A 72,089-nucleotide genomic window follows, 5' to 3' on the forward strand; every position below is an offset into this window, starting at 1 on the left:
GTGTTGAATTCTTTTAGCTTTTGCTTGTCTATAAAGCTTTTGATTTCTCCTCAAATCTCAATTGAGAGCCTTTCTGGGTAGAGTATTCTTGGTTGTAGGTTTTTCCTTTTCATCACTTTATTTTTTTTAACTTTTTATTTTATATTGGACTATAGTTGATTAATAATGGCATGTTAATTTCAGGTGCACAGCAAAGTGATTCAGTTATACATATACATGTACCCATTCTTTTTCAAATTCTTACTCAGCCATTAAAAAGAATGAAATAATGCCATTTGCAGCAACATGGATGGACCTAGAGATTGTCATACTGAGTGAAGTAAGTCAGACAGAGAAAGAGAAATATTGTATGATATCGCTTATATGTGGAATCTAAAAAAAAAAGATACAAATGAACTTTTTTACAAAACAGAAACAGACTCACAGGCTTAGATAACGAACTTAAGGTTACCAGGAGGGAAGGGTGGTGGGAGGAATAGATAGGGAGTTTGGGATTGACATGTACACACTGCTGTATTTAAAATGGATAACCAACAAGGACCTACTGTATAGAATAGGGAACTCTGCTCAATATTATGTAACAACCTAGATAGGAAAAGAATTTGAAATATATTGTGATACTCCCTTCTGGCTTGCTGAGTTTCTGCTGAACAAGTTCCCTTGTATGTTACTTGTTTTTTTTTTTTTTTACCTTGCTGCTTTTAGTATTCTCTCTTTATCTTTACTTTTTGTCCTTTTGATGATGATATCTTGGTGTGTTCCTCTTTGGGTTAATCCTGTGTGGGACTCTTTGTGCTTCCTGGACTTGGGTGACTATTTCCTTTCCCAGGTTAGGGAAGTTTTCAGCTATTATCTCTTCAAATATTTTCTCAGGTTCTTTCTCTCTCTCTTCTCCTTCTGGGACCCCCATAATGCAAATATTAGCACACCTGATGTTGTCCCAGAGGTCTCTTATGTGTCTTCTTTTCATTCTTTTTTTTCCTTTTTTTTGTTCAATGGCAATGATTTCCACTAGTCTTACAGGTTACTGATTTGTTCTTCTGAATCATTTAGTCTACTATTGATTCCTTCCAGTGTATTTTAAATTTCAGTTATTGTATTCTTCATCTCTGTTTGGTCATTCTTTATATTTTTTAACTCTTTGTTAAAAACTTCTAACTTCTTGTTCTGTGCATCCATTCTCCTCCAAGTCTTTGATCATCTTTATCATCACTACTCTGAACTCTTGCTCAGGTAGATTTCCTATCTCCACTTCACTTAGTTCTTCTTCTGGGGTTTTATCTTGTTCCTTTGTCTGGAACATATTCCTCTGCTGCCTAATTTTGTCTAAGTTGCTATTTATATTTTTATGTTCTAATTTTGTCTAAGTTGCTATTTATATTTTTATGTAAGTGGTAAGTTAGTTACGTTTCTTCACCTTGGAGAAGTGGCCCTCTGTGGTAGGTGTCCTATGTGTCCCAGCAGTGCACTCCCCTCTCGTCACCCAAGCTATATGCTTTAGAGGTATACCCTAAGAGGGCTACATGGGTCCTTCTGTTGTGGTGGACTAACTATGTGGGTGGTCTGGTAGGCCCCAGGTCTAGTTAGTTGCCAGGCTGCCTTGTGCAGATGCTGCTGGCTTCTGTTTAGTGGGGTCTGGTCATGACGTGGCTGGCTGTGGAATCTTAGGGGGTCCTTGAGGCTAGTGCTGGCTCAGTGGTGGGTGGAATCAGGGTCCTGAAGGCTCTGGGGCTGTTGCCTACACACTGGCAGATGAAGCCAGATTCTGGGGTTAGTGCTGGTCCACTGGCAGGCAGAGCTGGTTTCCTGGAGTCTGGCTGCAGGCCCCAGGGAAATCAGAGCTTATTTGATGGGTGTCCATTTGATGGGTGTCCATCAAATAACTGGGAGGGGTGTCAGTTCCTGACACACTTGGGTATGGGGTCTGGGTGTCCCTGCTAGTGGGCCAGGCCAGGGCCCAGCTGGTACTAGGTACGGTGTATGGCCTGAGCTGTGGGATCATAGTGTTCATTGTTCTGGTGTCTGCCCTTTGGTGGATGAGGCTGGTCTAGTAGCTTGGTCTGGCTTCCTGGTAGGAGGGGCTGGTGCCTGTCCACTAGTGAGTGGATCTGGGTATTGGCCCTCTGGTGGGCTGGGCCATGTCTAGGGACAAACCCAGAGGTGGCTGTGAGCTCTTTAGTCTTTAGTTAGCCTGTCTACTGATGAATGGGGCTGTGTCCCATTTTGTTGTTTGTCTGAGGTGTCTCAGCAGTGTCGCCTGCAGGCTGTTTGGTTGGTCCACGTCTTGGAACTAATGAGCCAAGATGTCAGCCATCAGCAATGTTCCCTAATATATCTGCCACCAGTGTCTATGTCCCCAGGGTGAGGCGCAGCTCCCCCCACCCCCCAAACAGGAGACTCTCCCAGACTAGCAGGTAGGTCTGGCCCAAGCTCCTATCAAATTAATTCTTTTGTCCTGAGTCCCAGTGTACGTGTGATTTTTATGCGCCCTTGAAGAGTGAGGTCTCTATTTTTCCCAGTCCTGTGGAGCTCCTGCAATTACGCCCTGCTGGACTTCAAAGCCAAATGCTCTGGGAGTTCATCTTCCCAGTACCAGACCCCCTGGCTGGGGAGCCTAACGTGGGGCTCAGAACTCTCGCTCCTGTGGGAGAATCTCTGCAATATAATTATTATCTAGTTTGTGGGTCACCCACCCAGGGAGGGGTATGGGATTTGATTATATCAAGAGTCCACCCCTCCTACTGGTCTCGCTGTGGTTCCTTCTTTATGTCTCTAGCTGTAGAAGATCTTTTCTGGTAGGCTCCAATCTTTTTTTATCTATGGTTATTCTGCAGATAGTTATGATTTTGGTGTGCTTGTGAGAGGAGGTGAGCTCAGGGTCTTTTTACTCTGCCATCTTGGCTGCTCTCCCACAAAATTTTGTGGGCTCACCTTTATGATCAGAAAGGGACTAGGTTGATTTCCCCCCATGATAACATGAAGTGGGAATATCATTCTCAAATATCAGATGAATTGGATGGAAAAGTATGGTTGACAGAGAAACACTAGCATTCTCATTGTCTGCTACACTCCCAAAATAGACTGTAAACTCATGGTCAGGAGTATTTTTAAAAATTATTTTTACTTATGTAAGTAATGCATTATTAAATTATCTGAGTTAAAAAATTAAAACAGTCTCCATAAGTCTAAAGACTCCCACTGATCAGCCTTTCCGAGGAGGTAAACACTCAATTACTATTATCAGTTTGATATGCTATGCATTGACCTAGAATATGTATAGTTATAAAAACGTATCATATTGTATATGTTGCTCTACAGCATGGTTCTTTTATTCACCATGTGTCTTGTCAGTTTACCTGTAAAGCTTATATAGATCTACCTCACTCCTTTTAACTGCTGCATAATAGTTCTTTAAATGGGTAATCATCTTTTTTTGGATTGCTGCACATTTGTTTCCTATTTTTCATTATTATAAACAGTGCTGCCATGAACCACTTTCTATTTGCCTCACTGTGCATATTTGCAAGTGCTTCTCTAGAGTGTATACCTAGAAATGGAATTTCTGGGTCAGGCTGTTAATTTTTTTTTTTTTTTTTTTTTTTTTTGTGGTACGCGGGCCTTTCACTGTTGTGGCCTCTCCCGTTGCAGAGCACAGGCTCCGGACACGCAGGCTCAGCAGCCATGGCTCATGGGCCTAGCCGCTCCGCAGCATGTGGGATCTTCCTGGACCGGGGCACGAACCCGTGTCCCCTGCATCGGCAGGTGGACTCTCAACCACTGCGCCACCAGGGAAGCCCTGTTTGTATTTTTAAAAACATGTATGTATTTATTTAAAACATTTAGTGAATAAACTTTTTGAATAGGAAGTAAATGCACATGGTGAAAAATCATTGAAAAGTTGTGATATGAGAAATAATCTCTTTTATTCTGGAACAGTTCTTTATTGATGCTTGACTTTTATAAATGTTAAATACTACAAGCCAGTTATTTTGTAGTATGTCTTCAATTTGGGTTTGTCTGATGTTTCCTCATGTTAGTTTTAGGTTATATGTCTTTGGTAGGAATAGCACACAAGCGAGGCTGGTTTCTTATTTTATCCTATCAGGTGATGCATGATTTTCATTAATCCTGTTACTGATGATGTTCAATTTAATCATTTGGTTAAGGTGTTGTCTGTCTGCTAGACTTTTATACTATAAAGCTTTCCTTTTTTTTTTTGAGTAGAGGTATTTTGAGACTCTGTATATATCTTTCTATTCATCACACTTTTCATTCATTCATTCATTCATTTATATTCACATGGACTCATGGTTTTCTATTTTATTTGGTTAATTATAGTCTGTAATCAATATTTATTTATTTATTTTTCTTTTTTCTTTGGCTGTGCTGAGTGACTTGTGGGATTTTAGCTCCCCAAGCAGGGATCAAACCTGGGCTCCCTGCAGTGGAAGCACAGAGTCCTAACCACTGGACCACCAGGGAATTCCCATGTAATCAATATTTATTTTGATGTTTATGTTGTCTCAGGTTTGGACAGTGGGAGCCCCTTCAAACTGGCTTCTGGATCCTTTTGACATATCTCTATCATTCTTTGAACATTTTCTTACTTTATCATACAACATGTGTCAGGAGCATCTTATGTTTTCTGGCAACCAGTCCTAGAATCAGCCATTTCTCCAAAATGCCCTGGTTTAATTTGCTGGAGTATGGTATTTAGAAGCCATTATGTAGGTTCTAACTGTGGTAAGTATGTTCATTGCTATTGGGGTGTTACTGCTCCATGTCTTTTCAGTGGACACACATATATATATGTGTGTGTGTGTGTATATGTGTGTATATATATATATATATATATACACATATACACATATATATGTGTGTGTTTATATAATGTGTAATACATATAATGTACATATAATATGCATCTATATATTTTTTATGTCTGTATATATTGAAAGCTGTGAGTTCACACTAATACCTCCAATTCCAGTTAAATATCCAACACTGCAGGATTCATTGTAGTTTTCTTCCTCTCCATATCTGTAACTTCCTTCTCCAGTAGTGAGAAATCTGTCTCCCACTCTTCTTAAAAGAGGAAACACTTGTGATGTTTGGTAGACCAATATTAATTCTTCCTCTCTCAACTTGGGATCTACATGGGACAGTAATTATGCAACGTGAAAACATGGATAATAGAGTTTTGTTTGATAGTTTAATCTGCATTTGATAATTTAATCTTTGAAAATATTAAATAGAGTAGAATCTCTAATTTTACATTTGTAGGTATTTATACTATGTTATCACTGCCAAGAGAAGCAAAATCTTAGTTTGATATCTCAGGAGATGATCATACTGTCATACTGCAAATGAGGGAAATGAATTATATGATATGTAATTGTCTTTATAAAAAACTTCCTGACTTTATGTCTTTAGTGGAAATAAAAACAACTGATTCCAAGTTGCAGCTATGAGGAAATCTCTGAGTTTATTTAAAGCATTTATTTAAAAATGTTTCTGGGCTTCCCTGGTGGCGCAGTGGTTGAGAGTCCGCCTGCCGATGCAGGGGATGTGGGTTCGTGCCCCGGTCCGGGAAGATCCCACATGCCGCGGAGTGGCTGGGCCCGTGAGCCATGGCTGCTGAGCCTGCGCGTCCAGAGCCTGTGCTCTGCAACGGGAGAGGCCACACAGTGAGAGGCCCGCGTACTGCAAAAAAAAAAAAAAAAGTTTCTTTTTAGTTGGAAAACATTTTGATAATTTTCTAACCTGCCAGCTACCATTTTATTTTCTAAAATTTATGGTTATCATTAGAGTCAGGTATAAAATGTTATACTTTTTCACATTTGCATGTTTTAAAATTAAGGAATCTTTAATTAAGGGTGATATTTGATTCATTAATGGTAATGTATTTCTTTTAATAATTATAAGTATCTTAAATGTGGTATCAGCTATTCTTTTTCAGATCTTTGGCCTGGGATCACTTTACCACCCACACAGTTCCCTTTTCATGTCTTTAAGTACTGCTGACTAGGCTGGGCTTCTCTAATCTCCAGTTTTGGAGATTGATTTTAGCTGTTAAATAGGAAGCTTAAACTCAACATGAACAAAACAAAACCCGTTTTTGTTTTTATTTTCCTTTCAGTTTTATTGAGATATAAATGACATACAGCGCTAAGTTTAAGGTGCACAGCACAATGATTTGACTTACATACATCATGAAATCATTACCACAATAAATTTAGTGAACATCCATCATCACATATAGATTCAAAATAAAAAGAAAAAGTATTTTTTCCTTGCGATGAGAACTCTTAGGATTTACTTTCCTAACAGTTTTCATACATACAGCAGTCTTAATTATATTAATCATGTTGTATATTACATCCCTAGTGCTTACTTATTTTATAACTGGAAGTTTGTATCTTTTGACCACTTTTATTCAGTTCTGCCTCCTTCCACCTCCACCTTGGGTAACCACAAAATCTGATCTCCTTTTCTGAGTTTGTTTGTTTTTGAAGTATAATTGACCTACAACACTATGTTAGTTTCACATAGTGAAACATAGTGTTTCAGTATTTCTGTGTGTTACAAAATGATCACCACTATACTAGTTACTGTCACCAAACAAAGATATTACATTATTATTGACTATATTCTCTACACTGTACACTTCATCCCCATGACTCATTTATTTTTGTAATTGGAATTTTGTACCTCTTAATCTCCCTCACCTATTTTGCTCATCCCCCACCCTCCTTCCCTCTGACAAGCTATTCTCTATATCTATGACTCTGTTTCTGTTTTGTTATGTCTGTTCATTTGTTGTTTTTTTAGAATCCACACATAATAGAAATCATACATTATGTCTTTTTGTCTTTCTCTGTGACTTATTTCACTTTGCACAATACAGTCTGGGTCCATCCATGTTGTTGCAAATGGCAGAATTTCATTCTTTTTTTATGTCTGAGTAATATTCCATTGTATATATATATATATGTACACCACATCTTTAGTCATTCATCTGTTGATGGGCACTTGGGTTGCTTCCATATCTTGGCTATTATAAATAGAGCTGCTGTGAACATTGGCGTGCATGTATCTTTTCAAATTAGTGCTTTCATTTTTTTCCAGATATATACCCAGGAGTGAGATTTCTGGATCATGTGGTAGTTCTGTTTCTAGTTTTTTGAGGAACTGTTTTCTATAGTGGCCTCACCAATTTACATTCCCATCAACAGTGCATGAGGGTTCCTTTTTCTTTCTTTTTTTCACATCCTTGCAAACACTTGTCATTTGTTGTCTTTTTTTCCAAAAATTTCAATGTTTATTTACACATTGCATATCAAAAAGTTTGAAAAAAAAAGTTTCAACAGGAAGTTAGCAAATTCTCATAGATCTGCCTGTTTCTAGCACTTGGGGGAGATGGGAGTCTTGTAGTTCTTAGAGACTGGAATCCTGATGGCAGAACTTCACGTGTTCTCATCACTTGCCAAGGAAGTGCCATACTTGATCTTCTTCATTACTTCCTTTATTCAGTGAAAATGACACTGATTCAACTAATGATCTAGCTTCCTCTTGAGAGCAATGGAAAGAGCTATCACATACCTGCACATTTGTCCAATTTATAACTCCTCCATCACACTTCTCCATAAGCAATGCTTTGCAACATTCATGAGTAGATTTAATAACTTTAAGAGCAAAAGCCTTGTTCTTGAATTCTCCATTAAAAGCAAACTGGTTTTCCAGTTTTCCCTCTGGTATCTTATAAAATCTAAACCAATTAAATTAAGCGTAGCTTCTAAGTAACCAGGTTTGTACTTCTTAACATCTTCAATATCATGAAACTTGGAGGCTTCAGGATCATTCACATTGATAGCAATTAATTTCCAATCTGTTTCACCCTGATCAATAAGAGCCAGAATTCCAGGGATCTTCACATGAGCAACATCTCCACAAGAAAGAACCTTTGAGCGTATCTCACAAACATCAATAGGATTATTATCTCCACAACAGTCTGTGCTCTTATCTTTTTGATGGGGATCTTCCCAAGTCTGAGGGAGGGCACCATAATTCCATATATAACCCTTGTGAGGAAAGATAATTGCCACATAGGGAAGCTTGCCATCCTTTACATCTTGTTTAATGGGATTCAATGACTCCTCTGTGGCAATCTCCATTTTAGCATTTGTCCACGGAGGTACTTCTACAACCATATTAAACAAATTCTCATATTCATCATTTCGTGCTCTCTTTGTAGGAATGCCATTTTCCTCTTCAGAGGGATATCATGAAAGGGGAAATGTAGTGACCAGCTACATTCTTGAAAAAGAGGTGGTAACCAGGAGTGGGGCTGGCTGTGCTCCTCTGTGTGGTACAGGGCCACGGTGCAACACGGCCGGGACCCTGAGCTCGCTCCCTGTGGCAGGTGGGCGGCAGTGGTGGCAGTGGTGGTGGCAGGGGGGGCGCCAACGTGCCAGGCCCAGCTGGTCTGTTGTCTGTTTGATAATAACTATTCTTACATGTGTGCGGTGAGATCTCATTGTGGTTTTGATTTGTATTTCCCTGATGATTAGTGATGTTAAGCATCTTTTCATGTGCCTGCTGGCCATTTTCTTTGGAAAAATATCAGTTCAGTTCCTCTGCCCATTTTTTAATTGGATTGTTTGTTTTTTTGACATTAAGTTATATGAGTTCTTTGTATACTTTGATGTTAACTCCTTATTGGATACATTGTTTGCAGATTTCTTCTCCCATTCAACTGGTGGCCTTTTCGTTTTGTTGGTAGTTTTCTTTGCTGTATTTTTTAGTTTGATGTAGTCCCATTTGTTTATTTGCTTTTGTTTCCTTTGCTTGTTTGTTTTTTAAGTCAAACCTTACCTTCTCACATATTCCCCTATCTCTATAAGTAGCAACATCCTTCTTTGAGTTTCTGAGGTCAGAAATTTTGCAGTGGGCTTCCCTGGTGGCGCAGTTGTTGGGAGTCCGCCTGCCGATGCAGGGGATGCGGGTTCGTGCCCCGGTCCAGGAGGATCCCACATGCCGTGGAGTGGCTGGGCCCGTGAGCCATGGCCGCTGAGCCTGCGCATCCGGAGCCTGTGCTCCGCAACGGGAGAGGCCACAACAGTGAGAGGCCCGCGTGCCGCAAAAAAAAAAAAATTTTTTTTTTGCAGTTAGCTTTGACTTTTTTCTCACTCTCATACACATAATTGGTCCATCATTAAACCTTTTATAGTATATTCAGATCTGTCTAATGCTCTCTACCTGCTTCCTACTCAGTCATAGTGATTCAAGCTACCGTCATCTCTTGTCTAAATTCTCCTGGTAGCCTCCGAATTGCCTTCCTGCTTCCACGTTTGCCTTACCAGCTGTTCTCCACCTTGAAGCCAGACTGATATTTTAAAAACATACATTATATCATTTTACTTCTCTGCTCAAAACTTCCAGGAGCTTCTCTCTTTAACTCAGAAAAAAGCCCAATGGCCTCTGCATACCTTACATTCGATCTAAGTTTTTTCTACTTCTTTGGCCTCATCTCCAACATTCTTTCCTTTTCTTGTTCTACTCTAGCCGTACTACTGGCCTTCTTGCTGTTCTTTGAACATACTAAACATTTGCCTACCTCAGGGCCTTTGCAGTTATTATTCTCTCAGGCCAGAATGCTCTTTAATCTGATATTTTCTTGGCTTAAATCCTTCAGTTTTTTTCAGGTCTCTTGCTCAGATATCGCCTTATCAGAAAAAGCTTTCCTGACTGCCCTAAGTAAAATTAACCTACCTCTCATGCTCCTTATCCCCCTTTCCTGTTTAATATTTTTCCATAGCACTTGTCACCATCTAACATATTTTTAATGTAATTAACATTGTATTTTACATACAATCTATCTGAATAAATTATATATATTTAGTATAATGTATGTCGACTTATAGCCCCCACTAGACTATAAAGTCCATGGAATCAGGGACTTTGATTTTTTTTATTATGTGTCCTCAGTGTTTGTAACAGTTTTTAAAATATAATTGGTGTTCCATTAATATTCGTGGGGTAAGTAAATAAATAAATTCACCTTATTAGAGAAAGAATTTACTTTGTTCAGATTCTAATAGTACCAGTCAAGTTAAGACATTTCCTGATGCTTTCTTCTCTCTTTGCCTAGTTCCATCCCTGATGGAAACAGAAGCAATTTTGTGTGTGGAGATGGGAGTTGGATGGGTTAAAGAAGGCAAGGGAGGAAATAGAGAAAAAGAAGACCATACCCTTCTCCTCCACTTAAAGTGTCCCAGGTTGAAACTACTACCAGTTGGCAGAGGGAAGAAGTTTTAACTTTAAATCAAGTTGGTGTTTTAGTTAATAAACTGGACTAGACATTATTATTACTGAGCTAGATTATTCTTGGCACTAAAAGTAACTTAAAAGAAGAGTGTCTAAGAAAATTATGGGACCTTTCCTTACCCAACATTTTCTTCAAAGGACAAGAGAAAAAAATGAATCTGCAGATTGGTTATAAAGGACCTACTATAAAGGGAATGAATGAAGTTGTTGTTTGGGTTTTTTTTCGTTTGTTTGCATTCTGTGGAGTTCTGCTTAATCAACATAATGGTTACCCTTCTATTGTGCTCTTTATCACAATGGTTAGTAATCTGTTGTTTACGTGTCTGTCTCCCTTACTAGACTATGAGTATAAGAAGACAGGGCCAGTGTTTTATTAAGCCTGTTTATGCAAGACCCACCATGGTGCCTGAAACATAGCAACCATTTAGTGTTTGTTGAATAGCACCCTCCTCCCCCAGCCTCTCTTCTCACCTCAATTCAAGAGTTACCTGCATACCAAACTACGTTGAGTATCAAAAATGCAATATTTGGTGATATAAAAGAGGCTGATTGCTTAGATATTTAGAGATTATACTGTATTCTAAGGTTTAGATCTGCTTACCACAATGAAAATTTAATATCACTCCATTCTATACTCTTAAGGGAAAACACTTTACTTCTGATGTATCACAGGGTTGCCTTTATTCTTCCTTTCTTGCTCAAGCTCTCAGCCACTTAATCTGTCTCCCCCGGCAGGGTATGAATGTGGCTTTTATGGAATCCAGTGTTTAGAATAAAAGCTGAAAATAATCCTCTTCTCTCCACATCTGGTATTGCTGTGATGCCTTTTAAAGGCAGAGCTTGAACCCTTATTATTTAAAAGTTTGAAAGTCAACATCTCTGTATGCTTGTGGCAAATGCAAAAAAAATTGACGACTTTTTGAAAGACTGTGGAGAGAGCCTGTGTTTTCGTATAAAAACTACAGCATCATTGTCACTATGATCCAGAGGCGAAAAGTTATAAAACATTTTGGCTCAAAGAGATGCGACATGAATTTAATAATTTTCATGTGGATAATCATTTTCCAAACAAACTGTAGCCATGACTTAATCCCTCCTAGAAAGACAGGAGTGTATCTTCAAACAAACTGCCTAAGCTGTTTGTTCACAGTTTGCTTTTTGATTCAGCAAGATGGATTATGAGGGGTAACAACCAGAGCTGTGACAGCTTTGGCTAAATCCCACCTGGCGTTCAGTTCGTTCTTTTCTCCTTTAAAAAGCTCTCCAAGTTCATAATTCTACAAAAGGCTCAATCAAAGTCATTGGAGGAGTGCCTTGGCTTAAGGGTGGTGGTAGTGGCGGGGTTGAGGGGTGGTGTTGGAGGAGGGGTTTAATATGCCAAGTAAAAGATCCATTGTTATTGAAAAATTCTTCATTTGTTTTATTTACATAGTGAAAGCAACCCAAGTATGAATCCAATTTGAAAAATGCAGTACTTTGGCTGACTGTGAAGTGAAGTAAAAACATTTAAGTCCTATCCCACTGCTTTTAGTGAGTCTTTCCTGGTCAGTGACAGCCCAGTGACCCTTCTTGGGGCACAGTGCGGCTGCCTTTTTCCTGACCTCTAGATGTTGTTTCTTCCATGGCACTCATCCACAATCATATTATATATATAATACACATGTGAAACCTCCTCCATCATATTTATTAGCCTATCTCCTTTCTACTATGGTTACTATCACCTTTATTCCCCTCACCCTGGCTAAAAGTGTCAGTAGGGAAGGAAAGAAAAATTTGGTAGTCTTTCATTGCATATGAGAGTTCCTGACAGAGGAGTTGCAAAATACAGGACTAAATGGCTACTAAGTATTTCATTTTTCAGTTGTAGGATGCTGTGTTAGGTATCTCACAGTTCTTTAGTTCCTTGGTTAGAATAGGCAAGTTAGTGTTAATTGTTTATGGTCAGCAGCTGTCCACTTTGGGATATCAACATATTGGTCAGTCTTCATTACTCATGAAGTGGGTAGCAGATCATTGGCCATTAATAATTCAAATGCTGACATTTAAGAATAAATTACTTTGGGTTTCCCTGGTGGCGCAGTGGTTGAGAGTCTGCCTGCTGATGCGGGGGACGTGGGTTCGTGCCCTGGTCCAGGAGGATCCCACATGCCGCAGAGCGGCTGGGCCCATGGGCCACGGCCACTGAGCCTGTGCGTCCGGAGCCTGTGCTCTGCAACCAGAGAGACCATGACAGTGAGAGGCCTGCGTTTCGCAGGGACAAAAAAATAAATAAATAAATAAATAAATAAATAAATAAATGACTTTAAAAATGGGAGCTAGGGGCTTCCCTGGTGGCACAGTGGTTGGGAGTCTGCCTGCTAATTCAGGGGACACGGGTTCGAGCCCTGGTCTGGAAGGATCCCACATGCCGCGGAGCAACTAGGCCCGTGAGCCACAACTACTGAGCCTGCGCGTTTGGAGCCTGTGCTCCGCAACAAGAGAGGCCGCGACAGTGAGAGGCCCGTGCACTGCGATGAAGAGTTGCCCCTGCTTGCCACAACTAGAGAAAGCCCTCGCACAGAAACGAAGACCCAACACAGCAAAAATAAATAAATTAATAAACTCCTACCCCCAACATCATCTTTAAAGAAAAAAAGGGGGAGCTAAATCAAAACCATCCGTATTTACAGTAAAATCAGTTTATCTTTACTTGTATTGAAGCAGCGAAAGAAAGTGTAGAGTTAGCATGAAGAATTGTGACAGTGTCTATGGGAGTACTACATTCCTGGGAGGACAAAAGGTTAGGAAACACAAATCTTTGCTTCAAAGCCCTAGAAAGTAGAAGCAAGAGATGGCAAAATTAGATTGCCTTATACTCTTTGATTCCTTGTCATCATTCCCTGTATGGACAGTAATTTTGTACCTGATGCTACCTTCCTAAAGTCATTTTTGAGACTTGGTTTCTAACGTATAACTACTTAGCATGCATTTGATCCCATGTGCTAACAAGAAAGGAAAACTATAAATCCAGTCTTGCTTTGAGATTGAACTATGGATTTCAATTACTATATCAAACCTTATACCTGAATTGTTGTTAAGTGCCAACATTATTTGCATCTAACTTCCTCTTCCTTTATCTGCATACCTATCATGGAAGTGCTAAGCAGGAATACAGGGGCACAAGGGTTGTCAACCTATGGGAAAAGGAAATAAATTTTAGAAATTTGGTGTTTGGTCCCTGGATCATTCAAGAGTGGCAGTCTGTTAAAATATTGATGTGTGCATATGGTGTCATCTCTTCAGATATCCTAGTAACAACCTATCTTTGAGACTCAGAGCTTGAAGTTTAAGAAAAGCATGAATTGAGAATATGGCATTATATTAGTCTTTTTCTCTCTTTCAGTCTTTGATAGGGGTTGAGGACAATAAACTTGAAGGTTTTTTTGTACTTTGATTAAACAGTTTAATTATTGTATTGTTTTAATATTTTCTGTGGTTTCTGTGTTTTTCACGTTTTGCACCATTATTTCAGGTCTTCTGGACCTGAGATTCAAGTACAAGTTGTTGAAATTATTACATTTTTAACAATATATTGGAATCTGCCATAATCTTATTTATTATTTTATGTTCAGGTATTTGTTGATGTCAGTTAAAAATTATGGCCTTTATATACATTAATTTATTTGCAACATATTTAAATATACATATTGAAAGCATATTTATTTCTAGTATATATAAACACATATTTTTTAGTTTATACATATGTAACACTTATTTTCAGTGTATGTGTAATAGTCACAAATATTTTCCAGTGGCATTTGAAATGAAATTTTAATTTTTCATTGTTTTTCTTTTAAATTGATCGGTATAACTGATGAAGTAATCAGCTTTCATCTTTTTGTGTATGAAATGAATGTTTTCTGCTTTTACCTGGTAATATACTTTTAGGGTAGCTAAGGTTTGGGGATGCAGCAGGGAGTTCCCAGAATGAAAGTGTTAACTCCCTGAAGAAACAGAACTCTGAAGAAATGTAGTGACAATTGTTTGGCACTAATGTAGCACAGGCAGGTTTTAACATGCAAATCCTGTTTTGTTGCTCTTGTTTTCCTGGTACCCAGAGAAAACCCAGATAATCATTGTCACTCTAACCACAACTGCTCAAAATGGGCTCTTATTCAATAAAGAAGATAAAGACACTTTTAAAATTTGTTTTTGAGGGTCTGAGTTCTGTAGAAATACTCAGGCTGAAAACAGGGGGAGGAAAACAAATATTTGTTAAGTGATGTGCCTGTGTCTAACGTTAAACTAAATGATATACGATAAAAAACAAAAATGCTAATATTTCTATAAACAAGGACCTACAGATAAGATAGATAAAGCACATGTAGGAATCAGTTTATAAACATGGCATTGTTTTCTACAGGGTTAACATTGTGCAAAATTTTGGGTCATGGACTCCTTGAAAATCTGTTTATAGAATAATACATAGTTACATAAAATTTGTAGGAATTTTACAGAGGAAGGGGGTCTAAGAACCCCTAGAATAGAAAACAGGACAGTAATTTTAGGTTGTTCTTTCTTCATTATTTATTGAGAGAAATCCTAGATAAGGACATTACTACTCATATATTCTCTTACAGCACCATTTTTCTCATCTTAGATGTTCATGGTTATAAATTAACATTTATTTGTGTGATTATTTGCTTAATGTCTGCGTCCTTAACTTGACTGTAAGCTCCATGCTGGCAGAAATATCCTCAATCACTGTTTCACTTCCTGTGATGAGCACAGTTCCTGGTACATAGTAATCACACAAATATTGGTTGAAAGAATTAACAACTGATTGTGGATTTGACATTAAATATACAAGTTAGAGAAGACAGCTAGAGTTACCTGTGCTGGAATTGTCAGGGTGAGTTTGATGGAGGAGGCAACACCAGTTCAACCCACATTTATTGAGCACTTACCGTGGGTAGGGCCTTGGGCTCTGCATGGGATGGCGGAGATATCTAGAGCTTATTTTTGAAAGGTGGGAAGTTTTGATGGACACAGAGGCAGGGAAGAGGCATCTTGGGTGAGGGGAAATAGCAGGTTTAAAGAGTGGTGTGGAATAAGCACAGTGGATGAGAAAACTAGCATTGCTGGTGGATGTTGGATAATTGTAGAAAACACGGTGTGACAAGTTGTGAACTGTTTTGACCAAGACGTTGCCTTAGGTTGCCTTGGGTCTCCATAAGCAGACCTTGTGATGAGGATTCATGTGCAAGTGATTTCTTAGAGAAGTACTCCCAGGAGAAATGAGTCAGGGCCTGAAGGGAAGGGGAAGAAGCCAAATAAGTGTGTGTGTTTTTTTAGGCAAAGTCCCAGTTTCAGCCTGATCCTGCCAGGGAGTTCTGAAGTGTAAATTACACCTCAGAATATGTCCAAATCCAGGCAAGGGAGCTAGGCTGTCACACTCCCACATTATTTGGGCATCAACTGCTGGTTATCCCAGGGGATGTAAACTCCCAGGCCCTCCCTGTTTTCTTTGCAGGAGCAGGGACAAAGTAGCTCTAGTAGCTCCAGGGCAGTCACTGGAAGAGAGTAGTATGTGCTGATAATTATTAAAAGCAAATCACCCCAAAGCCAAGGAATGGACACACAGAAAGGTCAGAAGGATGGTAAAGCCTCTGGGGAGAGCACCTGCAGTGACTGCTACAGGAGTTCTAGCTTGACTTAGTAAGCAATAGAGATTCATCACAGTGGTTCCCAAATCTGGCTACACGTTAGAAACACCAGAGGAACTTTTAAAGAAAAATTCATGACTTGCTCTGACTCAGATGAATTAAGTCAGAACCTCTTCAGGTAGAACTTTGGCATCAGTGCTTTTTTTAAAAAGCTCCTCCCTTGGAATCAAAGGATTGACTGGATTACAGGCTCCAGGGCAAGGATATGGCAGGATGTAAGTATAAATAGTATTTTTAGGGAGATAAAGAGGCAGAATTTTATAGGCTGTATTCAAGGGAGAAAGAACTGGAGGAGGTAAAGTTTTAACAAAAGGTGATGACATGGACTGTGATGGTGGCAGAGAAAATGGAGATTAAAGGAACAAACTTGAGAGAAATTTTAAGGAAAAATCCAGGAGATTTAATAACTGATTGAATGTAAGAGATGGAGGAGTCAAAGATGGCTTGAAGATTTCCAGGCTGGGAGTCTGGCTTTGAAGCAATGTTCTTTGAAGTACTATGATGCTCAGACTGTGTGGAAAATTATTTTAGCATAACCCTTTGACATTTTCTGGAGAAGGGAAGGTGCTTATTATTAATAAGGAAGATTGTCTTCCTTATTATTCTTTGTTCACAACTTAGACATTCTACTAACTCTTTTAGGCTAAAAGTGATTGTTTAGATCATATGATCCCTAATATAACGAAAGTAAATATATCTTATGTGGCCTGAGAAATTTGTTCCCATGGAACTTGGAGCTTGGGTGTTCAGAAATGGTGTTCATAATTCTGTCATATTCTGCTAGTGTCAATATTCCAGTTGACAGGATTGGCACTGGTTACTTCTGCTATTAATACTGCTAAATATACAAGTTTATAGCCATCTATCTTTCCTTATATCTTAGTCATAAATTGTAACCCTTGATATAACTAGATATATCTTTATATATAACTATGGGCTGGAGTTATATATAACTGTGGGCTCCTTAGACCACGTGATGTTAGACTCACTTCTGGGAAGTATGTGGGCTGGAGATTGAGCTAAACCATGCAGGTAATTATTCAATCAATCATGCCTACATATTAAACCCCCATAAAAACTCTGGACATGGAAGTTTGGGTGAGCCTCCTTAGCTGGGAGTACTCTTAGAGTATTGTCATGTATAGGTGCTGGAAGAGTAATGCATCTCTGAGGATGGTGAAAGCTTTGCATCTGGAACCCTTCCAGATTTTGCCCTATGCACGTTTTCCTTTGGTTGATTCTAACTTGTATCCTTTTGCTATAATAAAACTATAATGATAAGTCTAATGTTTTCCCAAGTCCTATGAGTTGTTCTAGTGAACCATCAAACCTGTGGGTGGTCATGAGAACTCCCCTGAATTTTTAGCTAGCTGGTCTGAAGTAAGGGTGTCCTTTTGGGAACACTGAACTTGTGCCTGGTGTCTGAAATGAGAGCAGTCTTGAGACTGTTCCCTCTGATTTTTCACTTGGTGTTAGAAGTCTTGGGCATACTTGGCAGTCTGGAGGACTATGCCCTTAACCTTGAGTCTGACCAACTTTGGGTGATGGTCAAGCAGAGCATTGCATAGGATTGATATATAGACAGATAGGGAAGTTCTATTTCTGGAAATGTTAAACTAGGGATGTTAAGGAAAGATGTAGTTGTCTTGCTGGTAGTCATGTCGTCTACCATGTGGTGATAGCCTGCATGCAGAATGTAGCTAGGTAGAGTAATAGAATCATGAAATGGAGAAAGAAAGCTCTGATAATGTTGTTTGAGCCCACTGATTTCACTGTGCCAGACACCATATGTGTCTATGACTTCCTGGTTCAGTAAGTCATTAAATTTCCTTTTCAATTAAACTAGTTTGAACTGGCCTCCACCACTGCAGTCTAAGAGTTTGCCAAACACTTGTTCTTGGGACCCAGTGCTTTTCCTAGAGGATCACAAACCTCCACATGTATTGCTGAATGAAATTTTGATCAAGAATTTCCTTATTTTCATGAAACCCTGATAATCACTTAGAACTTCATTTCAAATGTACTCTAAACTTATTTTTTATTAAGGAAGAAACATTATCCTTGTTAAAACATTTCATTAATGAGTGACCAAGTTTATCCTCTTGAATTACATTATCTAACTGTATTTTTTGGTATGGAAATTGAGAATAAGGGGGAAATGTAGAGTCAAAAAGATTCTGGAAATACTTAAAAAAATTTCTTTGTTGAGCATATAACTAATAAAAGGAAATAACTAATAAAAATTTGATGTTTGGGTGCACAAACTTGGGTTTGGGAGCAAATTCTTTTGGATTAAAATTATATGATGTGTAAATTTCCATCTACGGAAATTAGCCTGTCTACAAATCTGTATAGAATTTATTCAAGGACAGATTATATATACATATACACATTTAAAATAATTATTGAATTTTTCCTATTAGAAAGCAATAAATACTTATTTTAGAAAAGGGAAAAAACGTTCATTCAAGATATGTCTTTAGCACCTGTAATATATGAGACATTCTCAAAAGATTGCAATGAACAAGACAAATGTATTTTTGCTCTCATGCAGATTAAATTTTGTGGTATAAAAGAAAATAGAATTATCCATAATCCTACTCTCTGAAAGAACAAGATTAATATTTTAGTGTATTTCCAACATACGTGCTTGAGTGGGGTGTGTATGTATGTGTGTAGTGCAATTGAAATAATATTCTGCATACAGTTTTGGATTCTGCTTTTGCCTTTAGCTTTTTATTTTTAATCTTACCTTTAGCTAGTTAACATTCTTCAAAAACATTAGTTTTAATGGCTATTAATATTGTAAGTCATATTTATTTACCTTTAAAGAAATCTTTTTTTTTAAATTACCACAGTGTGATGAGTAGTTTTGTCCACATACATTTGTCTAAACCATGCCTATTTCATTAAGATACATTCTTGAAATGAAATGAGTGGCTAAAAAGACAAGAATATTTTAAAGTTTCAGTTTCATAAATCTGAATTTTTCCCTAGAAAGGGTGTATTATGTTAGATTCCTGCCAAAGAAGAGTTAGAAAATGCTTATCTCATTTCACTTTTGCGATAATTAAATATTGATGTACATTTCTTGCTAGCATTGTTTTACACTTGTGTTTTTGTTAAAGGATGCTATTCTGCAGTATAAGTTCTAACTAGTTATTTCAGGCATATGGGAAATCAGTTATTTTCTTCTTTTTTAGTAAATTTATTTATTTTATTTATTAATTTTTGGCTGTGTTGGGTCTTCATTGCTGTGCACAGGCTTTCTCTAACGGCGAGTGTGGGCTACTCTTTGTTGTGATGTGTGGGCTTCTCATTGTGGTGGCTTTTCTTGTTGGAGAGCACGGGCTCTAGGCGTGCGGGCTTCAGTAGTTGTGGCACACGAGCTCAGTAGTTGTGGCTCGTGGGCTCTAGAGCGCAGGATCAGTAGTTGTGCCACTCAGGCTTAGCTGCTCTGCAGCATGTGGGATCTTCCCAGACCAGGGCTCGAACCTGTGTCCCCTGCATTGGCAGGCGGATTCTTAACCACTGCACCTCCAGGGAAGCCCCTAATATTTTCTTTTGCAGTGCCCATTCTCCAGCAGTGGTCTTAGTATTGGAGCAACAATCAAACTCACAAAACACAATAGGCTTCACCCAGCTTTAAGTCAATTTAGCATTAGGAAAAGATACAGATGGACAAGAGAACAGCATGCACAACAACAACATAGAAGAGAGTTTATGATTTTCAGGCACAGATTCCAATGTTCCAGTTACTTCACACTTGAGATATGCATGGTGTTAAGAAATGGGGCTATGTGGTAGACCATCTCAACTTTTATATAGCTTATCAAGTAACCTCTCTAGGGATACAGGAGTAGAGTCCATTCTCCAGGGCTGCTGCATCTTATCAATATAGATTCCTCACTCTAATTTCAACAACGAGGTACGAGTGCTTGGTTTGTACAAATTCTTAGCTAGAGATTATTATTTATTTTGCAATCATTGTAGATCTACTCCTCACAATTCCTTGAGCTAGCAGTAGCCATCCATGAGGATAGAGGAAAGGAGCCAGCTGTTAACTCTTCCCTTTGATCCTGTATCTAGAATTTTTATTAAACATTCTTTGTAATTCTAAGACTTTTAGAGTTTATTATCTTGCATGTGTGTGTGTGTGTGTGTGTTGCAGGCAAATAGTTATTTCATGTACAGTTTATGAAAAAGGGTGTATATGTTAAGGCTATGGTCTCTGAAAGCAGTCTGCCTGGAGCAAATCCCAACTTCTGCCTTTACTTAAGTTACTTGAATTCCCCTTGCTTTACCTGTAAAATGAAGATAATTATAGCATTTACGTCATAGAATTCCTTTATGGATTAAGTGAGATAATGTATGTAAGGCAGTTAATTCCTGGTACCTAATAACTGTATTAGATACTATTTTACATTCTTGCTCAGTAGTTGTAGCTCTTATTTCTACTTAATGTCTCAATGCCAGGTTAGTTTCCATAACAATTTAAAATAGTGATCTTTGATAATAAGCATACTTGCTCCTAATTCTTGTAGAGAACTCTTTAGTGCTCATTGTTAAATAAGTTCATTGTTAAGTTTAAAACATTTTTATTATTGTTCCTTTTAACGATGTAAGGTAAATATATTTGTTAGATTGTTTTTGGCTGCAAGTAAAAGAAACATCAACATACTGATTAAACTATGTCACCATAAACACAAAACACTGCTTTCCTATCAATACTGTTCACCCCATACTTAGATAGGTTTCCCTCATGGTCTAATGATGGATTCCAGTAATAACACCATACATATTCACATTGAGCAAATGAGAGAAGTCAACTTCTTGTGATTCTCTTAAGAAATTTACTTTCCTAGTAAATTTAAGTTTAGTTATCTCTGAACTAATCATTGACTAGCAGGAAGAGATTGGCCTAAATTAATCAGGATCTAAATTATTCAAGAAAGTTAGATGGTTACTTCCATGTCTTGACTGTTGTAAACAGTGCTGCAGTGAACATTGGAAACAATCTAAATGTCCATCGATAGGTGAATGGGTGAAGAAGATGTGGTACATATATACAATGGAATATTACTTAGTCATTAAAAAGAATGAAATAATGCCATTTGCAGCAACATGGATGGATTTGGAGATTATCATACTAAGTGAAGTAAGTCGGACAGAGAAGGACAAATATCATATGATATTGCTTATATGCAGAATCTAAAAAAATGATACAAATGAACTTATTTACAAAACAGAAAGAGACTCACAGACTTAGAGAATGAACTTAACGGTTGCTAGGGGGAAAGGGTGTGGGGAGGAATAGATTGGGAGTTTGAGATTGACATGCATACACTGCTATATTTAAAATAGATAACCGACAAGGACCTACTGTATAGCACAGGGAACTCTGCTCAATATTCTATAATAACCTAAATGCAAAAAGAATTTGAAAAAGGATAGATACCTGTATATGTAAAAAACAAAACAAAACAAAACATAGCTGCTTTTGGTGATTGAGAATTGTGCCATGACAGCAGCTACTCTTGTTATGAATGTTAATATTAACCAGTAAAAAAATTATAAGTAAAACTGGGAATGGGACCTCAGTGATGAGAAGAATATAAATGCCTTAGTCTTCACCTAGCTTCATAAGCCTTAGGTACACATAAATGAGGATCTTTTCCTTCTTTAAACAAATATTTACTCAGCACTGCTATGTACTAGGCACTAGACTAGGCATTGAGGATAAAAAGAATAAGACTGGTTATTTTCCTGCCGTCACATAACTTGAAATTTCTCTGGAAAGACAGATGATTACACAAATAGAGTGTGATACGGCTCTAAATTTTTTGGGGACACCAGGGAATGTTTCTCAGAGGAAATGCCTTGTGAACTTATGTCTGAAAGATAAATAAGACTTGACTGGTAAAGTCCGAGGGGAGAGGGAGAAGGAACCAGGGCAGGGGAATAAGATGTATCAAGATCCAAAAGTAAGAGACAGCCCGGAGCCTTAAAGGCACTGGAAAGAGTTTGGTGCGACAGTAGGACAGAGTTGTGTGGGGAGGGGCTGGAGGTGAAGAGTCTTGGAAGCCTTGTTAAATTCTGACTTTGTCTGAAGAATCCTGGGAAAATTTACAACAGGTTTGAGCTGGGGAATGGCACAAATTGGGGAATTGGCATTTACAGAAGATTGTGGGGATTAAGAATGGATCCAAATTGGAGGCATTTTTAGTGGTCTAGGTGAGTGATAGTGATGGCATGTGTTAAGGATGGTGGCAGTCATGTTGGAGAGATGAACAGAATTGAAACATAATTCTTTTATTTACCGTTAACCTGGTGCTTGATTAAGCAGTGAGAGAGAAGTCACAGATGGCCCCCATGTTTCTGACTTGGGTAACGGTGCTATCATTCAGCGACATAGAAACACTAGAGTACACAGCATTGAGAAGATGATGGATTTAATTTCTGCCATGTTGAGTTCAATGTTCTTAGATGCCTCTAAGCAGAGCTTTCCAGTCAGAAGTTGGCTATGGGGCTCCGGTTGTATATCTATATACATATATATATATTAAGCAGCTTTATTGATACATAATTCATTTAAGATATAATCCGCCCATTTTGTGTGCATTTTCTTTATCCATTCATCCACCTGTGGACACTTAGGTTGTTTCCCTATCTTGGCTGTTCTAAATAATGCTTCAGTGAACATGGTGGTGTAAGTATCTTTTTGAGTTAGTGTTGTCATTTTCTTCAGATGAGTGCCCAGAAGTGGGATTGCTGGATCATATGGTAGTTTTATTTTAAATTTTTTGAGGAACCTTCATACTGTTTTCCATACTGACTGCACTAATTTACATTCCTATCAACAGTGCACAAGGCTCCCCTTTTCTCCACATCTTTGCCAACACTTATTATATCTTGCTGTTTTTTAAAATTGAGGTATAGTTGACATATAATATTCTATTCATTTCAGGTATACAGCAGAGTGATTCAAAATTTTTATAGATTATACTCCATTTAAAGTTATTATAAAATATTGGCTATATTTCCTGTGCTGTACAATATATCCTTGTAGCTTATTTATTTTATACACAGTATTGTTTGTACCCCTTAACCCCTACCCCTATCTTGCCCCTCCCCACCTCTCTCTCCCCACTGGTAACCACTAGTTTGTTCTCTATATCTGTGAGTCTGTTTCTTTTTTGTTTTATTCACTAGTTTGTTGGATATTTTAGATTCCACATATAAATGATATATACAATATTTGTCTTTCTCTTTCTGATGTATTTCACTAATCATAATACCACCCAGGTCCATCCATGTTGTTGCAAATGGCAAAATTTCATTCTTTTATTTTTTTATGACCAACTAGTATTCCATTGCATGTATATATCATGTTTCTTTATACATTTATCTGTTGGTGAACACTTAGGTTGCTTTCATATCTTGGCTATTATAAATAATGCTGCTCTGAACATTGGGGTGTATGTGCCCTTTTGAATTAGTGTTTTTTGTTTTGTTTGGATATATACCCAGGAGTGGAATTGCTGGATCACTTGGTAGCTCCAGTTTTAGTTTTTTGAGGAATCGCCATACTGTTCTCCACAGTGGCTGCAACAATTTACATTTCCACCAACAGCGTGCAAGGGCTCCCTTTTCTCCACCCCCTTGCCAACATTTGTTATTTGTATGTGGTATTTTGAGTCACAGTCATTGTGACAGGTGTGAGGTGATATGTCATTTGCATTTCTCTGATAATTAGTGATGTTGAGCATCTTTTCATGTGCCTGTTGGCCATCCGTATGTCTTCTTTAGAAAAATGTCTGTTGAAGTCTTCTGCCTATTTTTCAATCATGTTGTTTGGTTTTTTCATATTGAGTTGTATGAGCTGTTTATATATGTTGGATATTAATCACTTTTGGTCATATCATTTGGAAATATTGAATATTTTCTCCCATTCATGAGGTTGCCTTTTCTTTTTGGCAATGGTTTCCTTTGTTGTGCAAGAGCTTTTACATTTAATTAGGCCCCATTTTAAAATTTATGGTTTTTAAAACAATTTATTTTATTGGAGTATAGTTAATTTACAATGTTCTGTTAATTTCTGCTGTACAACAAAGTGATTCAGTTATACACACACACGTGCACACACACACACACACACATCCTTTTTCACATTCTTTTCCATTACGGTTTATCACAGGATATTGAATATAGTTCCCTGTACTATACAGTAGGACCTTGTTGTTTATCCATTCTCTATAGAATAGTTTGCATCTGCTAATCCCAAACTCCCAATCCATCCCTCCCTCATCTCCCTCCCCCTTGGAGACCACTCACTTGTTTGTGAGTCTGTTTCTGTTTCACAGATAAGTTCATTTGTGTCACATTTTAGATTCCATATATAAGTGATATCATATGGTATTATGCTTTTGTTTTCTTTGCCTTAGGACATAGATCCAAAAAACATTGTTATGATTTATATCAAAGTGTGTTCTATGTTTTCTTCCAGGATTTTTATGGTTTTCAGTCTTACATTTAGGTCTTTAATCCATTTTAAGTTTATTTTTGTATAATGTGTGAGAAATGTTCTAATTTCATTCTTTTCCATGTAGCTGTCCAGTTTTCCCAGTGCCGCTTATTGAAGAGACTGTCTTTTCTCCATTGTATATCCTTACTTCTTTTCTTGTAGATTGACTGTAAGTGCGCTGGTTTATTTCTTGGCTCTCTATTCTGTCCCATTGCTCTGTGAGTTTGTTTCTGTGCCAGTACCATGCTGTTTTGATTACTGTAGCTTTGCAATATAGTCTGAAGTCAGGGAGTGTGATACCTTCAGCTCTGTACTTCATCCTCAAGATAGTTTTGGCTATTTGGGGTCTTCCATACAAAATTTCAAATTATTTGTTGTAGTTCTGTGAAAAATGCCATTGGTATTATGATAGAGGTTATATTGAATCTGTAGGTTGCCTTGGGTCATTTTAACAGTATTAATTCTTTTATCCATGAATGTGGTATGTCTTTCCATTTGTTTGTGTCTTCTTCAATTTCTTTCATTACTTTCTTTTAGTTTTCATAGTACAGGTGTTTCACTTCCTTAGTTAGATTTATTCTTAGGTATTTTATTCTTTTTGACGTGATCGTAAATGGGCCCAGGGGTCCCAGACCTGGTGTCGGACTGTTGGTGAGTGGGGCTGCTTTCATGACACAGCTGGCTGCAGGTTCTGGCTTGTACTGAAGCTTGTGCTGGCCTGCTGGTGAGTGGGGCTGAATCCCAGTATGGCTGGCTAAGGGACACAAAGTATCTCAGAGCTGGTGTTGGCCTTCAGGTGGGTGGGATCAGGGCCAGGTTGTCCTGAGGCTGGTGCCTCCCTACTGGTGGGTGAGGCTGTTCCTGAGGCTAGAGTCACCTTACTGGTGAGCAGGGCTGAGGACCAGGGTGTCTTAGGATTGGTGTCTGACCACTGGTGGGTGGAGCTGGGTCCTGAGATCTATGGATGCAGGACCCTGAGTGTCCTGGGTCTAATGTCTGCACAGTGGTGTGTGAGGCCACGTCCTGAGCCCTCTGGTGGACAGGGCTGTGTCCAGGTGTGGCTGTGGGCTCAGGATGTTTTAAGGGACCCTACCTGCTGGGGGTGGGGCTATGTTCCTGCCTGGCTAGTTGCTTGGCCTGCTGCACTCCAGTTCTGGTGTGTACAGACTGATGGGCTGGGGCGGGGCTCAGTCCTGAGGCTAATATGCTCAAGGGAGGATTCCAAAATGGCACTTGCCAGCACCAGTGTCCACATGGTAGAAGGAGCTCACTAAAAATATCTGCTGCCAGTATCTGTGTCCCCAGGGTGAGTGCCAGTTACCTCCTGCGTCTTCATGAGACTCTCCAAGATCAGCTGGTTGGGTGGTTCTGAACCAGGTCCCTTTCAATTTACTGCTTCTGCCCTGGATCCTGGAGTATGCGCGATATTGTGTGTGCCCTTTAAGAGTGGAGTCTATTTCCCACAGCTTTCTGGGTCTTCTGAAAGTAAGCCCCACTGTCCTTCAAAGTCAAATGTTCTGGGGGCTCGTGTTCCTGATGCAGGACCCCCGGGCTGGGGAGCCCAATGTGGAGCTCAGACCCCTTGCTCCTTTGGGAGAACCTCTGCAGTTGTAATTATTCTCCCATTTGTGGGTTGCCCACCTGGGAGCATGGGTGACTCCACCCCTTCTACCTGTCTTGTTGTGGTTCCTTCTTTATATCTTTAGTTGTAGAAGAACTTTTCTGGTAGATTCCAGTCTTTCTCATCAATAGTTACTCTGTAAATAGTTGTAATTTTGGTGTCCCTGTGAGAGAAGAGCTCAGGGTTTTCCTACTCTACTATCTCCTTTCACACCCACCAACCACTAATTTAATATCTATCTTTTTATATTTGCCTGTTCTAGACCTTTCATATAAATGGAATCATACAATGTGTAGGCCTTTGTGACTGGCTTTTTTTACTTAGCATGTTTTGAATGGTTTGCTATTTTTAAAAATTAGATTTTGTATCTTTTTAATGTTAATTTCATAAGATTAATTGGTTCACTTGGCATCTTAAAATATTTGTGTATAATTTCTACAAGGGGATCACTGATTGCTTAGACATTTCAAATAATTTACAGTAAAATCATCTGGTTTTGCAGTAATTTTCTTTTTTCTTGTTTGTTTATTTATTTATTTATTGTCTTAGTAGTCATTCATTTTATGCACATCAGTGTATACATGTCAGCCCCGATCTCCCAATTCATCACACCACAACCCCCACCCACCGCTGCTTTCCACCCTTGGTGTCCATACGTTTTTTCTCTACTGCTGTGTCTCAGTTTCTGCTCTGAAAACCGGTTCATCTATACCATTTTCTAGGTTCCACATATATGCGTTAATATACGATACTTGTTTTTGTCTTTCTGACTTACTTCACTCTGTATGACAGTCTCTAGATGCATCCACGTCTCTACAAATGACCCAATTTCATTCCTTTTTATGGCTGAGTAATAGTGCATTGTATATATGTACCATACCTTCTTTATCCATTTGTCTGTCGATGGGCATTTATGTTGTTTCCGTGACCTGGCTATTGTAAATAGTGCTGCAGTGAACATTGTGGTGCATGTGTCTTTTTGAAGTATGATTTGCTTTGGGTATATGCCCAGTAGTGGGATTGCTGGGTCATATGGTAATTCTATTTTAAGTTCTGTAAGGAACCTCCATACTGTTCTCCACAGCGGCTGTATCAACTTACATTCCCACCAACAGTGCAAGAGGGTTCCCTTTTCTCCACACCCTCTCCAGCATTTGCTGTTTGTAGATTTTCTGATGATGTCCCTTCTAACTGGTGTGAGGTGATAGCTCATTGTAGTTTTGATTTTCATTTCTCTAATAATTAGTGATGTTGAGCAGCTTTTCATGTGCTTCTTGGCCATCTGTATGTCTTCTTTGGAGAAATGTCTATTTAAGTCTTCTGCCCATTTTTGGATTGGGTTGTTTATTTTTTAATATTGAGCGGCATGAGCTGTTTATATACTTTGGAGATTAATCCTTTGTCCATTAATTTTTTTGAGAATATTTTTCCCATTCTGAGGGTTGTCTTTTCGTCTTGTTTATGGTTTCCTTTGCTGTGCAAAAGCTTTTACGTTTCATTAGGTCCCATTTGTTTATTTTTGTTTTTATTTCCATTACTGTAGGAGGTGGATTAAAAAAGATCTTGCTGTGATTTATGTCAAAGAGTGTTCTTCCTATGTTTCCTATAAGAGTTTTATAGTGTCCAGATCTTCCATGTGTATACTTTGCCAAGTTTGACCCAGTGATAATATCTTGCAAAACTATAGTACAGTACCACAACCAGGATATTGACATTGATACACTCAATATACAGATCATTTTCATCACCACGAGAATCTCTCAGGTTGCCCTTTTATATACATACCCACTTCCATCTTGCTCAGCACTGTTAACTCTTAGCAACTACTGTAATTTCTGTAATTTTGTCATTTCAAGTCTGTTATATAAATGGAGTCATATAATATGTAACCTTTTGGGATTGACTTTTTTTTTTCACTCATCTTAATTCTATGGAGATTCATCCAAAATGTTGTATCAGTAGTTTGATCCTTTTTATTGCTGAGTAGTATTCCATGGTAAATAAATCACAGATTGCTTATCTGTTCACCTTTTGAAAGACATTTGGGTTGTTTCCAGTTTTGAGCTATAAAGCTGCTGTGAACATTTGTGTATAGGTTTTTGGGTGAACATAATCTTCATTTCTCTGGGATAAATCCCCAGGAATGCAATTGCTAGGTTGTATGGTAGTTGCATGTTATTTCTTTTTCAGAGTGTTTGTACCATTTTACGTTTCCACCAGCAATGCATTAGTCCACCTCCTCTGCATCCTTGTCAGCATTTGATGTTGTCACTATTTTCTCTGATGGTGTATAGTGATATCTCATTGTGATTTCAATTTTTATTTTTTGAGTGACTAATAATGTTGAGCATCTTTTCATATGCTTATTAGCCATCTGTATATCTCTTTTGTGAAAAGTTTCTTCATGTCTTTTGCCCATGTTCTAATTGGATTATTTAATTTTTTATTGTTGAGTTTTCTGAGTTCTTTATATATTTTAGATATTACTTCTGTGTTACATATGTAGTTTGTAGATATTTTCATCCTATCTGTACCTTGTCTTTTTATCTTCTCAATAGGTTCTTTTGCAGAGCAAAAGTTTTTTAATTTTAATGGAAGTTCAACTTATTTTTTTTCTGTTATGGATCATGCCCTTCATGTCAAATGTGTGAACTCTTTGCCTATCTTTAGATTCCAAAGACTCTCCTATTTTTATTCCTAAAAGTTTTATATATATATTTAAATATTTTATATACTTATTTATCTATCTATCTATCTAGCTATTATTTATTTATTTATTTTGGTTGCACTGGGTCTTAGTTGTGGCATGTGAGCTTCTTTTTTTTTTATAAATTTATTTATTTATTTTTATTTTTGGCTGCATTGGGTCTTTGTTGCTGTGCATGGGCTTTCTCTAGTTGTGGTAAGCAGGGACTACTCTTCATTGTGGCCTGCGGCCTTCTCATTGCGGTGGCTTCTCTTGTGGAGCATGGGCTCTAGGCATGTGAGCTTCAGTTGTTGTGGCTCGTGGGCTCTATAGCACAGGCTCAGTAGTTGTGGTGCATGGGCTTAGTTCCCGGACCAGGGCTTGAACCCGTGTCCCCTGCCTGCATTGGCAGGCAGATTCTTAACTACTGCGCCACCAGGTAAGTCCCAACATGTGGGCTTCTTAGTGGTGGCATGCAGCCTTCATAGTTGCAGCATGTGGATTCTTAGTTGTGGCATGCATGTGGGATCTAGTTCCCTGACCAGGGATCAAACCGAGGCCCCCTGCATTGGGAGCACAGAGTCTTACCCACTGGACCACCAGGGAAGTCCCTATAGTTGTATATTTTACATTTTAAGTCTGTGATCCATTTTGAGTAAGTTTTATATAAGATATGAGACTTATGTTAAGGTTCTGCTTTTTTGGTTTGTATGTTTTGTTTATGTTTTTTTACTCATGAATGTCCACTTGTTCCAGCACCATTTGTTGTTGAAAGGCTGTTTTTACTCCACTGAATTGTTCTTATACTTTGTCAAAATCAATTGGACATATTTGTGTGAATTTATTTCTGGGTTCTCTATTCTGCATCATTGATCTACGTGTTTCTTCCTCCATCAATGCCACACACAGTCTTGAATGTTGTATATGGTTATATATATATATATACACACACATACACACACACATATATGTATATACATACACACGTATGTATACATACATATATACAGTTGATCTTTGAACAACACAAGTTTTAATTGCACTGGTCCACTTGTACATGGATTTTTTCAATAAATATGTACTACAATACTACATGATCTGCAGATCTGAGAATGAAGAACCAAAGATACAGAGGGCTAACTGCAAATTATATGCAGACTTTCAACTGTATGGGGATCGACACCTTTAACCCCCACATTGTTTAAGGGTTAATTGTAAAAGTGTGTAACAAAATTTGCAATCAGGTAGACTGATCCCTACCACTTTTTTCTTCTTTTTCAAAATTATTTTAGCTATTCTAGTTCTTTTACCTTTGCATATATATTTTAGAATAATATTGTCTATAAGAAATCTTGCTGGGATTTTGATAGGAATTGTGTTACGCTAGTGCATCAAGTCAGAGAGAAATAACATCTTTACTACAGTGAGCTTCCAGTCCATGAACATGTTATGTCTTTTCATTTCTTCAGATATTCTTTGAATTCTCTCATCAGTGTTTTCAGCCTGCAAGTCCTGTATTTATTCTTGAGAAACTGTAAGTAGAATTCTGCTTTTAATTTTGGGATCCACATACTAACTGCTCTTATGTAAAAATACCAAAAAATGTTTATTTTGAATCCTGTGACCTTGCTGAGCTCATTTATTCATTCTAGGAGTTTTCTTTTGGTTCATTGGGATTTTCTGTGTACACAATCACATCATCTGCAAATATAGATAATTTCTTTCTTTCTTTCTGATCTCTCTTCACTGTTTTTGCTTCCTGCACTGGTTGGAGTTTCCTTTACTATGTTGAGTAAGAGTGAGGTATGTGGATATCCTTTGCTCCTGATCTTAGTCTTTCACCATAAGTGTTATGTTAGTAGTTTTTGGTAGATGCTCTTTATCAAGTTAAGGAAGTTCCCTCATTTGTCTGTTTTTCTGAGAGTTTTTTTTGAAAACATGAATGGATGTGAATTTTGTCAAATGTTTTTCTGCATTGACTAATCTGATACTGTGATTTTTATTAGCCTGTTATAGATTTTAAAAATATTGAGCCAGGCTTTCATTCTTGGAATAATTCCTACTTAGTCATGAAGTACAATTCTTTTTTTTTTTCTTAACTGCTGAATTCTATTTGTTAATATTTTGTTAAGGATTTTTGCTCCTATACTCATGAGGGGTATTGGTCTGTAGTCTTCCTTTTTGTGTGCTTGGTCTGTGTGGTTTTGTATCAGAGTAATACTAGCTTCATAAAGTGAACTGAGAAGTGCTCTCTCCTCTGCTGTTTTCTGTAAAAGCTTGTGTAGAATTGGTATTAATTCTTCTTTACATGTTTTATTGAGTTCTCCAGAGCAATCATCTGGGCCTGGAGATTTCTTTTATGGAAATTTAAAAATTATAATTCAAGTTCCTTATTAGTTATAGGGTTATTCATCTAATATTTCATATTGAATAAGTTGTAATAATTTGTGATTTTTGAGGAACTGGTCCATTCATCTAAATTGTCATATTTATGTGTGTAGAGTTATTTATAGTATTTCCTTATTATCTGTTTGATATCTATAGGATATGTACTTATGTCCTCTGTTTCGTTAATGATATTAAAATTTGTGTCATCTTTCTTTCTTTTCTTTATCATGTTATTGATCTTTTCAAAGGACCAGCTCTTTGTTTCACTGATCTTCTCTATTTTTTTTTCTGTTTTCTATTTCACTGATTTTTTGCTCTTATTTTTATTGTTTTCTTCCTATGGTTGCTTTGGTTTCTTTTGCTCTTCTTTTTCTAGGTTCTTGGGTTGGGAACTTAGATAATTGATTTGGACTTTTTCTCTTTTCTGATGTGTGCATTTAGTACTATCATTTTCCCTCACAGCAATGCTTTAATTTTCTCTCATAAATTTTTAGACATTTTTATTTTCTTTCATTCAGTTTATTTTTTATCATTCCCTTTGAGACTTCCTTTTAATCCACAGTTTATTCAGAAGTGTGTTATTTAGATTCTAAGTGTTTGGAGATTTTCCTGTCATCTTTTATTGATTTCTAGTTTGATTCTGTTGTGATCAGAGAACACACTGTGTATGACTTCAATTATCTTAAATTTGTTGCAGTTTATTTTATGGTCCTGGACATAGTTTATCTTGGTATATTTTCTGTGGGTACTTGAAAAGAATGGATATTCTGCTCTGGTTGGGTGGAATGTTCTATAAATGTTGATCAGGTCCTATTGGTTGATGGTGTTGGTGAGTTCTTTTGTATCCTTGCTGCTTTTCTGTCTAGTTGTTCTATCAATTATTGAGAGAGGATTGTTGAAGTCTTCAACTATAATTGTATATTCTTCTATTTCTTTTTCAGTTCTAACAATTTTTGCTTTACATGTATTGCAGCTCTGTTGTTCGGTATATACACATTTAAGATTGCTAATCTTGGTGGATTGATCCTTATATCATATAATGTTCCTCCCTGTTTCTGGTAATTTCCTTTGCTCTGAAGTTTATTTTATCTGATATTAATGTAGCCACCTCTGTTTTCTTTAGTTTAATATTTGCCTGTTACATCTTTTTCCATCGTTTCACTTTCAACCTGCCTACATTGTTATATTTGAAGTGAATTTCTTGTAGATAGCATATAGTTGGGTCTTGTTTCTTAATCTACCATCCTAGTCTCTGTCTTTTAATTAATGTATTTAGGTTATTCACATTAATATAATTTTAATATATTAGGACTTAAGTCTGCTATTTTACTTTTTTTCTATTGTTCTTTCTTTTTTCCCCCTCCTTTTTCTTTTTCCTGTCTTCCTGTAGGTTACTTAAAATATTTTGAGAATTTAATTTTGATTTATTTATGGTGTTTTTGTTTTGTTTTTTGGTGCTGTGAACATGATATTTATAGTGGTTTTGAGTATATCTTTTTACATAGCTTTTGAATGGTTGTTCTAGCTATTACATTACCTAGACATAATTATCATTCTAGTGATGTGGTTATTCAACCGATTTTCATGAAGTGTAGAAACCTTATGTCCCTTTACCTCCTTTTGCCCTTCACCTTTTATAATAAAGTTGGCCTAAATATTTCTGAGACATACATTTAAAACCACATCAGATAGTGTTACAATTTTGTTTCAACCATCAAACATACTTTAGGAGACTCAAGAGGAGAAGGAGAGTCAATTCTATTTATCAATATTTTTACTTACTGTCTATTTTCAAGAAGACACTCCTGATGTTTCATGATTTCTACTTTAATCATTTGATTTCATTTAGATAATGTCTTTTAGCCATTTTTAAAGGGTGTATCTGTTGGCAACAAATTCTTTTAGTTTTCTTTCCTTTGAGAATATATTGATTTTCCCTTCATTCCTGAAAGATATTTTCACTGAATATAGAATTCTGATTTCAAAACTCTGTTATTTTGATTCTTGAAAACATGTGCCACTTCCTTGTGGTCTCCATGATTTCTGATAAGAAAACCACTGTCATTTGAATTGTTGCCCTCCTATAGCTGTATCATTTCCCAGCTGCTTTGAAGATTTTTGTTTTGTCTTTAGTTTTCAGAAGTTTAACTATGTTTTGTCTTGGTATGGATTTCTTTCGGCATTCTCTGGCTTTCAGATTCTTCAGCTCCAAATTTGGGATATATGAGGCAATAGGAGAACCAAGGAAGCTCACTCACCATCAGGTCTTTCCTTCAATCCTGAGGTCCCTAGCTGGTCTGTCTTGTTTTCTCTTCTCTTTCCGAGTGCTTTTATATTTGTTTTGTATAAAACGTATCCTGGATATTTTACTTGTACCTATTAGCCGGAGAAATAGGGAAAAGTACGTCTACTCCACATTCCCTGAAGTGGAAGTCTACTGGCTTTATTTCAATAATTATTTTCTTTTTAAAAATTTCTTCTTGATATATAATATCTAATCTAGTATCTGTTAATACAGTATATGTAAAGATAGATTTTCTTATTGTTGACTTGGGAGTTAACTGACTCATATTTAACTACATGGTGGCTAGATATACTTAGTTCTGGTGTAAATTCTAGTGTCTAGATGGTAGGCATTTACCAAATTGGTTCTAACTAAATCATGATAGTATCACCTCTTAGCCCCAAGTCTGATTCTCTGGCAATCTGAGTTAATAAAGTATATATTAGTCTTCTAAATGAAACTTTTTTTTTTTTTTTTTTTTTTTTTTGCGGTACATGGGCCTCTCACTGTTGTGGCCTCTCCCGTTGCAGAGCACAGGCTCCGGACGCGCAGGCTCAGCGGCCATGGCTCACGGGCCCAGCCGCTCTGCGGCATGTGGGATCTTCCCAGACCGGGGCACGAACCCGTGTCCCCTGCATCGGCAGGCGGACTCTCAACCACTGAGCCACCAGGGAAGCCCCTAAATGAAACTTTTAAAAGTAGTAGTACTAGAAGTAGTTCTTCTAGTCTCTTCTCCCTTCCAGATAAAACTAGGTGGGTCACACCACCTAGATATAATGTGTGACTTCTGATCCTCACGTACTCTTTGCCTTCTCTGTCTTCATATTTTTTGGGTGTTGCAGGATATAAAAAGACGTTGGGGAGTCCGAGGAGGGAAAGTGGAAACAGTATTATGGTTTTATCATATCTCTTTTCACTCAGTTGAGATGTAGTTAATCATTTTTTTCTGGTTGGATATAAGCATGCCTCTCCAAGCCAGAGGGTCAGAGAGTGCGTGAGAAAGAAAATTCTTCACCCTTTAGGTGGGTCATCCTTGTTTTCAGAGCGATGCATGGATCAGTCATTGCCTGCTTTGCTCATTTAAGCTCCATTGGTTTAATAGTTAAAGGAAATTCCCTCCAAATTTAGGCAATAGTCAGTTTTTAGTGTTGCTGTTTTTAATCTTTTTTTCTGGGTCCTTTTAGATATTTTTGGAGAAGGGAGCAGCAGCCAGCTAGATGCCATTTAAAACTAAAATCTCCCAGACTAAGTCTTAAGGGAAATTTAAAAGTACAATAAGTCTAAGTGAAAGCAAGTTTTAAAAAATTGAATTGAACAATTAAGTTGCTAAAATAATCTCTTCATTTAAAAATCAATGACATACAAAAATAATTTTATTGTTTGAATTTTTAAACCGTTTCAAATCTTTGAATCAACCTCCTCTTGGTATTTGAATACATGCCATGTGCTGATCTGTAACTGAGCCAGTTTTCACATTTGGGCCTAAATTTAATACTTAATTCTGATAGAGAACATGCAGGTCTTTATAAGCAGCAAACCATTTGTAGACTTTTACTTTAACACTTTCCTAAAACTTAGATTTATTAGTAGTGATTTACATAGATAGATTTCTCAAAGATACTTGCTATTAATTAGCTGCACTATTCTGTCAGTTTAGCAAGGGGGTCCCTTGAGTAGGCTAGAGGTACCAGTTAGATATTGCTACATTTAAAAAAAATTCAAATTTAGAATCTTAGAACGGCAACCAGAAGCTTAGAATAGCTGTCTGTAACTCAGCTGGTGTTTCCTGCTGATTTGAACTGGGCCTGGTGAGGCTCACTCACATGTCTACGGTCAGCTGTGAATTGGCTGTTTGACTTTGCTCATCTTGGCCCTGCTCGCTCATGTGTCTAGGGCCTCACCTGGGTCACTGCACTGGTTTACCTCTGTTCCATGTGTCTCATCCTCCAGCAGACTAGCTCAGGCATGTTCTTGTGATGAAGCGGGTGTGGGGGAGCAGAGCACAGAAAGTGTTCCGTATCTCTGGAGGCCTTGGCTTGGACCTGGCAAAGATGTCTCTTCCTTTGCAGTTTATTAGCTAAGCAAGTCACAAGGGTTGACAAAATAGACTCTGTCTATTGATGAAATACAAAGTAACATTTAAAATGTTGTAGATATAGGGAGGGGTGAATAATTATGGCCGTTGCACTCAATCAACTCTTTTAGAACAGGGTGGAATTGGGACTAGGACCCTGTTTCATGCCTCCAGACAAGGTTTCTTTTTATTACACTAGCTTTCTTCCTACTTACCTGGTGTATGGAAGAATCATTGTTTATAAGGGAAAAAACATTTGTGCCTTAGGGTATGTCTTAGTCCTTAAGTACTGATCTAGATAGTTCTGATGAATTCACATTCTTTTTATCTATTGAGTACTTAGTAGTTCTTCACAAAATCAGTTTTAGAGTAAATAGATGTTATGCAATAGGAAATGTCTGTTGCTTTCCAAATGATATCAGTTTAGTGAATCTTTTGAAGGTTAAGAAGAACTTTTTACATTGCTTTACCTGTTTATTCCTTTTGACTGTAAGTCTCAGGGAACCAGAGTGATAATATCAGGATTGTGTTACTCTAGTTATCAGGGTCTTAGGTTCACTTCACATCTTATATCCTACAGAAGTTATTACTATGAGTGAGTGATTCTTTTTGGAAAGCAAGTTATAGTGTAAGATATAAAGCTTCAAGGTATGTTTTACCTCATGTTGAAATTTTATCAGAGCCCACTCACCCCTCATAATTGCCCTTGCCTTTGTGGATCTGGAGATAGATGAAAAACATAAAGTCATTATGGAGTTGTGGCAGCTTCAAGCTGTCCTGTTTGTTTGTCCCCGAATCTTTCTACGCCAGTTCCAAAAATCCCCTCCTGCCAAAATTAGGCTTGGAAAAATAACGTATTTCGTATATGACATATGTTTGAAATTAGTGGGAAATGTAGCCAAGATTTAGAAATTAACGAGGAAAAAGTTATTTCTGAAAACATTTGGGAGCCAAAGAAGAGTGTTTGGCTTAAACCATTAGGGCATTTTATTGTTTAGTAAATTAAATAATTTTTAAAAATCCCAGAAGGAAATCATAACATTTCTTTTTTAAAAGTATGTATGAATAATTCTTACTTAAAAATTATTTGTCACAAATTAAGCAAGTAGTCTAAATGTACCATGTTTAGGATAACTAATATTCTGATAAGCTGTTAAATATTTTTCTGTATGAAAGTTTTTGAAATTAAATCATGTGCATCAGTTTTCTCATATGTGAAAGGGATTTCTGTTAATCTGCTACCTGCAAATACACAGGAATAGGTGAAGGGATCAGAACAAGAATCAAATCTTCCCTCTTTAATACAGAGCACTGTTTAGACCTAACTTCTTGGTAAGTACATTGTCATATCTATGCTGAATGTAGAATTGTCTTTTTTTTTTTTTTTTTTTTTTTTTTTTGGTGTACGCGGGCCTCTCACTGTTGTGGCCTCCCCCGTTGCGGAGCACAGGCTCTGGACGCACAGGCTCAGCGGCCATGGCTCACGGGCCCAGCCGCTCCGCGGCATATGGGATCCTCCCAGACCGGGGCACGAACCCGTATCCCCTGCATCGGCAGGCGGACTCTCAACCACTGCGCCACCAGGGAGGCCCTAGAATTGTCTTCTTTGTCAACTTTTCTGTTTGAATTAATCTAATTCAAGGCAAGGAACATTCACTAGGCATTGTCTGCTCAAGGCAGTGAGATGCTAAGGAGAGATATTAGAAGATTTACAAAGTAGTCCCCAACCACAGGAAACTTAAAGTATAGCTGAGAAGAACAGAATTTCTTAAATGGGAGGTATTGTTCTTACCAGGACCCTATTTATGGGAACTTGTGTTCCTTTAGAATCTTAGAGCAGTTTATAAGAAGATGAAGGCCTATCTGGGTTAAGAATCGCAGAGTTGATTTGTTGATTCCATGATTCCAGGCTGGACTCATAGAAATGAGGCCATATGTGTTTTCAAGATGCTCAGAATGACACATTTTGAATAGGTTTTCATAAATTAGAGGAAAAATCTGTTCTGTCATTATAGTGTTTTGCCATGTCTTCCTACTTTGTCTCTTCCCATCATTATCAGATGGGATATTATCAAGGAATTATCAGCCTGTCTGTATGACCTTTGCCCATGAAATAGAGATGTTTGTTTTTGGAGATTGCCTCTGTCTCTTCTTTGTTAGTTTTCAGCATCCTGTGACTTTGAGATGAATTCATCAATAGACTAGACAACTCACTAGAATTATGTAGATATTAAATGTCGACTTAGTCAGATCTTCACTTTTGAGAATTTGAACTGAGAGATCCAGATCCCAAGAGATGGTTCATAATTGTCCCTAATCTGGAAGTTCCTTCTCGGGGCCTGGTTCTGTTTCCTGGTCCTAGTTTCCATGAGCTATCTTTGCATCCTAATAATAAACCTCCCTTTCTTTGAGTAAAAAAAAAAAAAATAAATGTCAACTTGAGGAAATGTGAGCTGATTTCAACCAACCAGAGTGTAGGATATTACTAGGTGGTTTGTTAATAGGGAAATCCGGGGTGCTAAAGACTTTAATATTGTCAAATTCTGTAGCACAATGAGGAAGAAATACTGAGTGCATGGCTTTGCCGCCACTTAGTAAGGTATCCCATAGAATGCCCCCAGTTTTTATTGATTACTCCATCAGCAGAAAGTAGTGAGTGGGGTTTGCAAACTGGATCAACTAGTTATCATTGTATGACATTCATCAGGCCCCTTAACTCTAAGTTCCTGTAAAATAGAACAAATAAAAATATCTTTCAGAATTCTTCTGAGGACTAAATGAGAAATTACATTGAAAAATGTTTTTAAATATGAAGTGCTATATATATAAAATGCAAAAAGTAGAAGAGCTCAAAGGCCAAATAAATGTAACTGAAGTTTACTCTGGGATGGCTATGGAGAACTTATCTTTTGCTCATAAATATTCTGAATTTCAAAGAGCTTTCTGTCTTATATGAATATTAATTGAATACTATGAATAGCTGAAGCCCCTGATGGAAAGTAACAAATGACATGAGAAAATTACAAGCAAAGATTTTAGGAGTTCAGAGAACCAAGGTTATTGGGAGGGCTTCTTACACTGTATTTTTTTAAAATAAAATTTATTTATTTATTTATTTATTTTTGGCTGCATTGGGTCTTCATTGCTGCACGCGGGCTCTCTCTAATTGCAGCAAGCAGGGGCTACTCTTTGTTGTGGTGCATGGGCTTCTCATTGTGGTGGCTTCTCTTGTTGTGGAGCACGGGCTCTAGGTGTGCAGGCTTCAGTGGTTGTGGCACGTGGGCTCAGTAGTTGTGGCTCGTGGTCTCTACAGCGCAGGCTCAGTAGTTGTGGTGCAGGGGCTTAGTTGCTCTGTGGCATGTGGGATCTTCCCAGACCAGGTCTCGAACCTGTGTCCCCTGCATTGACAGGTGGATTCTTAACCACTGTGCCACCAGGGAAGTCCCGGGAGGGCTTCTTTGTGAGGCAGTACTTTCCCAGGCAATTCAAAGTGGGCTTCTAAGTACTGGCTGGATTTCAACAGGTGAAGATGCCAATGGGAGGTAGGAAGACATTCCAGACACTGGGATGGATGTGAATAGAGCTCAGTAGGTGAAGGTGTTGAGCAAAAGAAAGAGAACTATGGTTTGTGATGATAGCAGTCCTGAGATCCCTTGTTTGGGAATTCTAGGAGTGGATTATAAATTAGAAGGAAGGAAAGAATGAAGGTGCAAGAAGAGAGGCAAATGTGATAAGAAATGAGAGGAATGGGAGCCCAAGAGTGTGGGTAAGGGTTGCCAAATAATAAAATAAAGATCAAAAGGACTTTAAAAAACAAAAATGAGTCTGTTTGTCAGACAGAGAACACCACCAGTGAAAAAATTCACTGAAGTGGACACGGAGGGGGAAATGTGTTATAAAGGGGTTTCATGTGGTTATGCTAAGGATTGAAAACTAGCACTCTCTCGGTAGGATAGAATGTTCTTTTGTAAAGTGCTTTTCATTGGTCAGTTTGCTGTTAAAATTCTCCCAAGCATAGTGCTGAAATGCTGTCTAGTGTCCCTAAGCACAAGAAGGCTGTGATGTGCCTTATGGAGAAAATACATATGTTAGGTGAGCCTCATTCAGGCATAAGTTATAGTCCTGTTGGTCATGAGTTCAACATTAGTGAATCAACAATACCGTATGTATTAAATAAGGTATCTTTAAGCAATAACAGACGTAAAACAAGGTTATATGTTGATTGGTTGACAAAAATGTTGTGACCAGAGGCTCACAGTAACCTAATCCTGTATTTTCCTTAGGGGCAATGGTTCAGTATATGCCAATTTAGTAATTGTGGTGACTTTAAAGAACATAATTACTGCGAATAATGAGAATAGAATATATTTTCTCTCTTTCTGTGGGTCGCTTTTTCATTTTCCTGATGGTGTGCTTTAAAGCATAATTGTTTTTGATTTTGATGGAGTCCAGTCTATTTTTTTTCTTTTATTGCTCATGCTTTTGGTGTCATATCTAAGAATCCTTTGCCAAATTCAAGGCCATAAAGATTTTACCCCCATGTTTTCTTCTAAGAGTTTTATAGTTTTAGCTCCTACATTTAGGTCTTCGATCCATTTTGAGTTAATTTTTTGATATGATGTAAAGTAAGGGTTCAGTTTCATCCTTTTGTGTGTGGTTATCCAGTTGTTCCACACCCTTTGTTTGTAAAGACTATTCTTTCCCCATTGAATGCTCTTGACACTGTTGCTGAAGATCAGTAGACCATAAATGTAAGGGTTCATTTCTGAACTCTCAGTTCTTTTCCATTGATACATATGTTTATTCTTATGCCAGTACCAAAATGTCTTATTTACTGTTGCTTTGTAGTAAGTTTTGAAATCAGGAAGCACAAATCCTACTTTGTTCTTTTTATTTAAGATTATTTTGGCTATCCTGGGTACCGTGAAATTCCATATGAATTTTAGAATCAGCTTGTCAACTTACAAAGAAGTCAGCTGGGATTCTGATGAGGATTGCACTGAACCTGTAAAACAATTTGGGGAGTATTACCATCTTAACAATGTTGAGTCTTCCTATTCATGAACATGGGATATTTTCTCCATTTACCTAGAATTTTTTTTACTATCTTTCAGCACTGTTTTAGAATTTTTAGTATATAAGTTTTACACTTATTAAATTTATTCCTAAATATATTTAAAAATTCCATTTCCCAATTGTTCATTGCAGTCCATCCATTCTTAATTGTTTATAATATCTTAATCATGCCCTGTTGTTTTATGCCTCTAGACCCTCAAAAATATTATTCCCTCAGCTTGGAAAATCTCCCCACCCCCAGTCTCACTGTTGAATTCTTATGTGTCTCTCAAGATTTAGTTCTTGCTCTTATAAAGGATTCTATGATTCTTTCCACTATTTTTCTTTTTTTAAAGAAAGGACAAAGGAATTAGAAGTGGATTATGGGTTTTTAAAAAAATCAAATATGAGTATTAAGGTAGCCTAGTTCAGTGGTTAAGAGGATTGATTTTTGATCAGACACAGTAGAAGTGGGTCCAAATCCCATTTCTACTATCACCTTTGATTTTTGGGCAACTACTTAACCTCGCTGAACCTCAGTTTTCTTATCTATTAAATGAGGGAAAGGTGTGCACTTCTTGAATCAAATTACCTTACTTCACAGGCTGTTGAGAGTATTATATGTGTTAATATAGGTAAAGCACTTAGAACAGTTCCTGGCCCATAGTAAGTCCTAATTATTATATCTACACATTTCTGAAACCCATGCTATTTTCACCAATCCATACTGTTCATATAAACTGTGCTTGATAAATATTTGTAACTGGAAAAGCCATGGCGATGGTTATGGTAGCAGTTATAGTGGCAGATATTTCAGCTGGAACTCAGTCGTTTTTTTTTTAATTTTTAAATTTAATTTATTATTTTACACAGCAGGTCCTTATTAGTCATCAAATTTATACACATCCATGTATATATGTCAATCCCAATCGCCCAGTTCATCACACCACCCCACCCACCCCTGCGCCGCTTTCCTCCTTGGTGTCCATACGTTTGTTCTCTACATCTGTGTCTCAGTTTCTGCCCTGCAAACTGGTTCATCTGTACCATTTTTCTGGGTTCCATATATATGCGTTAATATATGATATTTGTTTTTCTCCTTCTGACTTACTTCACTCTGTATGACAGTCCCTAGATCCATCCACGTCTCAACAAATGACCCAATTTAGTTCGTTTTTATGGCTGAGTAATACTCTATTGTATATATGTACCACATCTTCTTTAGCCGTTCATCTGTCGATGAGCATTTAGGTTGCTTCCATGACCTGACTATTCTAAATAGTGCTGCAATGAACATTGGGGTGCACGTGTCTTTTTGAATTATGGTTTTCTCTGGGTGTATGCCCAGTAGTGGGATTGCTGGGTCATATGGTAATTCTCTTTTTAGTTTTTTAAGGAACCTCCATACTGTTCTCCATAGTGGCTGTATCAATTTAAATTCCCACCAACAGTGCAAGAGGGTTCCCTTTTCTCCACACCCTCTCCAGCATTTGTTGTTTGTAGATTTTCTGATGATGCCCATTCTAACTGGTGTGAGGTGATACCTCATTGTAGTTATGATTTGCATTTCTCTAATAATTAGTGATGTTGAGCAGGTTCTCATGTGCTTCTTGGCCACCTGTATGTCTTCTTTGGAGAGATGTCTATTTAGGTCTTCTGCCCATTTTTGGATTGGGTTGTTTGTTTCTTTAATATTGAGCTGCATGAGCTGTTTATATATTTTGGAGATTAATCCCTTATCCATTGATTCGTTTGTGAATATTTTTTCCCATTCTTAGGGTTGTCTTTTCGTCTTGTTTATGGTTTCCTTTGCTGTGCAAAAGCTTTGAAGTTTCATTAGGTCCCATTTGTTTATTTTTGTTTTTATTTCCATTACTGTAGGAGGTGGATCAAAAAAGATCTTGCTGTGATTTATGTCAAAGAGTGTTCTTCCTATGTTTTCCTCTAAGAGTTTTATAGTGTCCAGTCTTACATTTAGGTCTCTAATCCATTTTGAGTTTATTTTTGTGTATGGTGTTAGGGAGTGTTCTAATTTCATTCTTTTACATGTAGCTGTCCAGTTTTTCCATCACCACTTATTGAAGAGAGTGTCTTTTCTCCATTGTATATCCTTCCCTCCTTTGTCATAGATTAGTTGACCATAGGTGCGTGGGTTTATCTCTGGGCTTTCTATCTTGTTCCATTGATCTATGTTTCAGTTTTTGTGCCAGTACCGTATTGTCTTGATTACTGTAGCTTTGTAGTATAGTCTGAAGCCAGGGAGTCTGATTCCTCCAGCTCCGTTTTTTTTCCCTCAAGACTGCTTTGGCTATTCGGGGTCTTTTGTGTCTCCATACAAATTTTAAGATTTTTTGTTCTAGTTCTGTAAAAAATGCCATTGGTAATTTGATAGGGATTGCATTGAATCTGTAGATTGCTTTGGGTAGTATAGTCATTTTTACAGTATTGATTCTTCCAATCCCAGAACATAGTACATCTCTCCATCTTTTGGTATCATCTTTAATTTCTTTCATCAGTGTCTTATAGTTTTCTGCATACAGGTCTTTTGTCTCCTTAGGTAGGTTTATTTCTAGGTATTTTATTTGCAGTGGTAAATGGGAGTGTTTCCTTTATTTCTCTTTCAGATTTTTCATCATTAGTGTACAGGAATGCAAGAGATTTCTGTGCATTAATTTTGTATCCTGCAACTTTACCAAATTCATTGATTAGCTCTAGTAGTTTTCTGGTGGCATCTTTAGAATTCTCTATGTATCATATCATGTCATCTGCAAACAGTGGCAGTTTTACTTCTTCTTTTCTAATTTGTATTCTTTTTATTTCTTTTTCTTCTCTGATTGCCGTGGGTACGACTTCCAAAACTATGTTGGATAGTAGTGGTGAGAGTGGACAACCTTGTCTTGTTCCTGATCTTAGAGGAAATGCTTTCAGTTTTTCACCATTGAGAATGATGTTTGCTGTGGGTTTGTCATATATGGCCTTTATTATGTTGAGGTAGGTTCCCTCTATGCCCACTTTCTGGAGAGTTTTTACTAGAAATGGGTGTTGAATTTTGTCAAAAGCTTTTTCTGCATCTATTGAGATGATCATATGGTTTTTATTCTTCAATTTATTAATATGGTATATCACATTGATTGATTTATGTATGTTGAAGAATCCTTGCATCCCTGGGATTAATCCCACTTGATCATGGTGTATGATCCTTTTAATGTGTTGTTGGATTCTGTTTGCTAGCATTTTGCTGAGGATTTTTGCATCTGTATTCATCAGTGATATTGGTCTGTAATTTTCTTTTCTTGTAGTACCTTTGTCTGCTTTTGGTATCAGGGTGATGGTGGCCTCATGGAAAGAGTTTGGGAGTGTTCCTTCCACTGCAATTTTTTGGAAGAGTTTGAGAAGGATGGGTGTTAGCTCTTCTCTAAATGTTTGATAGAATTCGCCTGTGAAGCCATCAGGTCCTGGACTTTTGTTTGTTGGAAGATTTTTAATCACAGTTTCAATTTCGTTACTTGTGATTGGTCTGTTCATATTTTCTATTTCTTCCTGATTCAATCTTGGAAGGTTATACCTTTCTAAGAATTTGTCCATTTCTTCCAGGTCATCCATTTTTTTGGCATAGAGTTGCTTGTAGTAGTTTCTTAGGATGCTTTGTATTTCTGCGGTGTCTGTTGTAACTTCTCCTTTTTCATTTCTAATTTTATTGATTTGAGTCCTCTCCCTCTTTTTCTTGGTAAGTCTGGCTAATGGTTTAGCAATTTTATTTATCTTCTCAAAGAACCAGCTTTTAGTTTTATTGATCTTTGCTATTGTTTTCTTTGTTTCTATTTCATTTATTTGTGCTCTGATCTTTATGATTTCTTTCCTTCTGCCAACTTTAGGTTTTGTCTGTTCTTCTTTGTCTAGTTCCTCTAGGTGTAAGGTTAGATTGTTTATTTGAGATTTTTCTTGTTTCTTGAGGTAGGCTTGTGTAGCTATAAACTTCCCTCTTAGAACTGCTTTTGCTGCATCCCATAGGTTTTGGATTGTCGTGTTTTCATTGTCATTTGTCTCCAGGTATTTTTTGATTTCCTCTTTGATTTCTTCAGTGATCTCTTAGTTATTTAGTAACGTATTGTTTAGCCTCCATGTGTTTGTGTTTTTTATGTTTTTTTCCCTGTATTTCATTTCTAACTCATAGCATTGTGAAAAGATGCTTGGTATAATTTCAATTTTCTTAAAATTACTGTGGCTTAATTTATGACTCAAGATGTGATCTATCCTGTAGAATGTTCCGTGCTCACTTGAGAAGAAAGTGTAATCTGCTGTTTTTGCATGGAATGTCCTATAAATATCAATTAAATCTATTTGGTCTATTATGTCGTTTAAAGTTTCTGTTTCCTTATTTGTTTTCATTTTGGATTATCTGTCCATTGGTGTAAGTGAGGTGTTAAAGTTCCCCAGTATTACTGTGTTACTGTCGATTTCCTCTTTTATAGCTGATAGCAGTTGCCTTATGTATTGAAGTGCTCCTATGTTGGGTGCATATATATTTATAACTGTTATATCTTCTTCTTGGATTGATCCCTTGATCATTATGTAGTGTCCTTCCTTGTCTGTTGTCACATTCTTTATTTTAAAGTCTATTTTATCTGATATGAGTGTAGCTACTCCAGCTTTCTTTTGATTTCCATTTGCATGGAATATCTTTTTCCATCCTCTCACTTTCAGTCTGTATGTGTCCCCAGGTCTGAAGTGGGTCTCTTGTAGACAGCATATAGATGGGTCTTGTTTTTGTATCCATTCATCAAGCCTGTGTATTTTGGTTGGAGCATTTAATCCATTCACGTTTAAGGTAATTATCGATATGTATGTTCCTATGACCATTTGCTTAATTGTTTGGGTTTGTCCTTTTCTCTTGTGTTTGCCACTTAGAGAAGTTCCTTTAGCGTTTGTTGTAGAGCTGGTTTGGTGGTGCTGAATTCTCTTAGCTTTTGCTTGTCTGTAAAGCTTTGGACTTCTCCATCAAATCTGAATAAGATCGTGCTGGGTAGAGTAATCTTTGTTGTAGGTTCTTCCCTTTCATCACTTTAAATGTATCATGCCACTCCCTTCTGGCTTTTGGGTTTCTGCTGAGAAATCAGCTGTTAACCTTATGGGAGTTCCCTTGTATGTTATTTGTCATTTTTCCCTTGCTGCTGTCAGTAATTTTTCTGTGTCTTTAATTTTTGCCAATTGGATTGCTATGTGTCTTGGCATTTTTCTCCTTGGGTTTATCCTGTATGGGACTCTCTGTGCTTCCTGGACTTGGGTGGCTATTTCCTTTCCCATGTTAGGGAAGTTTTTGACTATAATCTCTTCAAATATTTTCTCGAGTCCTTTCTCTCTCTCTTCTCCTTCTGGGACCCCTATAATGTGAATGTTGTTGCGTTTAATGTTGTCCCAGAGGTCTCTTAGGCTGTCTTCATTTCTTTTCATTCTTTTTTCTTTATTCTGTTCCGCAGCAGTGAATTCCACCATTCTGTCTTCCATGTCACTTATCCGTTCTTCTGCCTCAGTTATTCTGCTATTGATTCCTTCTAGTGTAGTTTTCATTTCAGTTATTGTATTGTTCATCTCTGTTTGTTTGTTCTTTAGTTCTTCTATATCTTTGTTAAACATTTCTTGCATCTTCTCAATCTTTGCCTCCATTCTTTTTCTGAGGTCCTTGATCATCTTCACTATCATTATTCTGAATTCTTTTTCTGTAAGGTTGCCTATCTCCACTTCATTTAGTTCTTTTTCTTGGGTTTTATCTTGTTCTTTCATCTGGTACATAACCCTCTGCATTTTCATCTTGTCTGTCTTTCTCTGAATGTGGTTTTTGTTCCACAGGCTGCAGGATTGTAGTTCTTCTTGCTTCTGCTGTCTGCCCTCTGGTGGATGAGGCTCTCTAAGAGGCTTGTGCAAGTTTTCTGATGGGAGGGACTGGTGGTGGTTAGAGCTGACTGTTGCTCTGGTGGGCAGAGCTCAGTAAAAGTTTAATCCGCTTGTCTGCTGATGGGTATGGCTGGCTTCCCTCCCTGTTGTTTGTTTGGCCTTAGGCAACTGAACACTGGAGCCTACCTGGGCTGTTTTGTGGGGCTAATGGCAGACTCTGGGAGGGCTCACGCCCAGGAGTACTTCCCAGAACTTCTGCTGCCAGTGTCCTTGTCCCCACAGTGAGCCACAGCCACCCCCCGCCTCTGCAGGAGACCCTCCAACACTAGAAGGTAGGTCTGGTTCAGTCTCCCCTGGGGTCATTGCTCCTTCCCCTGGGTCCCGATGCGCACACTACTTTGTGTGTGCCCTCCAAGATTGGAGTCTCTGTTTCCTGCAGTCCTGTCGAAGTCCTGCAATCAAATCCCAGTAGCCTTCAAAGTGTGATTCTTTAGGAATGCCTCCTGCCGTTGCCGCACCCCCAGGTTGGGAAGCCTGACGTGGGGCTCAGAACCTTCCCTCCAGTGGGTGGACTTCTGTGGTATAAGTGTTCTGCAGTCTTTGAGTCACCTACCCACCAGTTATGGGATTTGATTTTACTGTGTTTGCACCCCTCCTACCATCTCATTGTGGCTTCTCCTTTGTCTTTGGATGTGGCGTATCTTTTTTGGTGAATTCTGGTGTCTTTTTGTCGATGATTGTCCAGCAGCTAGTTGTGATTCTGGTGTTCTTGCAAGAGGGAGTGAGAGTATGTCCTTCTACTCCGCCATCTTGCTTCCTAATCCTGGAACTCAGTCTTGAAGGAGAACATCAAATGCATTTCTTTTCTAATTAAAGTATCAGGATAATACCCAATTACCTTATCATAAGCCAAATGTCAAGCTTTTCCAGCCATCCTCTGAGAGCTGCCTTCTTGGAAATCATTGCTCTTTAGTTAAATATACTTTTATGCTACAATTTGTTGGTTTTTTAATTACCCGCTGTACTGAGAATTCAAATGGCTAGTATAAGCCAGTAAAATCTACAGAGTATAAATGCTTTGAGGTCTAGTTCTGAGTAATATTCACTTTCCATGAATACCTTAGCACCTAGTAGTACCATAGGTACAGTGAGATTAAAACTTGTGATGATAATTTAAGTAAAGAGCCATAGATATAAAATTCTTAGAATTTTCTCAAGAGCATATAATTTGAAAGTGTATTGGAAAATGTACCTTTTCATAAAGAAAATCAAATTTCTTTCCTGGTTTAATAATCATCTCATTTTTTCAGTAAACTCAAGACCTAAGAAGATTTTCTATGTCGCTGTGCAGATGAGCAAGTTCCTGCAAAAATTATAACCAATTAAGCTCATTTATAAAATATTTTTGATTTATACTGACTGTGTGTGATTTATACTAAGAGCTATTAAAAATGACTTTGCCTGTTTTTTGGACAGTATACCATAAGAATGTGCCAAAAGGGGTCTTAGCATTATGTGCTACAAATGTTATGCAACATGTACTTTAGAAATCACCTCAAACAACTTTGAGTTTGGAAGCAAATTTCAAAGTAGCATGTCCAATGTATTCATGAATTCAGTAAACATAGATAAACATTTGTCCACCATTTTTTTTGTCCATGTTTTTGTAAAAACTAGGACACTAGTCTTACACCTTTGTAGTTTGCTAGAGCCCCATGGGCTATAACTTATAGATTGTATTTGTGTAAAACAGTTGAGCTTATACTCTCCTACAGTACCACACCACTGGGAGCTTGAATCTTGTGAGTGGTATAACCAGTGTAAGTGAAGATTCATTTACTCCCTCCTCTGCTACTCATTCATGCTCACTCATGTACACATTTAGGTCCCTAGTCTCTTTGCTCTCAGGATGTTCTTATTCACCCGGACATCATTTCCTATGACATCTTTTTCTTTCCTTGTCCGAAGGCTAATTTTACAATGATCATGTTAAGTCAATTCTCAACAAGTGTTTGTGTACCTAATGCTATTTCTTACTGGGATATTAATGGCAGTGAAGAATTAGATCATTAGGTTTTGCCTTACATTTATTTTTGCATCTGGAACAAACTCTGGAGTTTCTGTCATGTAGATTTCTTACATTCATTCATGTATTCATTCAGTCAGTCTCCCATCACAAACAGTTACTGTTGTATATTTAGTACCAGGCATTTCTGCAGGGCTCTGAAGACACATTGATAAATGAGAGAGGTCCTGTTTTGTTTAGTTAGTTGTTTAACTCTAGGGGCCTGTTTTCCTACTAGACTGTACATATTATGAAGGTAGAGACCGTGTTTGTTTTGTTTCTCCTGTGTCTTGTTCCTGATACTGTCACTTAATAAATAATTGTTGGTTCAATGAGTTGACAGTCCATGGAGAATTACTCAATTTTATATATTTTAAAGACTGAAAAAGGAAATTTTTTCTGTAATTTATTAGGAGGAAGGGCAAATTGGGCCTTAAAATGAAATTAATCTTATACATATTCATTTGTTAAACTGCACAGTTATCTTTGGTAGAAAACTTGGAAAAGAATATTAGAGCTGTGAGTGTCTTAGTAATCAACTAGGAAAGTCTCTCCTGCCTTTCGAGTGAGGCTAGAAAAATTAAGGGGATCACCTATGGTCCCGCAGTTGTCATGCAGTAGATCTGGGACTTACCCCAGGTTTTAAGAGTGTCAGATCTCTGATCATCTTATCACTATGACAATGTGTGAGGAGCACTTCAAGATAGTGATTCTTTGTTTTATACTTTAGCCTTTAGACATCGAGGTGAAATTATATCACCCTAGATAAAGATCTTAACCCTGGAGAAACTTCCTTAAGCAAATCAGGATAATCAAATGTGGCAGATGTTAGTTGGCATCACATTTCAGGAAAAATAACTTGAGTTGGCTGAGTCCTAGAGCTTATACTTGTGTCTTGCATGAAAATGTTGCATGAAAATGTGTTGGGGCTTTGACATGTGTGGCAACCAATTCTCAAAGGAGTGAGTCACACCTCCTCCTACTCTGCAACTGTCATTGCTGGCTTCAGGCAAAAGGTTGGAAACACTGTAGTCATGTGGCTTGGCTTGCTGGGAGAGAAGAGGCCATGAGCCAGGAGAAGGCAGCACTAGAGATAGGAAGAATATGGGACAAAATGAGGGTAAAAATGGAACCCCAGAGAAGGGGACTGACCATTGAACATAAAATCCAAGAAGGAATGAGGCTAATCTAGAGCATTTTTAAAGATCTGTCAGCTTTAATTCTTGCAAAGAGGAAAGGGAGATACAATCTTGAAGATGCTCAGTAGAGAGAAGGGATTTGAGTGGGTTGCATTAGCCATGGAAATTTATTTCAGGCCAATAAAAGAGAATAGGAATGGGATGGGTAAATTGATTCTAGACAGAAAACTGGGAAACAAGTTAGAACACCTCTTAGGGAATAGTGCTTTGGGTTGGCTTTCACTGGATGGTATCTTGAGAGTGCCTGGCTATCCCTCTTTCAGCCAGAAGCAGTAAATTCATTCCAGTCTTGCTGCTTGTGTGGCATACTGCTAGGCTACTTCACCAAGTTCCTAGCTGGTTCTAGGGTGGGGTTATGACACAGGTATTCATGCCAAATAGCTAAGATATGGCTATGGTACTATGGGAACTGACTATATAGTACAAATAATAATCCTGAAACGTTTTGGTTTGAGGTTATCATGGCTACTGTTTATGAGGTCACCTGAGTTGGGATCTTGTGGGAAGGTATGAATTTTTGAAATACAAAAGAAAACTATGCACAAAGAGAGAAAGTAGTAACGGCAGTCCAACTGCTATGGAGTGAGGTGGATGAGGGTAATGGAAGAGGAGTGAACAACTAGAAGGCAGCTGCTACTCGTATTCAGAGGTAGCTGAGCTCTAGCTCAGGCAGGAGCATATATTTTTGAGTAGAAGTGGCACATATATATGACTTTCCTGTGAGAAAGGAGCCAAAATTGTGAGACTGGGCACATAACATAAAAGTAATAATTCATTACACTTGTGTGGGCTTTTGGTGTTTACAGTTGTTTTCATATGCTTTCTTTATTCTTCCTTGTGCAGAACATGTGAAAAGATATAATTTTATTTCATTATAGATGAATGATGAGGATGTTGAGCCTCAGAGTCATGTATATGTCATCCAAGGCCATGCACATACTGAATCAGGGACTAAGCTCAGGTCTTTCGATTCCCAATTCTGAGTTTTCCCTCTCAGATTTTACAGGTTCACTCCAGAGAAGTCTGAGCATTGCTCTGGAATGGTCTTGCCCTGGGCCATTGCAATCTTGATCACCACTGTAAACATTGCACCTAGTCTGATGCCTGGCATGTGGTAGGTTCTCAGTACATATGTTTTAGGGAAGAATAAAAAAAAATGGGGTGAGAAATGTAATGATGTTTAGTGATGATGTGACATTTACTAGACATTTGCTCTAGTAAACTCCAGTACTAGAGATAGTGCCTTTTCATCTACCACCCACTGTTGGCTACCTGACCCTTTCCTTTTCAGTTACAATGTGAAAGAAAACACAAGGAGGGGTATGGACAACTAATCCAAAGTTCAACTAGTACCTGCCTCAGATTTGGGGTTAAATGTTAGCCTGTAGTAAACCACATCATAGATCAACATTATCCTTCCTTCATTAAACACCACTGATGTAGAATATCTGCCAGCTCATATAATATTTTTGGTTTTTTTCCTCCTTCCCCAATCTCAGTGAAGTAGAGTGATAGATTTATTTATTTTACTAATACTTTTCTCCTGTTTTGTTTGCGTTAAATACTCCTTAATGTTATTGTATAATAGTACACATATTTTTAGCATTTTAAAGTTGTTTTGAAATCTCCTTGGGAAAAAGAAGCCTGTTTTCTGCTGCTTCATTCCTTCCACAATTCTGAGTACAATGCTAAGCACTAAATTAGCTTTTTTTTTAAAAAACATCTTGCATTGCTGGGAATAACCCCACTTGATCATGGTGTATGATCCTTTTAACGTGCTGTTGGATTATGTTTGCTAGTATTTTGTTGAGGATTTTTGCATCTATGTTCATCAGTGATATTGGCCTGTAGTTTTCTTTCTTTGTGCGGTTTTGGTATCAGGGTGATATTGGCCTCGTAGAATGAGTTTGGGAGTGTTCCTCCCTCTGCTGTGTTTTGGAAGAGTTTGAGAAGGATAGGTTTAAGTTCTTCTCTAAATGTTTGATAGAAGTTGCCTGGGAAGCCACCTGGTCCTGGGCTTTTGTTTGTTGGAGGGTTGTTAATCACAGTCTCAATTTCAGTGCTTGTGATTGGTCTGTTTATATTATCTATTTCTTCCTGGTTCAGTCTCCAATGGTTTGTGCTTTTCTAAGAATTGATCCATTTCTTCCAGGTTGTCCATTTTATTGGCATATCATTGCTTGTAGTAATCTCTCATTATCCTTTGTATTTTTGCAGTGTCAGTTGTTACTTCTCCTTTTTCATTTCTAGTTGAGTCTTCTCCCTTTTTTTCTTGATGAGTCTGGCGAATGGTTTATCAATTTTGTTTATCTTCTCAAAGGACCACCTTTTAGTTTTATTGATCTTTGCTATTGTTTTCTTCATTTCTTTTTCATTTATTTCTGATCTGATCTTTATGATTTCTTTCCTTCTGCTAACTTTGGGTTTTTTTTGTTCTTCTTTCTCTAATTGCTTTAGGTGTACGGCTGGGTTGTTTATTTGAGATTTTTCTTGTTTCTTGAGGTAAGCTATAAACTTCCCTGTTGGAACTGCTTTTGCTGCCTCCCATAGGTTTTGGGTTGTCGTGTTTTCATTGTCATTTATTTCTAGGTATTTTTTGGTTTCCTCTTTGATTTCTTCAGTGATCTCTTGGTTATTTAGTCGTGTATTGTTTAGCCTCCATGTGTTTGTATTTTTTCCAAATTTTTTCCTGTAATTGATACCTAGTCTCATAGCATTATGGTCAGAAAAGATACTTGATGTGATTTTAATTTTCTTAAACTTAACAAGGCTTGATTTGTGACCCAAGATATGATCTATCCTGGAGAATGTTCCATGAGCATTTGAGAAGAAAGTGTATTCCGTTGTTTTTGATTGAATGACCTATAAATATCAGTTAAGTCCATCTTGTTTAATGTGACATTTAAAGCTGTGTTTCCTTCTTTATTTTCATTTTTGTTGATCTGTCCATTGGTGAAAGTGGGGTGTTAAAGTCCCTACTATTATTGTGTTACTGTCGATTTCCCCTTTTATGGCTGTTAGCATTTGCCTTATGTATTGAGGTGCTTGCATGTTGGGTGCATAAATATTTAGAATTGTTATCTTCTTCTTGGACTGATCCCTTGATCATTATGTAGTGTCCTTCTTTATCTCTTGTAGTAGTCTTTAGAGTCTATTTTGTCTGATATGAGAATTGCTACTCCAGCTTTGTTTTGATTTCCATTTGCATGGAATATCTTTTTCCATCCCCTCACTTTCAGTCTGTATGTGTGCCTAGGTCTGAAGTAGGTCTCTTGTAGACAGCATATATACGGCTCTTGTTTTTGTATCCGTTCAGCCAGTCTATGTCTTTTGGTTGGAGCATTTAATCCATTTAAATTTAAGGTAATTATCAAAATGTTCCTGTTACAATTTTCTTAATTGTTTTGGTTTTGTTATTGTAGGTCTTTTCCTTCTTTTGTGTTTCCTGTCTAGAGAAGTTCCTTTAGCATATGTTGTAAAGCTGGTTTGGTGGTGCTGAATTCTCTTAACTTTTGTCTGTCTGTAAAGGTTTTAATTTCTCCATTGATTCTGAATGAGATCCTTGCTGGGTAGCGTAATCTTGGTTGTATGTTTTTCCCTTTCCTCACTTTAAATATGTCCTGCGACTCCCTTCTGGACTCTAGAGTTTCTGCTGAAAGATCAGCTGTTAACCTTATGTGGATTCCCTTGTATTTCATTTGTTGTTTTTCCTTTGCTGCTTTTATTATTTTTTCTTTTATTTAATTTTTGATAGTTTGATTAATATGTGTCTTGGTGTGTTGCTCGTTGGATTTATCCCGTATGGGACAATCTATGCTTCCTGGGCTTGATTGACTATTTCCTTTTCAATATTAGGGAAGTTTTCAATTATAATGTCTTCACATATTTTCTCAGTCCCTTTCTTTTTCTCCTCTTCTTCAGTGACCCCTATAGTTTGAATGTTGGTGTGTTTAATGTTGTCCCAGAGATCTCTGAGACTTTCCTCAATTCTTTTCATTCTTTTTTCTTTATTTTGCTCTGTGGTAGTTATTTCCACTATTTTATCTTCCAGGTCACTTATCCATTCTTCTGCCTCAGTTATTCTGCTGTTCATTCCTTCTGGAGAATTTTTAATTTCATTTATTGTGTTGTTCATCATTGTTTGTTTGCTCTTTAATTCTTTCAGGTCCTCGTTAAACATTTCTTGTATTTTCTCCATTCTATTTCCAAGATTTTAGATCATCTTTATTATCATTACTCTGAATTCTTTTCCAGGTAGACTGCCTATTTCCTCTTTATTTGCTCTGGTAGGTTTTTACCTTGCTCCTTCATCTGCTGTGTGTTTCTCTGTCTTCTCATTTTGCTTCACTTACAGTGTTTGGGGTCTCCTTTTGCAGGCTGCAGGTTCGTAGTTCCCATTGTTTTTGGTGTCTGCCCCCATCGGCTAAGGTTGGTTCAATGGGTTGTGTAGGCTTCCTGGTGGAGGGGACTGGTGCTTGTATTCTGGTGGATGAGGCTGGATCTTGTCTTTCTGGTAGGCAGGACCATGTCCGGTGGTGTGTTTTGTGGTGTGTGTGAACTTAATATGATTTTAGGTAGCCTCTCTCCTTATGGGTGGGGTTGTGTTCCTGTCTTACTAGTTGTTTGGTGTCCAGCACTGTAGCTTGCTGGTCGTTGAGTGGAGCTGGGTCTTAGCGTTGAGATGGAGATCTCTGGGAGAGCTTTCACCCTTTGATATTACATGGATCCGGGAAGTCTCTGGTGGACCAGTGTCCTGAACTCGGCTCTTGCACCTCAGAGGCACAGGCCTGACACCCGGCCAGAGCATGAAGACACTGTCAGCCACACAGTCAGGTACATGGGTAGTTTGTTGCCTTTTGGGAAGTCTAAGGTCTTCTGCCAGCGTTCAGTAGGTGTTCTGTAGGAGTTGTTCCACATGTAGATGTATTTTTGCTGTATTTGTGGGGAGGAAGGTGATCTCCACGTCTTAGTCCTCTGCCATCTTGAAGGTCACTCTCCCTTTCATCACTTTAAATATGTCCTGACACTCCCTTCTGGCTTCCAGAGTTTCTGCTGAAAGATCAGCTGTTATCCTTATGGGGATTCTCTTGTATGCTATTTGTTGGTTTTCCTTGCTCCTTTTAATATTTTTCCTCTATATTTAATTTTTTTTAATACAACAGGTTCTTATTAGTCATCAGTTTTATACACATCAGTGTATACATGTCAATCCCAATCACCAAATTCATCACACCACCACCCCCACCACCCCGCCACTTTCCCCTCTCAGTGTCCATACGTTTGTCCTCTACATCTGTGTCTCAATTTCTGCCCTGCAAACTGGTTCATCTGTACCATTTTTCTAGGTTCCACATATATGCGTTAATATACGATATTTGTTTTTGTCTTTCTGACTTACTTCGCTCTGTATGACAGTCTCTAGATCCATCCACATCTCAACAAATGACCCAATTTCGTTCGTTTTTATGGCTGAGTAATATTCCATTGTAGATATGTACCACATTTCCTTTATACATTCGTCTGTTGATGGGCATTTAGGTTGCTTCCATGACCTGGCTATTGTAAATAGTGCTGCAATGAACATTGGGGTGCACGTGTCTTTTTGAATTATGGTTTTCTCTGGGTATATGCCCAGTAGTGGGATTGCTGGGTCATATGGTAATTCTCTTTTTAGTTTTTTAAGGAACCTCCATACTGTTCTCCATAGTGTCTGTATCAATTTACATTCCCACCAGCAGTGCAAGAGGGTTCCCTTTTCTCCACACCCTCTCCAGCATTTGTTGTTTGTAGGTTTTCTGGTGATGCCCATTCTAACTGGTGTGAGGTGATATCTCATTGTAGTTTTGATTTGCATTTCTCTAATAATTAGTGATTTTGAGCAGGTTTTCATGTGCTTCTTGGCCATCTGTGTGTCTTCTTTGGAGAAATGTCTATTTAGGTCTTCTGCCCATTTTTCGATTGGGTTGTTTGTTTTTTTAATATTGAGCTGCATGAGCTGTTTATATATTTTGGAGATTAATCCCTTATCCGTTGATTCGTTTGCAAATATTTTCTTCCATTCTGAGGGTTGCCTTTTCGTATTGTTTATGGTTTCCTTTGCTGTGCAAAAGCTTTGAAGTTTCATTAGGTCCCATTTGTTTATTTTTGTTTTTATTTCCATTACTGTAGGAGGTGGATTAAAAAAGATCTTGCTGTGATTTATGTCAAAGAGTGTTCTTCCTATGTTTTCCTCTAAGAGTTTTATAGTGTCCAGTCTTACATTTAGGTCTCTAATCCATTTTGAGTTTATTTTTGTGTATGGTGTTAGGGAGTGTTCTAATTTCATTCTTTTACATGTAGCTGTCCAGTTTTTCCATCACCACTTATTGAAGAGAGTGTCTTTTCTCCACTGTATCCTTCCCTCCTTTGTCATAGATCAGTTGACCATAGGTGTGTGGGTTTATCTCTGGGCTTTCTATCTTGTTCCATTGATCTACGTTTCTGTTTTTGTGCCAGTACCATATTGTCTTGATTACTGTAGCTTTATAGTATAGTCTGAAGTCAGGGAGTCTGATTCCTCCACCTCCACTTTTTTCCCTTAAGTTTGCTTTGGCTATTTGGGGTCGTTTGTGTCTCCATAGAAATTTTAAGATTTTTTTGTTCTAGTTCCGTAAAAAATGCCATTGGTGGGCTTCCCTGGTGGCGCAGTGGTTAAGAATCTGCCTGTGAATGCAGGGGATGCAGGTTCGAGCCCTGGTCTGGGAGGATCCCACATGCCGTGGAGCGGCTGGGCCCTTGAGCCATGGCCGCTGAGCCTGCGCGTTCGGAGCCTGTGCTCAGCAACGGGAGAGGCCACAACAGTGAGAGGCCCGCATTCCACACACACACACACAAAATGCCATTGGTAATTTGATAGGGATTGCATTGAATCTGTAGATTGCTTTGGGTAGTATAGTCATTTTTACAATATTGATTCTTCCAATCCCAGAACATGGTATATCTCTCCAACTATTGGTATCATCTTTAATTTCTTTCATCAGTGTCTTATAGTTTTCTGCATAGAGGTCTTTTTTCTCCCTAGGTAGATTTATTCCTAAGTATTTTATTTTTTTGTTGCAATGGTAAATGGGAGTGTTTCCTTTATTTCTCTTTCAGATTTTTCATCATTATAGTATAGGAATGCAAAATATTTCTGTGCATAAATTTTGTATCCTGCAACTTTACCAAATTCATTGATTAGCTCCAGTAGTTTTCTGGTGGCATCTTTAGGATTCTCTATGTATAGTACCATGTCATCTGCAAAGAGTGACAGTTTTACCTCTTCTTTTCCAATTTGTATTCATTTTATTTCTTTTTCTTCTCTGATTGCTGTGGCTAGGACTTCCAAAACTATGTTGAATGATAGTGGCGAGGGTGGACATCCTTGTCTTGTTCCTGATCTTAGAGGAAATGCTCTCAGTTTTTCACCATTGAGAATGATGTTTGCTGTGGGTTTGTCATATATGACCTTTATTATGTCGAAGTAGGTCCCCTCTATGCCCACTTTCTGGAGAGTTTTTATCATAAATGGGTGTTGAATTATGTTGAAAGATTTTTCTGCATCTATTGAGATGATCATATGGTTTTTATTCTTCAATTTGTTAATATGGTGTATCACATTGATTGATTCGTGTATATTGAAGAATCCTTGCATCCCTGAGGTAAATTCCACTTGATCATGGTGTATGATGCTTTTAATGTGTTGTTGGATTCTGTTTGCTAGTATTTTGTTGAGGATTTTTGCATCTGTATTCATCAGTGATATTGATCTCTAATTTTCTTTTTTTTGCAAATTTCTTTTTTTTGTGTCTCTGTGTAGTTTTGGTATCAGCGTGATTGTGGCCTCACAGAATGTGTTTGGGAGTGTTCCTTACTCTGCAATTTTTTGGAAGACTTTGAGAAGGATGGGTGTTAGGTCTTCTCTAAATGTTGGATAGAATTCTCCTGTGAAGCCATCTGGTCCTGGACTTCTTTTTTTTTTTTTTTTTTTTTCTTTTTGCGGTATGCGGGCCTCTCACTGTTGTGGCCTCTCCCGTTGCGGAGCACAGGCTCCGGACGCGCAGGCCCAGCGGCCATGGCTCACGGGCCCAGCCGCTCCGCGGCATATGGGATCCTCCCAGACCGGGGCACGAACCCGCATCCCCTGCATCGGCAGGCGGACTCTCAACCACTGCGCCACCAGGGAGGCCCCCTGGACTTCTTTTTGTTGGAAGATTTTTAATCATAGTTTCAATTTCATTACTTGTGATTGGTCTGTTCATATTTTCCCTTTCTTTCTGGTTCAGTCTTGGAAGGTTATACCCTTCTAAGAAATTGTCCATTTCTTCAAGGTTGTTCATTTTTATTGGCATAGAGTTGCTTGTAGTAGTCTCTTAGGATGCTTTGTATTTCTGTGGTGTCTGTTGTAACTTCTCCTTTTTCATTTTGGACTTTATTGATTTGAGTCCTCTCCCTCTTTTTCTTGATGAGCCTGGCTAATGGTTTATCAATATTGTTTATCTTCTCAAAGAACCATTTTTTAGTTTCATTGATCTTAGCTATTGTTTTCTTTGTTTCTATTTCATTTATTTCTGCTGTGATCTTTATGATTTTTGCCAATTTGATTACTATGTGTCTTGGCATGTTTCTCTTTGGGCTTAACCAGTTGGGACTCTTTGTGCTTCCTTGACTTGGGTGGCTATTTCCTTTCCCATGTTAGGGAAATTTTCGACTATAATCTCTTCAAATATTTTCTCGGGTCCTTTCTCTCTCTCTTCTCCTTCTGGTACCACTATAATGCAAATGTTGTTGCGTTTAATGTTGTCCCAGAGTTCTCTTAGGCTGTCTTCATTTCTTTTCATTCTTTTTTCTTTATTCTGTTCCGCAGCAGTGAATTCCACCATTCTGTCTTCCAGGTCACTTATCCGTTCTTCTGCCTCAGTTATTCTGCTATTGATTCCTTCTAGTGTAGTTTTCATTTCAGTTATTGTATTGTTCATCTCTGTTTGTTTGTTCTTTAGTTCTTCTATATCTTTGTTAAGCATTTCTTGCATCTTCTCTATCTTTGCCTCCATTCTTTTTCCAAGGTCCTGGATCATCTTCACTATCACTATTCTGAATTCCTTTTCTGGAAGGTTGCCTATCTCTACTTCATTTAGTTGTTTTTCTGGGGTTTTATCTTGTTCCTTCATCTGGTATATAGCCCTCTGCCTTTTCATCTTGTCTATGTTTCTGTGAATGTGGTCTTTGTTCCACAGGCTGCAGGATTGTAGTTCTTCTTGCTTCTGCTGTCTGCCCTCTGGTGGATGAGGGTATCTAAGAGGCTTGTGCAAGTTTTCTGATGGGAGGGACTGGTGGTGGTTTGAACTGACTGTTGCTCTGGTGGGCAGAGCTCAGTAAAACTTTAATCTCCTTGACTGCTGATGGGAGGGGCTGGGTTCCCTCCCTGTTGGTTGTTTGGCCTGAGGCAACCCAACACTGGAGCCTACCTGGGCTCTTTGGTGGGGCTAATGGTGGACTTTGGGAGGGCTCATGCCAAGGAGTACTTCCCAGAACTTCTGCTGCCAGTGTCCTTGTCCCCATGGTGAGCCACAGCTACCCCCTGCCTCTGCAGGAGATCCCCCAACACTAGCAGGTAGGTCTGGTTCTGTCTCACCTTGGGTCACTGCTCCTTGCCCTGGTTCTGATGCGCAAACTACTTTGTGTGTGCTCTCCAAGAGTGGAGTCTCTGTTTCCACCAGTTCTGTTGAAGTCCTGCAATCAAATCCCAGTTTACTTCAAAGTCTGATTCTCTAGGAATTCCTCCTCCCGTTGCCAGACCCCCAGGTTGGGAAGCCTGATGTGGGGCTCAGAACTTTCACTCTAGTGGGTGGACTTCTGTGGCATAAGTGTTCTCCAGTCTGTGAGTCACCCACCCACCAGTTATAGGATTTGATTTTACTGTGATTGTGCCCCTACTACCGTCTCATTGTGGTTTCTTCTTTGTCTTTGGATGTGGGGTATCTTTTTTGGTGAGTTCCAGTCTTCCTGTCGATGACTGTCCAGCAGCTAGGACTGGACACTGTTATTCTGGTGTTCTCTCAAGAGTGAGTGAGAGCACGTTCTTCTACTGTGCCATCTTGGTTTCAATCTTGTATTTAATTTTTCATAGAGTGTTTAATACGTTTCTTGGCGTGTTTCTCCTTGGATTTATCCTGAATGGGACTCTTCTCGCTTCCTGGACTTGATTGACTATTTCCTTTCCCATATTAGGGAAGTTTTCAACTATAATCTCTTCAAATATTTTCTCAGTCCCTTTCTTTTTCTTTTCTTCTTCTGGGACCCCTGTAATTTGAATGTTGGTGCATTTAATGTTGTCTCAGAGGTCTCTGAGACGGCCCATAATTCTTTTCATTCTTTTTTCTTTAATCTGCTCTGTGCTAGTAATTTTCACTCTTTATCTTCCTTGTCACTTATTCTTTTCCCTCAGTTACTCTGCTATTGATTCCTTTTAGAGAATTTTTAATTTCACTTATTGTGTTGTTCATTATTGTTTGTGTGTTCTTTAGTTCTTCTAGGTCCTTGTTAAATGCTTCTTGTATTTTCTCCATTCTATTTCCAAGATTTTGGATCATCTTTACTATCATTACTCTGAATTCTTTTTCGGGTATACTCCCTATTTACTTTTCATTTGTTTGGTCTGGTGGGTTTTTTCCTTGCTCCTTTATCTGCGCCGTATTTCTCTGTCTTCTCATTTTGCCTAACGTACTGTGTTTGGGGTCTCCTTTATGCAGGCTGTAGGTTCATAGTTCCCGTTGTTTTTGCTGTTTGCCCCCAGTGGGTAAGTTTGGTTCAGTGGCTTGCGTAGGCTTCCTGGTGGAGGCGACTGGTGCCTGTGTTCTGGTGGATGAGGCTGGTTCTTGTCTTTCTGGTGGGCAGGGCCATGTCTGGTGGTGTGTTTTGGAGTGTGTATGAACTTAGTGTGATTCTAGGCAGCCTCTCTGCTAAGGGGTGGGGTTGTGTTCCTGTCTTACTAGTTGTTTGGCATGGGGCATCCAGCACTGGAGCTTGCTGGCCATTGGGTGCACCTGGGTCTTAGCGTTGAGATGGAGGTCTCTGGGAGAACTCTCACTGATTGATATTACGTGGGGCAGGAGGTCTCTGCTGGTCCAGTGTCCTGAACTCGGCTCTCCCACCTCAGAGGCTCAGGCCTGACACCCAGCCAGAGCACCAAGACCCTGTCAGCCACATGACTGGAGTGCCTTCACAGTTGGAGAAGCAGACCTGCAGTGGCTGTCTGTCTGTGCTGCACATTAGAATCACCTGCTTCTTCCTTGTTTTGCCCCAAAAGCAGTGTTCCACAGAGAAAAACAGTAGCCTTGAAAATAGTCACAGCTCTGAGATGGCTTTTCTTTCCTCTTTGCGCTTATTTGGGTTTCACTTGCTCACAGGTGGCCATGTGCATAGGCCTCGCACCAGGCTCTTCCGATTGGAGTTCCTAGTGCAGAATGGCTGCCACCAACACCTCAGCTCAGGCGGGCTGTGTGCAGAAGTGGGGCGAACGATACTGCAATCCAAGATGGCAGCCAGGGGCCATGTGCAGAGAGGCTGTGTTAATTAGCTTAATAAGTACCGGATGATGGAGTAATTATATGAAAAGAAAGCAAATTATTCTCCTTAATTCTGTTCATGTCTGTCATTGCATAAAAGTTGTACATGCCTTAGAGATATGAGTTTGTCTGTTATGGGAGAAACGTAGTTTTTGATATCAGACACAACTAGGTTTTCATCCCTTCTCAGCACTTAAATACCTATGGGGCTTTGGGTGAGTTTTATAATACTCAGAGCATCAGTTTTGTTACCTTTGAATGGGAATAATAATTCCTGTTTTATAGAGTAATTAAGATAATTACATGAGCTAATGAGAAACCACTAGAATACTGTATAACATATAGCAGGCATTTCATCTTCCTTCTGCTCCACTTTTAAATAATATTCTGTGTGAAAGATGAATTTTAACCTTAGCTCCCACATTTATAAGATGTATAGTTGTGGACAAACAACTCGACTTTAGTTTTTTGTAAAATGAGATCAAGAGTGAGGATCAAACATAATAGTTAATGAGAATGGATTTTTTATACTGTAAATCCTTATACAAATGAAAGATATTTAGTACCATCCGTATTTTACTGACTGTGATGAGGCCTAAGAAAGGAGATCATGTTTTTAATATTCCTGAGTAGAGGAATCTTGCCCAATGAATTTGCAGGTTTCCCAGCCTAACTCACTTTTAGGAGACTTGGCCTCAAAGTGGAGTATTGATCCTTTACCTCTTGGTTACAGTGTCTAATTATGATGGAGTTCTAGTTGTTATCATATACATTCTTTAATAAAAGTGTTAAATGTAATATTTTCAGTTGTTTACAGCAAATACCAGCTTTTACTGGCTTCTAGATATTCTTTCAATCCATTGACATGATTCTAGAACCACTTTTTCTCTCCCTCTCTTATCTTCTAAAAATAATTTTGTAGAAAAATGACTTTTGATTATAGTAATAAACATTATAAGAACTAATAGACATCAAACATTTTATAAAACACATACATTTGTAAGCTTTAGCTTCAAGAATGGAATGGGCAACACACAGAACAGTCATTCATAAAGAACATGAAAAGAAGGTGGATACATAATGCAGGTTTCCTTCAGGCATTAGAGGGAAGATTTGTATATGCAAATGCAAGGTTAGTATTAGGCTTACCTCTCTTTTTGAACTCAAATGGCAGCATGGATATTTGGCTTCCTTTCATTGAACCTCCAGAACTTCCTTAGCAAGATTTATCTTTTCACTGGGGGGCATTAATCAAGACAAATTCCACCACAACTGTTGCCACACGTTTCTTACCATGTGCTGTGTAGTTAGTTTACCCAGAACCTCCTTCAAAGGACTATAATTTCAGCATTTCATCTGTCATTCTGGCAGTATTTGATGCCTCTTTTATCCTTCAGTTTTTCTCCTTATATAAACTATTAATATATATGGAAATGCATGTGTCTCTCTTAGGCTCTCATTACCACCTTGCCCGCACTGCTAGTTTTGCATTCAGCTTGCTGTAAACTCAGCATGGATGGTCTAAGTAAGTTATGGAAAAGCCAAATGTGAGTGGACAGATTCATAAATTGTAGTCAGGTTGTACACTAGTGAACATATATTTCTTTCTCCTTCCTCTATACCCACACATAAGGCAGTGTGTTTGCATATATACATGCTCTGTGAGAGAAGTCTCGGCCACACATAAATAAGTTGATAAAGTCCAGGAGTCACATTACACATACCAGACATTGAGTTGCAGCTCATGAATCAGCTAGAGCTAACTATAAATAAATGGCCATGTGCTCATTACTGTGCTGGTTATGGGCTTTTTCCAGTGATTGGTTTTTAATCTAAAAATAGGGACCAGTGGGCTGTTTCAAATATTTCATGTCAAGGGAGTAATGTCCATAATCAGCTTCCTCTTTTTTTTTTCCTTCTTGAATCAGGACTCATTGTTAATACATAATGGCTAGGAAAAATGGCTTCAGGATTTCTGGGTCGTAAATTCACCTTAGATGCCAGAGCACAAAGCCTTATATGACCCTGAATTAATGATTTATCATTCTTGTGTTCGTGTTTACTAATTTTCTGAAATGAATTTGCAATCATGTTACAGTGTCATAAAATTAATCTCAGCTGGTTGGTTGGTTTACTTTCTGGGCACCCATTCCATTTTTCATGATTCTTAACTTCTGCTTTCTTGTGCAGTGTATTTATCAGATCTCTTTAGGTTGCAAATGACAGAAATGCAATTTGAAGAGGTTTAAACAGGGAACTGATTGACTTACTTGCTTCCTTCATCTGATGGTGCTCCAACAAGAACAGGGCTTTAGAGAGCAGTCACATGATGTTCTTTTTTTTTTTTTTTTTTTTACAAAGGAGAATCTTACTTATTTCTCTTGAAACTTACCATTTCTGGGTTCTGCCAGGTCTTCCAATTGTTCTCCAGAGCTTAATCCTGGAATACCAAGGGTGTCTAAGCCCTTTATATGAGAACTTTCAGATAGACAGAACACATAGCAGTGGGAGAAAGATTTTCCTTGCTTCCTTTGGTGGGAGGAAAGAAACCATTTTTTCTTGTTCTATCAAAGCCCCTGTTGGACTTCAATCAGTTAAGCTTATTAAGCATGGTCTGTAAAGGTCTAAAAGTAGGACTCTTTCTCTCTGTTTTAAAATGATATAACCAAAATTCTAAAAGACATTTCAGTTCCACAAGACTATGTGGTTACACATAGTTCATCCCTTCAGGCCTGTGTTTACTACTTACTTTGTTTCCAAAAGAGTTCTAAAAACATAATATGATGAGAATAGTAATTTTGGTGACCAACATGCTTTTGCATTTTCTGCTGCCTTATTTCCTTTCCCATACCATTTTCAGGTTCTGTCACAATTTTCTCTGGTTTGTGATGACAGATTGACAGATGGAGAAAGGGCCACATGCTTTTCTTCCTAGGGTTCAATATCCTTCGTCAACAAGGAGAAGACCTATGCCTCCTTATAGCTACTGGTGTTACAATGTCCCTAACAAATGTCCTCTCATTGTCTCTTGGTCAGGAGTCACCATTTATATCCCCAGCCAGGGAATCCTTCTAGTATGGATAGCTCTTCATAGAGTTGTTCCATACCCACCCTTCAACCTACAGCTGCTTCACATTTGGACTTAAATCTGAGACCACATGGTCTCTCATGTGATTTGCTTCATCTTAAGTTTTGTTGTGTAGCTGGGGTCTTTACATTGATCTAAGTAGGGATTCAGATATGTCTAGGGAATGTCTAATGAACTGGTGGGGCAGCCTGCCAGGAGACTATTTGGATGGGCCAATTAGTAGGAAATTTTCCTTTTTGTTTGTTTCTTTTGTTTTTGGCTGGAAGAGGCTGAGGAAGTATGTATTTGAGATGGAAGCCTAGGGAATGAGAGAATGAGGATTACAGCACGAGGTCTTTTTTTTTTTTTCTGGATTGATCCTTAGGCCTGGCCTCATTGATATTTGTCTAAGCATTTTGGAGAAGAGGCAGAGAGAGAGAAAAAATACAAAAGATAGAGAGTGGGAGAGGGTTGATTTTAAAGAATGGTTGACCATAGAATGATACCAAATTCAGATTATTTTGATGTTCTTTTATCTCTTTATCTACTGTTTCTTAGAGACACATGCTTTGCATAATCACAGGTATTTGGGAATATCGCTGTATAGTGGACTTGCATTATAGTCAACTTTTGATTTTCTGTATAGGAGATAAGTTATGTGTGCTCCAAGAAATATTCTGTAATTCTTGAGAATGTTTATTGAGGCAAACCACATATCTAAGATCTTCACATAACTGGGGTTTGGGGAAAAAGAGATTATTTTGCTCTTTTCCCACTGACATGAGTTAGGGCCATTGTATTTATCATCTATCTAAATTCTTTTCTTTTGGAAGGAACTATTAATAAAAAACTGATGGCGTCAGTACACTCCATAGCTTCATGAACTTTATCCAGTTTAGAGTATTTAATTCCACTCACTGGGAGTGCTTGATTTGTTTCACAAACAAATCTGTACTAACCCATCTCATATCAGCTCTTTTCCAACACATTCTTGGGTTCTGATTTAGTTAGCCTATTAAGTAAGTCACATTGGCAGTCTGACCACTGTTTTACAGTCTTAGCAATGTCATCTTCATTATTTATTTACCATGGAAGCTCCAAGAGTACATGATTATTTTTTAATAAATTTATTTATTTTATTTATTTATTTTTGGCTGCATTGGGTCCTCATTGCTGCGTGCAGGCTTTCTCTAGTTGCGGCGAGTGGGGGCTACTCTTCGTTGTGGTGCGTGGGCTTCTCATTGTGGTGGCTTCTCTTGTTGCAGAGCACAGGCTCTAGGCACACGGGCTTCAGTAGTTGTGGCATGTGGGCTTCAGTAGTTGTGGCATGCGGGCTTCAGTAGTTGTGGCATGGGGGCTCTAGAGCGCAGCCTTAGTAGTTGTGGCGCATGGGGTTAGTTGCTCCGTGGCATGTGGGATCTTCCCGGACCAGGGATTGAACCCATGTCCCCAGCATCGGCAGGCAGATTCTTAACCACTGCGCCACCAGGGAAGTCCTGAGAACATGATATTTTTTCTCTGGTTGCCTGGAGTTTGTGTTTGGACACACTGAACTGATTTCTCCTTCATTGGCTGTGACTTCCATTTATGTGAATTGTTTTTGGTCAAATATTCCAAAGATTTATATAAACACAGCCAAGACAAAGCCTTCCTTTCTTGAAGGACATCCTCTAGGAATAGTAATATTTATGCATTAGTTTATTCCCCTCTCTTCCTTGGTAGTATGCTGGCAGCCATGAGAAGTGTGTTTTCTTTAGAGGGATCAGATGTCATTCTTCTCAAGTCATCAGAGCTACCTCCTGCAGAACTTTGTCTAGTTTGCTTACCTTGAATTTCCCATTGATATTTCATTTAACTATAACTGGATTAAGCAAAGCTGATTGGATCTAGATAGGACTTCATTTTTTCCCTCCCTTGGCATGCCTACTTTAAAAGTTTTTGTTAACAGGTATTTCCAAGTCTTCTCCTTTCTCTTCAAACATATGACCTCTTTAAGAGGAATGAAAAAACACATATAGTGAAGTTTGGAAGTCATTCAAACACTGAGAGCTTGACACAGGAAACCAAAACCCAGTCTTCCTATATTCAGAGATTTTAGCTCATGATAAAATGTGGCTTCCTGTTTATAAGACTAACCCCAGTGCATGAAAATCTACTTGTTATCAGAGGGCCCTTGCCAAACTGTGTTTCGGGTGATGTAAATTCAAGTGATTAAAAGATACAGTCATAGAAATACTTAGTTAAATACAGGACTGGAATATCGAAATATTCCTTGGTGAAATATATTTGAACAAATTATTCCTAGAGAAATATTCATCATTCTAGCAGACCTTAATAGATCCTAAAATATTAATACATTTAATTTATTCATATATTTTGTTTTTAAACACAATGAACACTAATTTTTTTCAGATTCATTACTTGATGTGTCGAGTAATCAGACTTCTGCAAGAGCAACTTATTGTTCATGACAAATACAGATTTTGGAAGGAGATTCTTTTAAAGTCTGCCCCTGTGCAGACTCAAAGAAAATAAAATATGTGAAGTTCAAAACAGTGTACATGTATTTAACATTATATGTAGAAATTTTGTGTCCAATGTAAAAAAATATTATGTAAATAAATGCTTCAAAATGCATGTGATAGTCAATAATCATAAATTAACTGGTTTGGTTTTCATGTGGTGCCTTTATATTTCTTATGGTGGAGTCATCTTGGGGAAACCACACCCACCTGATCTGTGGAAAATAGCATGCCTAAGCATTTTACAGAAAATAGATGACCCTCTGGGGGCAGGCAAAGGGCTCCTGGGATGTTGGGAGACGTCACCGTTTCAGGACACAAAGACCTAAGTGTACTGGATAGTCGGGGGTCCACAGAGATGGTCGGTATTCCTTTGTACAGTTCCATTCTTTATAGGTTTGATCAGGCTGAAAGTGGGGCCCAAGAGCAGCCAAGACCACAGTAGCAGTGGGAGTGAGGATGGGTGGGGTCTTGCAGGCTTTTTTTAGGAAGAAAATCCACCTCGTGCTCTAACCTTTCCCCATTCTGCCCCATTCACATTTTATTTTTCTCGAATCTGTACTTTCAAAAACTCTAGTAAACAGGTTTATCAATTATACTTTTAAAAGTAGTGATAGGGCTTCCCTGGTGGCACAATGGTTGAGAGTCCACCTGCCGATGCAGGGGACATGGGTTCGTGCCCCGGTCCAGGAAGATCCCACATGCTGCGGAGCGGCTGGGCCCATGAGCCATGGCTGCTGAGCCTGCGCGTCCAGAGCCTGTGCTCCACAACGGGAAAAGCCACAACAGTGAGAAGCCCGTGCACCGCAAAAAAAAAAAAAAAAAATTTGTAAAAGTATGACCTAGGGTCAGTATAAATTCTTTTATTTTAAAAGCATATTCACTGAGATATAATTCATATACCATGAAATTTACCCAAAGTGTACAATTCACTGTTTTTTAATATATTCACAATGTTATGCAATACTCACCAGAATCTAATTTTAGAGTATTTTCCTATTCCCTTAAAGAAATCCTGTACTCATTAACAGTCACTTGCCATTCACTCATACCTTCTCCTACCATCCTTAAGAAACCATTAATATACTCTCTGTTTCCAGAGATTGGCTTATTCTGGACTTTTCGTATAAATGGAGTTATACAATAAATGGCTTTTTCTGATGTTTTCCAGGTTCATCTATGTTGTAGCATGTATCAGCACTTCATTTCTTTTTGTTGCTGAATAATATTCTATTGTATGGATAATTTTATTTATCCATTCATCAGTTGATGGACACTTGGACATTGTTTCCACCTTCTGGCTATTATGAATAGCGCATTCGTGTACAAGTTTGTATTTGAACATCGGGTTTTAATTTTAGTACCACCTGTTTTTGTAAATAAAGTTTTATTGTAAAATACCACACCCTAGGCATGGAGACACACTTTGTCCAAATGAAGTCAGTCCCTTCAAGCAGAGCACTTTGACCTTATGGCCTGCCTTTCCACCTGGCCAGAACCCCAGAGCTATTGCACTGGAGCTAGGACCAGGGACTTGCTTCTCCAAAGTGACCCCTTCCCTTTACCCCCTCTACAAGTGAGGAGGGGTGGCAACCCTCGGTATTATTGAATGGAATCTCCATCATATGAGTGAACTGGTGTGGGACAGTTGTTGCCCCAGTATCCTTGGCCTGCCTAGAATAGAGCTTCTACCATAAGAGTGGGGGCTGGTTGGAAGAATGACCTGGTCTCGGCTGTGCCACCTGGAAAAGAACTTCTGCAGCACAGGGCTGAGGGGCATGAGAAATACCAGCAGCCTGCTTGGCATGAAACTATAGCCTCAGTCTAGGAGCTGGGAGAGAGAGTCTCTGTCTTCTTGGCAGCACATGCCTGACCTCTTGTAACCTGACCTCAGACTAGGAGCTGGGGGAGAGAGTCTCTGTCTTCTTGGCAGCACATGCCTGACCTCTTGTACCTGGAGGTGGGGGGGTGGGGTGAGTGCATAAATGGAGTGAGTCGTGGCTCAAACCCCATAGACTCTTGCAGTTCTTACGAAGACTTAATATATTTTTTTGAATGAATATTTCTCCATTTGCTTTATGCCCTTAGGACAATTTCCAGAGCCTTTATGTAATTGCTTTTTATAATTTTTACTAGTTAAATTGTTGAAGAGTGGGTCTCCTGAGTGCCTTACTTCACTATTCTGGAACTCCTGCCTGTCTCATTTACATTTGAGTGCAAATATTCAAGTAATTCTGACAAAATGATAATACGTGTATATTTCACTCATTATAACTTTTTGGGTTCCCAGTGATTTTTCTTTTTATTATTATTTTTTACGTGTTTTGACACATGGAGCTTGAAGAGTTTAAAATTGGCTGTCCTGTTATGTGGAAGAGAAGCTTACTTTAGGCATGTGTGTTTGCCAAAATAGTATGCTTAGTTTTTCTTTACCTACCTGTACTTGGTCTTTTTGAGAGAAAACATGACAATTCTGCAATTATTTCTTGCCATATGCATCATTTGATCCTGAATAATAACAGATTGTTTCTTTAATGGCAAGTGATAATACTGTGCTTTTCTATGAAAGATAGCTTATATCGTGTTTTTTTCCCTAAAGACTGAAAAGTGAAAATAAAATGATAGCCTTTTAGTGGAAGTTTCTTGTCACTGCTTTAGTATGAGATAAAAGAAAATAAAAATATGTGGCTAGGGAAAACAAGGTAAATTATGATTGGTAACCTTATTTGAAAATTTAAATGGTTTATGGAGGAATAAGTTGTATGACAGAGTTGTATGACAGAGTCTGGTGGTTAGTCCATGATAGAATCTTTGGAAAAAACAGACTACTGAGGAATGATTTTCAGAGTGTTTGCTTATTGACTTCATTTTGAGTGTGGAACTTCTATAAGACCCTACAGCATGATCCCTCAAAATCATCTTTACTACTTCTGGTTCTACATAGCAGCCCTGAAAGTGGGCCTTAGAAGTGTCCAAATTATAACACCAGGCTATTATTATGTATGTGATATTTCTTCCTGGTACTTTAGTGATTCTAAATTTGTGAATTTTTTCCCACATAAAAGGATAAAAATAGAGATTTTTGTAACCACAATTCCCAGGGACCCCTGAGGATCTCTGATTAGGTAGTCAACCACCATTCCAAATAGGCTGGGCAGGTAGTGTTTTATCTGCTCTTGCATATGGGATTGTTGCCCATTTCTTTTACTATACTAGAATTAAAGTGGATTTCTACCCATGAACTGTTTTTTTAGGGTGAATGTTATGTCTCTGAGTACTTTTAACCATTCCTATGAATAATTTAAAAAATATTTTGGAAAAAGGTCATCCTTTTTCATCTCTGTGCATGAACTTTGTTGCAGAGATAAAGCTGTCCATGAATCATCTTTGGAGAGGATTTGCAGATGCCAGTGTCTGTTGGTGCTGGTGACTACAGCAAGAAGAGTTCCAGAATCTCCCTCAGTTCCTGACTTAAAAGGGCTTAGGATCACAGAAGGTAAGGGAAAGGGTAGTAGCTGGAGTTTCAACAATTTTTGTTCTGTTTGTGTTACTGCACCCTCTTCATTGTTCTTCCCCAATCGGAATGACTATATATTGAATAATCATTGTGTGCAAGGTAGTGCTTCTCTTATATATTTATTCCAAATATACTATTTTATTTAATTCTGAAAGATAGCCAGTGAGGAAGGCATTGCTCTTCCATTAGAAGAAGTAGCCTGACCATAGCCACATAGAGCAGAAGTAGCAGAACTGGAACTTAATTCAGACATCTTATTCCAAGTTGATACTCTTTTCACTATAGCATAGAGGAAGAGCTGGGGGTGAGGACAAAGGCATCCATGGGATGTAGGAGGGGCCAATGAGAGGAGAGAGATCACACAGGTTCCAGGAAATGAGGGGGAGGTAATACAAGCATGAGGTAGAGGAGAAGATTTTCCCCTTTTTTATTTTTTTGGCATGAAATGCACTCCACTTAGGATCCAAAATTTTAACTTTATGAATTCTTAGTAAGCAAAGACTTAAGTTGTTTACTAATACTGGTATTTCTTAAGTTGATTTCATGAAGTTTTCATACTTTTGGGTTTTTATTGTAAAAGTTTACCAAATTTCATTTTTAAAAAACATTTTTTTCACCTAAAATTGGGAAGTACAGATGGTTTGGGGAATCTTCTTGGTACCTTGCTGTTATGAAAAAGAAAAATTATCAAAACTATGTGTACATAGTTAAGAAAACTAATAGGACAGAATAATTTTTTTTGTTCCACATTTTCCAGTCCCAGTCTCCTGCAGAAGCAACCTGTGTTTTTCATTTTACATTTCTAAGTAGATATGCATTGACCATAAATTCTTGAGTTTTCATCATTTAATCTGTATTCTTCTTGCTATGACAGATAATAGATGATGTATGATGACTGAGCTCCCTTACTCCATCTCCCACCTTTATTTTTCCACATTTTCTTAATTTTTAGTAATTATATCATTATTTAGCTTTTCATTTTGTTACCTGTGTAAAGTCACACATTTTCATGTAACCTCTATTTATTTATTTTTGTTTTAGTTCTTCATTTGTTAATTTTAGACAGTATCTCTTGACTCCTTGCTTTATATGATGAATATATTAACCCCCTACCTGTCCTTCCACCTGTTCTTTCCTCTTTCTATCTCCCAGCTGCTGATAGCTCCATTTTCATAAGACCACTAACATTTTCACTCCATTCTATAGCTATTATTAAATCATGTATACTTTGTGGGTAATTCTAGATGTTGAAAATTAATACACACCATTAAAATAAAAAAAACTATAATAACTAATATTAATTGAGTGCTTACAATGGCACCATTCTAAATTGCTTTACATATAATAACTCAAATTTCTTTACATATATAGTTACATATATTAATTCTCAAACAACATTATGAGGTAGATAATGTATTTTACTCATACTTTACAGATATGGAAACTGAGGCATTGGGAATTTAACTAACTTGCTCAAAGTCACATAGCTAAAAGTGGTGGAGCCAGGATTTGCATCAGTGTACTCTTGAGTTGGAGTGCATTTCTCTTTGAATTAGCTTTTGCCATGTACCAAACCACA

At 38.1% G+C, this 72,089-nt stretch overlaps 1 pseudogene across 1 annotated transcript; it reads right to left on the reverse strand.

Moving 5' to 3' along the window:
* Nucleotides 1–7,443: 7,443 nt before the first annotated feature.
* LOC309801815 (inorganic pyrophosphatase 2, mitochondrial-like) lies at nucleotides 7,444–35,419 on the reverse strand (annotated as a pseudogene). The gene is made up of 2 exons: nucleotides 35,358–35,419; nucleotides 7,444–8,492 (listed from the first exon to the last, which is right to left on the reverse strand). The product of its transcript is annotated as an inorganic pyrophosphatase 2, mitochondrial-like (transcript).
* Between the last annotated feature and the right edge of the window lie 36,670 nt (nucleotides 35,420–72,089).

Source organism: Mesoplodon mirus (assembly GCF_964341445.2).
Source record: "Mesoplodon mirus genome assembly, chromosome: 1".
Classification (NCBI taxonomy): domain Eukaryota; kingdom Metazoa; phylum Chordata; class Mammalia; order Artiodactyla; family Ziphiidae; genus Mesoplodon; species Mesoplodon mirus.